This window comes from Malus sylvestris, chromosome 7 (assembly GCF_916048215.2).
Source record: "Malus sylvestris chromosome 7, drMalSylv7.2, whole genome shotgun sequence".
NCBI lineage: Eukaryota > Viridiplantae > Streptophyta > Magnoliopsida > Rosales > Rosaceae > Malus > Malus sylvestris.
In genome coordinates, this window is record NC_062266.1 from 25,155,547 (window position 1) to 25,226,951 (window position 71,405).

The 71,405-nt window shown below is 40.3% G+C and overlaps 5 protein-coding genes and 1 long non-coding RNA gene across 7 annotated transcripts; 5 read left to right on the top strand and 1 right to left on the bottom strand.

Annotated features, from left to right (window-relative positions):
* Window positions 1-621: 621 nt before the first annotated feature.
* Window positions 622-1,946, top strand: LOC126629528 (caffeoylshikimate esterase-like). Its single transcript, XM_050299600.1, has one exon. It carries the CDS (start codon window positions 720-722, stop codon window positions 1,710-1,712), a length of 993 nt encoding a protein of 330 aa, XP_050155557.1. The 5' UTR covers window positions 622-719; the 3' UTR covers window positions 1,713-1,946.
* A 152-nt stretch (window positions 1,947-2,098) lies between these two features.
* Window positions 2,099-6,745, top strand: LOC126629527 (WPP domain-associated protein-like). The gene is made up of 5 exons (XM_050299599.1): window positions 2,099-2,429; window positions 2,631-5,223; window positions 5,323-5,449; window positions 5,553-5,654; window positions 5,803-6,745. Exons 2-5 carry the CDS (start codon window positions 2,651-2,653, stop codon window positions 5,866-5,868), a joined length of 2,868 nt encoding a protein of 955 aa, XP_050155556.1. The 5' UTR covers window positions 2,099-2,429; window positions 2,631-2,650; the 3' UTR covers window positions 5,869-6,745.
* Window positions 6,746-7,543: 798 nt separating this feature from the next.
* Window positions 7,544-8,558, top strand: LOC126628968 (uncharacterized). The gene is made up of 2 exons (XR_007625639.1): window positions 7,544-7,659; window positions 8,403-8,558. It is a non-coding gene; the product is annotated as an uncharacterized LOC126628968 (long non-coding RNA).
* On the bottom strand, window positions 8,437-11,197 carry LOC126628966 (uncharacterized). Of its 2 annotated transcripts, none has more exons than XM_050298854.1 (8): window positions 11,006-11,197; window positions 10,667-10,913; window positions 10,084-10,477; window positions 9,852-9,989; window positions 9,630-9,759; window positions 9,396-9,549; window positions 9,155-9,295; window positions 8,437-9,046 (listed from the first exon to the last, which is right to left on the bottom strand). In XM_050298854.1, exons 1-8 carry the CDS (start codon window positions 11,104-11,106, stop codon window positions 8,852-8,854), a joined length of 1,500 nt encoding a protein of 499 aa, XP_050154811.1. In that variant the 5' UTR covers window positions 11,107-11,197; the 3' UTR covers window positions 8,437-8,851. The 2 variants fall into 2 exon arrangements, with proteins under 2 accessions (XP_050154811.1, XP_050154810.1); XM_050298853.1 differs by having other exon boundaries at window positions 10,667-10,928.
* Window positions 11,198-19,679: 8,482 nt separating this feature from the next.
* Window positions 19,680-26,234, top strand: LOC126628967 (patatin-like protein 6). The gene is made up of 3 exons (XM_050298855.1): window positions 19,680-21,150; window positions 22,874-23,153; window positions 25,393-26,234. Exons 1-2 carry the CDS (start codon window positions 19,987-19,989, stop codon window positions 23,141-23,143), a joined length of 1,434 nt encoding a protein of 477 aa, XP_050154812.1. The 5' UTR covers window positions 19,680-19,986; the 3' UTR covers window positions 23,144-23,153; window positions 25,393-26,234.
* A 29,767-nt stretch (window positions 26,235-56,001) lies between these two features.
* On the top strand, window positions 56,002-67,454 carry LOC126630217 (uncharacterized). Its single transcript, XM_050300329.1, has 6 exons — window positions 56,002-56,055; window positions 62,801-63,513; window positions 65,883-65,978; window positions 66,276-66,429; window positions 67,128-67,188; window positions 67,324-67,454. The coding sequence occupies exons 1-6, from the start codon at window positions 56,002-56,004 to the stop codon at window positions 67,452-67,454; spliced, it is 1,209 nt and encodes a 402-aa protein (XP_050156286.1).
* The last annotated feature ends 3,951 nt before the right edge of the window (window positions 67,455-71,405 follow it).

Consider the following 71,405-nt stretch of genomic DNA (forward strand, 5'->3'; position numbering starts at 1 on the left):
TTTTCCAGCCATGACATTCTGTTGATTGTCAGTTATTTTTGGGGTTAAAATTGAACTGAAAATTGGTGCAAATAGCAGGTGAGGAACAAGGTGTTTATGCCCAGCGACGAACCCATACTCTCGTTTAATTTTCTGTTATACTTACAGTTTTAGAGGTTTGGTTTGAATGTTTGCTCTCTGTGGTTGTTTGAATGTTTGCTCTCTGTGATTGTTTGGACCATTGTTGCACTGCTCTTTGCAGCAAGGCTCAATTGAAAGAAAAATCAAAATTCCCAAAAAAAAAAAAAAAAAAAAAAAAAAGAGGAGAAAAACCGAACCGGGCCGAAACCGAACCAAACACAAACCGATAGAAAACCGAACCGAACCGAACCGAATAGTAATTTCGGTTCAGTTTCCGGTTTTGGCAAAAAACCGAACCGAACGAACCGAACCCACGCCTAATCGCCAGCATAACTCTTTAAATTTCGCAGCTGCTAGCTAGCGACTTTGACGGTGCCACAAGCAAGGGACACTAACACAACTCAATTGTACATTGATATTAACCAACAAACACCATTAGAGTCCAAATGCATTGCAAGGCATCCCATTCACCATTAATATTGTCGCACCGCACACCTCCCATCAAAACCCAACTTCAACCAAACACTGCCCAACCACCAAACCTAGCACCAACAATAAGTAACCCACCCCCAGCGCATTTTAGCAACCCCAAGGCCTAAATGGCGCACCCGATTGCGGAGGCGAACGAACAAAGCCCCTTCGGCGCGTTGACCCCAGAGGCATTCTATTCCCGCCACAACGTCTCTCACGCCTCCGAGTACTTCACAAACCCTAGAGGCCTCAAGCGCTTCACCCAGTGGTGGACCCCGCTCCCTCCGACCGAGATTGTAGGAACCCTCGCCATCGTCCACGGCTTCACCGGCGAGACCAGCTGGTTCGTCCAGCTTACCGCCGTCCACTTCGCCAAGTCTGGCTTCGTCGTCTGCGCCATTGATCATCAGGGTCACGGCTTCTCCGATGGCCTCGCCGCCCACATCCCCGACATCAACCCCGTCGTGGACGACTGCATCTCCTTCTTCGACTCATTCCGAGCCAATCACGCGCCGAAGAACCGCCCCTCGTTCCTCTACGCCGAGTCCCTCGGTGGCGCCATCGCACTCCTCATGACTTTCCGGCAGGGAAGCGGCGCGTGGGATGGCCTCATCCTCAATGGTGCCATGTGCGGGATCAGCCCCAAGTTTAAGCCGCCGTGGCCGCTCGAGCACCTGCTATTTCTCGTCGCCGCGGTGATACCGACGTGGCGGGTTGTCCCCACCCGCGGATCGATTACGGACGTGTCGTTCAAGGAGGAGTGGAAGCGGAAGCTGGCGCTGGCGAACCCGAGGAGGCCGGTGGCGAGGCCTCGCGCATCGACGGCTCTTGAGCTGCTGAGAGTGTGTAAGGAGCTGCAGGGGAGATTCGAGGAGATGGAGGTGCCGGTGCTGATAGTTCACGGCGGCGACGACGTCCTTTGCGACCCGGCGTGCGTGGAAGAGCTGTACAGGCGCGCGTCGAGCAAGGACAAGACGATCAGGATCCACGAGGGATTGTGGCACCAGCTGATTGGCGAGTCCCAGGAGAATGTGGACTTGGTGTTCGGAGAAATGGTGGAGTGGCTTCGCACTCGAGCTGAACGCGCCGCCGTCTCGAATGGTGGCAGCGATGGTGCTTAGTCTAGAACTCCAGGGCTTTGTCCTGAGTTTAGTGGGGTTTTGCTGATAATCACTGTGTAAGGTTAAGCTTGGAGTCAGGAAGAAGAAACATAAGCTGCCAATGGAAGCATGCCATGTCACTTATAATTTAAATAAAATATATTAATTAATTAAAAGAGAAATGATAGGGAAATTAAAACTGTAGGTTAAATTTAATAAATTAAATGATATGAAAGTTAATGATTGAATTATTAATTAAGTGTTGATTAATATGCTTATTTATAATTGATGACATATTATGTTTTTTAACAAATTTAGTCTACATGATATTACTCTAATTAAAATATAGGGTATGCCCAAATTCCCAAACCAAGTATGTGCTTGTTAATCTTTTGTAACAAAAATATAAAATAAAATAAAATCCAACCTTAGGTATCCAAATATGGGCTTGTAAATACGCGGAATGATCTAGTGATAAATGATGAATTTCTGGTCTGTATTTCACATGACACGTTTTAGGTTCAATTTCTGGTGTTTATGGGGTTCGATTCCTACTGGTGAATCAATGTTGGTGGGTTTGATTCTTACTGATGAATCACACGATAGTGGCGAAGGGAGGCTAAAGTGTCATGAGTCTTTCTGGCTCCAAAGAGGTGAACTGTTTTGGCGAAGCCTCGAGAAAAAAAAATACGGGCTTGTAATGCGGGCATGTTACATGCATGTATCCCTGCATCCGAGGTATTATGAGAATATAATTGATTTGAATTAATGAGAGATGATACCTTAGAATAGGTCATACAAACCCACGTTTCTTGGGCAAATATGAGAAATTCCAGATCCATTTTATTTTACTGCAAACAATTTACCACATTCTTTGTGTTCTACCATAGACGATGAGTTTTCCTTATAATTTTTTAATTTTCTTTTGTTGATTTTTAGTATAACAACAATCAAGAAGAATGGATTCGACCATGATGTGGATTGTGCACCAAGCAATGAACAATGCGCACGAAAAAATGCAGTCGAAAGAAGGTGTTCTCGAGCGCTTGAATGGGATATCGAGATTTTATGAATTGGCTGCAATGCAGCTGGAAGGATGCCTGAAGTTTGTTCGACAAGAAACGGACAGCTACACTCTCGAGAGCAGCTATGAGCAGCTGTTGGAAGACTTGTCCGAGATTCGAACGCGCCTTCAGAGGCGTCTCAAGGAGTCTGAGATGGCAATCAAGGCTAAGGATTTGGAGTTGGCTTCGCTGCTGCGTTCCAGTAGCACCAATGTCAAGATCGAAAGACGAACAAGAAGTGAGCCGATTGAGGAGTGCATTCTTAATAATAGATTAAGTGGGGATGATGACGAAGATGATGGTGATGGTGGTGATGATAGAGATAACGAATTTTTCAGTGAGTTGAAGAATTCAGTGGATCAACAGGTTTCGAATATCAGGCAGAAGCTCGAGCCGGATTACAAGGACAAGGAAGGAAATCCGGAAGTGGTAGAAGGTGTGAACAACAAGAGGATTGAGCAGATGGGTTCGGACATGTGGATCTTGAAGAAGACTTTGGATCTTGCTTTCGGGAAAATGCAGAATGCCATTTTCAAGTTTGATGTTGGGCCAATCGAGCAGCACTGGAGATGCACTGTTGAGAAAGATACAATGTCAATTTTGCTCAAAGGATGTATGACGGATTTTCAAGAAAAAGAGAATCAGGTTTCTTTAGGCTTGAAGGAGTATTGGTCTGATTTGATGAACGAGGTTGCAAACTTGCGCTGCGACTTAGAGTCATTCGTAGGTCAGAATGAGGTGGAAGAAAAATGTGTTGATTGGATGAGTATTGGAGGGAAAAAGCATTCACCAGAAGATTTTAGTCATGGAAAGCCGGAAAAGCAGTGGTCTTTAAAAAAGCAGCGGTCTTTAAAGGCTGAAGATTTAATGCAGGGACTCCGTGAAGAGAAAACGGAAGAGGAGGAAGGGCACTATGTTTCAAAGATGATAAAGAATCACGAGTCCATCATCCGGATGAAGAGTGCAGAGGCAGAAGAGCTGAATTTGCTCAAGCGAGAGATTCTTCGACAAAAATTGAATTTGTCCAGCAGGAGAGAAGAGATGGGGATGCAAGAAAATAGCTTGAAAAGAAAGGTCCTACAAATTATTTTGACACTGGACAAATTGAGAGATTGGGATGCTAAACTGCGTGAAACTTTCAATAACTGCAAGTTCCATCACGAGGAAGAAACTCTCTCGGAGAATAGGTTCCTGAAATCTGATGCAAGTCGCGAAGAGAACTTGGAACTTGATACTTTGGAAGATGTATGGGAGAAGATGGAAAAATTACCTTATGCAGTAAATGAACTACAAAATGAGGGGACGAGAGCAAAGCAAGAACAAGAAGAAGAAGTTTTGAGAGCCATGATAATGGACAAGACCTATGTTACTCTTCTTGAAGGTATGCTAGAAGAAAATTGCACCGAGTTACATGATTATGAGTTAGAGAACACGATTTCGAATGACATATGCAAGGTTCTTCTTGCGGAAATGGTTAATCAATGGAAGGAAAACAGTGATGGTAACAACATTGAATCTCGATATAGAGAAGAGATATATTGCACCGTCATTCGTGAGGCAATCAAGGATTATGGCTCAAACGGTAAGATTGGATTAGTTGAGTGTCAGGATTTGAGGGCTGAAAATAGTACTTTCCTAGAAGGCACAATAAGAGAGGATGTATGCTGGACCCTTTTGCAGGAAATGTTCAAGGAGTGGAATGAATGCATAGATGGTCATGAAACCGAAAGCGTTTTCAGACAAGAGATAGACTGGCTTACTATTTCTGAGACTGTGAAAGATGTAGTTAAAACTGCCAGTGATCAATTGGATCAGTGTCGAGATACCGTAACCACAAAGTTTCTTCAGAGTGCCGAAAGTTTTATCAGGGAGGATGTCTATACGGTTTTCATCAGAGAAACTATGAAGCAATGGAAGATGGATATAAATGCTTTGAAGATGGAGAGTCTCGTTAGGGAGGAAATATATCAATTTGTCACTGTTGAGGCATTTAAAGATGCATGTGTCCTCTTCAGTGAAGCTGAGCCTGGGAATCAAGAAAAAATCTCAAATGGCATGCTTTCCGCTAACAAGCTACGGAAAGGTACAAATGTCAATGCAGAGGAGAATTTCAATGAAAAGATAGATGTGGAGGACAATCTGGTGCTGAGTGCTAGTTCCGAAGAGTTAATAACGAAAGGGCATACTTTCGGCTTAGTGAGCAGCAAACTAGCTAGTAAGGCTCGAGGAAGTCAGATGGGGTCTAGTTTAGGCACCTCAGTTGACGGTTCAGAAAAGATATATAATCGAGTGAGTCCTGCAGTAGTTTCTGCAGATTACCGAGCGCCTTTTCATTGCCAATCGGAAGTAAATGAAGAGATTCGATTAAACTCATCTGGTTCTATGTCTGCACCTGCCCTCAGAATTTCACTAGAGTTGGCAGATTTTGAGCACAGGACAAACGAAAAGTTAGAAATTAACTGTTTGAGGTATTGTTCTATGTACAAGTCATTCCTCAGTAAAGCTTTCATTGTACTTCTAGTGTTATTCTGGTAGACTAAGCAGATTGCAATCCTACTCCTTTACAGATTGGACAAGATGAAGGATCGTTTAGATACACTTGTCAAGCTTGTTTCCTCCTTGAGAAAAAAGGAATCAGTTTATCAGGACGCTTTTACTAGGAGATGTCATAATCTCTGGAAGGCTGAAACTGAGGTTCTCAGCTGCAGTAAATTAATATTTTTGGTTTTGATTTGTTTGTGAATAAATCATTTTAAGTTTAATATTGGTTGGAAATTTTGATGTGTGTCATATATAGGTTGATCTTCTTGGTGATCAAGTGGATGTTCTTGTAGGCCTTCTTGAGAAAACATACACAACACTGCATCATCATTCACCAGTCCTGCAGCAGTATTTCGAGGTAATCCACGTTTTCGTTTCCCCATTTCTTGTGCCGCAAGGTTCTGCGTTGATGCTTAATTAATCCTTTCTATAATACATAAACTTCTGTTTTACACTGGAAACGTGAATCCTTTATCTTGGTTTATTCTCACTTAAATTTCCTGCAGGTCTCGGACATCTTAAGATTGATCAAGAAGGAACTAAATAGAGTTGTCAACGCATCGAAAAATTGACATGTCCATGTCCATGGAAAATAATACAAACAGAAACACTATGCTGCCGGAAAATACAGTAAGAAACCAACAAGGAAAACAAAATACAACATTTCTGAATAGGCCGGCGAACTACACTATGTTATGTTATGAGAAGACCAAACAGCAAGACAAAACCAAGCTGGCAATTAGCTCTCATCCTTCGTTTTACCTTGATACTTCCATAACAGATTTTTTCGCCATCTATTTCTTGTCCTTTTCTGGTTCAGTGAAGGATAATCAGCTCCAGTTTGTGAATATATGAACCTGCATTTCAAGTTCTCGATTGTTTTCTATACATCAGTCCAAACCAAAAGCTCTCCCATGGCCAAGCTGCTACATTTATGCTCCTATTGTGTCCTAGTTTTGGTTCTCTATGTTAACCTTGTGACTTCCTTCAACCAATTTGGAGTGGGCGCACCAGGGCCTGCGCCCAGTGGAGGGCCAACGACATCGCCATCGCCATCACCATCACCGCCATCACCAACACCGCCATCACCAGAATCTGGACTACCTCCACCGCCTACAAATAGCAAAGGGTCTTCGGGAGGAGTGAGTGGTGGACAGAAGGCAGGGGTAGTGTTTGGAGTGCTGATTGGGGTAGGACTGATCTGGTTTGGTGGCTACGTGTACAAGATACGTCGAGCTAACATTAGACGAGGGCGCTATGGAGTTGCAGCCAGGAGAAGCTATCTTTGAGTTTTAGTTATTTTTACACGTCTTGTTAATTAGAGGGAGAGAGGAGGGAGTAGAAGAGACCAACATCAACGAATACTTGTTAATTGATTTTATTGTTCTTCCTTAATATTGAAAAACTTGCATTTCCAATAAAATTTGAAAATGTCGTACGCCTTCTTCATATCATAATCTTTTTTTTTGTTTTCTTGAAAGTTTATTTGTAATTATGTGAGAAAATTGGACTAATGTAGCATGAAATACGGACGTGTTGCAATTTGTTATTTACAAACCAAGAAAAGTTTGAGTAAATGATGTTTTACTGCAATGGTAGAAAGTAATAATTAATAATTCCGTCTACTTTTTCATCCAAAAGTTGTGTGTGATTTCCACATTACTTCACCTTTTTCAAGAGTATTTTGGTGTTTTGAAATATCAATACAACTTTGTTAGAAGGGTGTTTTTGGTCTGTAAATGGATGTAGTTAATCATGGGTGACGCATTACAACAACATCTTAATTAAGGTGACGTATTGATTCAATTTTATTTTTTTCCTAATTAAGTGAGAAACGACAAGTTATGATTTGTTACACACCCTATCAAAGGTACTTGCATTACTAACTTGAGGGCTAGCGTACTTAATATGACCTCAACATATAATGAATCAATGCCTAAAATCCAAGTGATACTTGCAAAACGTTGCCTAATCATATTTTTTTTTATAAGTACAACTAACTCCCCGAGATTTTATGTTATTTTTACTATTTCAAAGGAAATTGCCACTTAGTATTATGATCTAGTGGTATTCTTTTTCACTTGTAAATGAGAGGTTTTATATTCGATTCTTGCTAATGGCGAATTTGAACCACATTTCTAGTTCAATTCTTGCCAATGGCGAATTTGAACCACATTTTTACTAGCACATTGTGAGACTAAGCCTACCCCTTCCTCTTAATATAGATAATATCGTTTGTTCAAAAAAAAAAAAAACGAAATTTCTCTGATTAAATGGCGGTGTTCTTTTTGTTTGTTGTAAAAGAGTTACCAAGTTCCAGCGTAGAAGTGCTGCCGAACACTTGCCAATCTGTGGTTACTCAGGTATGATCTAATTTTCATGGACCAAGATTTGATGATGAAATTGCTTGATCGGATCTAATGTTTCATGAATATGTACATGTAGTCATCTATCTTGTTTCTTTTTAAACCAATTAAAATTTGTCACAGTTTTCACAATTGTCACGAAATTGTGCATAGTTTTGTTCTGAAATTGGTTTGATATAGTTGGAGAGTCAGGTGAAGAATCTAGGATCAGAATTTATATCTTGATGTTGAGAGTGTGAATCCCCGTCGGGAAATTGAAGTCTCGTTTAATAATTTAAATGATCTTCGGTGTCTCTCTCCCTATATTATTAATTGGTTTTGGGTGGAACCTCAACTTCCATCACTTGACCGATTCGGTTAAATGATTAAGGTATTAGCTTTCTTCTACTAAACCACAAATGTCACGTTTTTCTTCATCAAGAAACGATTAGTTCTCAGAATCTTTTTAGGGCAGGAGTTCTCCAAGTTGGTCTAATTCACCAACACATTATGTTACTATGAATGGATGGAATTAATACGAGTCACCAGAAGCTACCGCTTTCATTTACTCTGAGCTGTCTATGGAAATCGACACAAATTCTGAATTTTAGGAAGATAGGTGGTATGCTGGTTTGTTAACTATGAATGGATGGAATTAGTTTTGGGGTTTGAACTTTGAAGTCTGTCTTTTGGTCATTACGAGTGCCACGATTTATACGTGTTTTACAAGGTAATCAGAATTTTTGTGCATCATCATACAGGGAAGTGGAAACTCGGGTGCTAATGTGAAGCGGCTTGAACAAGAAACGGAGGCAAAGATTCATCAGTTGAAAGTGAGGCTGCAAGAGTATCGCATGACATTGTGCGTATGCTTATGAACTACTCGACGAACGTGAACAACTTACAACTATAATCATGCGAAAGCTTGACGGCCACACTTAAATACTCTTTTGCCTTCCTATGTTTCTTTCCCTGTTTTCCCAATCGGAAGAGAATTTCTGCTTGGTAACAGTCATGCTTGTATTCTCTCGACCATTTTATCGATGCTCAAATGGCTGAGAAATGAGAACAAGGTGTTCTAATACTGATTGCTGCAAAGCTATCTGTAACACTAAATTACCTAAAGCAGAGAATCCATAAGGCCTCGTTGATCTAAAGAATCATGTTGTTTAGTTTAATTTCCGAGTCTGGTACCTCGTTTTTGTCCCTGCTAGGAATGAAATGCGAGGATATCCTGCACGATTTGCTCTCCCACTATTGCACAAGCAAAGAGTCCTGCCCCAACTAGTACAGGCCTTGCTCTTGATAAAGTTTTTCGCTCCTCATTTCCACATTCTTTGTTGTGCATCGCCCACGCCATTGCCGGCGGTAGAACTCCATATAGCATTGTCATACCATACCCTCCCTGCACAAAGAGTCAGTCAAAAGTCTTTAAGTTTTGCTTGTTTTCCTATATTTTTAATGTTAATATCTTTGTAGTTGATACAGTTATTCCGCTCTTTCTTATACTTACAGCAATGTCTGTGGCAGTAGATAATGCATCTGGAATACTAGTCGACACGATAAGAGATGGACCAACAACCATTGCCACTGCTGCAAGGCTAATTTGATTTCTTCCCCACCATTTTCTCAGCTCGAATGTGATGTCCGGTTGCTGCTCTAGTTAAGCAGTATGTTAGTGCTCTACATGCTTTGATCTGTGAATTAGAGAATTCTTTGCAACATTTTATTAGGGAGAGCAACTTCAAAGCTACCTCGAGTGTTTGCGTGGGGGAAGATATCGACGAGAGGTTGTTAAGTTGTTCTTTGAAAAACTCAGAGAAGCCAAGAAGAGTACCAATTAGTGATGTTCCAATTGCAAGGAGTGAGAAAGCTTCCACCATATATGAAACCCCACTCCATTGCACCCTACACCAAGTTAAAAAATATGGGATTATCAAATTATGTCAACTTAATGCAATTAACATAGTGTATGATATTGGATTTACCTCATAAGCAACTCAACAGGGTCAACAACTTGATCAGCCTGCGCAGAGAGGCCAGACAATGGAACAAGACTACCAAGAAATACCGAAATCCTTAGGCGTGCGAGATCACTTCCCAAATAAGCACAAAGAACTGCAAACAGATTCAAATATTATATGGCATAGAAAGGGTCAACTTTTCACAACAAGAACAAGTTCTATTCATCAGAGGATGGACTCCTTTACCGGGTGCTAGGTCATGATACACCAGAGAAAAGATAATCACAGGTACTGTAGCGGGGACTTTCCCCCAATCTCCATTTCCCTCTGCTCCTGACCACCCTCCAAACACAATGGCTAGCACCTCTATTGCTAGTAATAAACCTGGAAATCAAATGTGAACAAATGTGATGTCTGAATATCAAACATGTTCTGCAGAACGACAACAAAATCTAGAAATTAGTTTAGATGGCACCACCTATCATGGAAGCAGTGAGGAGTTGGTTAACTTGATCAGTGGCTCGAGTCCCACCTATGGCGATGAGCAGTGTAAAAAACATGGTAAAAAAGAAGCCGGAAACTGGAGCCGGAAGATTGATCAAATGGAAGAGGATATCTCCAGACTTGGAACTGTAAGCAATGACTGAAGTGTAGCCTAAGAAAATATAAATCAGAGTGACTAGAGTTCCACCGAAGTCTCCTAGAGTCTCCTGGGCCATAGTCCTAATAGAAATCACCTCCAGTTCATTTTCAGCATTGTCTTCGATTCGCTTCTTCCTCCTCATACTTACATTGATCTCGACAAGCAAAAGCGCCTCAATCAGGAGAAACCCCCAACATACCACCATGGATATTGAACTTGGAAGCAATCCCTACCATATTTGTAAAAAATTTGTAATTACAAATCACCAAACAACCAAAAAGGGTTTGCATCTTGCAAGGAGCTAATCTCGCCTAATCCTCTATGTCAGTAAAAAAAAAAAAGGATTGCACTAATTTGGTCAGAAACACTTTAAGGAGTTTAAGAATTAAAACCAGATGAGAGGGAGTTTAAGAATTACTGCTGGAGATGCTTTCTCCGGGAGTGCAAGGATCCCCGAGCCTATACTAGTACCGATGATCAAAGCAACTGCGCCAGCGATAGTTCCTTTCTTCTTGGGCTCCTTGGTAGGGTTTAGTGCCAACTGTGTAGAACCTGTCTGTGCCTTCTTTGCAGAAGCCTTCGGAGTAAATGATGAGTACTTATTCTGCTGCTGCTGGAGCAGCAGCTGGTGGTAGGAACAAGCATTGTAGCTGAAGCTGCTACTTCTGAGAGGAACAGTACTATATATATGTATGTCAAATTAAGCATTTGAAGCGAAGAGAAAGCAGAAAATTAATTCAGATGCATAATTTCATACATGTTGAGTTTTATGCAAATACTTGGGCTGTTTTGGTGAACTCTTCTTTTGTGATGGAAGGAGGTAGTTGATGTCGATGAAAACAAGAGTTTTGATTCCATATGTGTGCGTTGTTAGGGATGATAGATGGACTGTAGATTGAGGTTTAAGCAATTTCCCAGTAATCTTGGAGGTGGACCCTAGTAGAAAAACGGTTGGCGTCACTCCATATATCATAAGGAAAGACAAAGGGAGGGGTCCAGGTGAAGATATTTTGCTCTAGATTCTACGAGGGTCGCAAATACATCATTTGTGGCTGCTACTATTGGCATTTCAATACTGTTATACTCATACGAATTTTTCGTATTTTATAACGTTGGAATCAATGATGACATTTTTTAAGTGTCAATACTAGTTTTCTAAACTTTTCTAAAAACTCGATGCTTAAAAGCTTCATTTTAAGGAAATTCTATCGACGCTAAAAAATCATCTTGTACTCCTCCCTGTTGAGTAAATAAATACGGAGCGGATGATGAAATTTTTTCTTGTGCTAAAAACAATTCCTTTATCTTAATACCTCCATCAACATAGTAGTAACATACTAAATATCATACATGCCCACGGATACAACCCTAATATTGGTTAGCATTCAATAGTTGTATACTAACACAATCACAATCCAAGTGATGTATGGATTTGAATGGTTGCTAAACCATGGCAGAAAGGGACAAGAATATCTGCATATACAGAGGACGAATTCTGGAACAAAGTGTGATGGAAAACAACACTACAAAATTTCATACAAACATTAGGAGGCTACTAATGGCAATTTCTGCAGATTTTGTTCTTGGTCTAAACTTCAGTGTCCCTTGTTATCTTAGTGTATTTGAGGTTTGGCAAAACTTTGACAAACTATAGCCGTAAGGTCAGGCTTCATTGTATCTACACAGCTTATCTGCATATCTCGTTTTGCACACTAGATGTGTGGGCAAATGAAGTCTGAAAGATAACGTATTTATATGTGTCTTAAAGCAATCTTTCGTCCTCTACATAATCATACCCACATGTTTCAGAAAGTTTTTTCCAACAATGTTTTCGGTCACTATAAACCACAATCAGCTGTTAAATTATAGTTAACTAGATACATATATAGGGTAACTTCATCGTTTTTCAGTTTCACAATCTCGGCCAGAGAAGGTGCCAACCAAAGCAACGAGTCCCGTACTTCGTCAAATATATGTCACTTCTGTTTGAAGAGGACTTGTCCCCAGTACTGACCAATGATTGGATGCATCTCTTAGTTGTGTTGGATACATCTCTCACTTCTGTTTAAAAAGTTGTGTAAATAGCATGAGCTTTAGGTTCATGCAAATTACAAAAATTTACATTGGGCCTATTAGACATGTATAACCCAACTCATTGGGATAAATAATTTCTTCCAATCTTTTAGTTTTGGGTCGTCATTTCGTCCTGATATGACGATTGCACTTAATAATATTGTAAAGCATCACCCCATGTGTATTTGAAATGGGCATCGAAATTATTTTGACTATGATTTTATATGTGTTTAAAGTTATACGGAAAAAAAAAATTGTGGTTCACAATTTAATTTCATAATTCAATACCTGAAAATAGATTGACTAATGAATGTAGTTTCCACACCCATTCTTTTTCTCCCATGTTTTTTACTTGCACAACTCATTACTCTTTTAAGGAAAACTAATGAAAAGAGCTTGAAAACTTTGAGTTTTAACAATAAGGACAAAATAATGGTTAAAGTAAATAGTACCAGGATTGACTTTTTAGTGTAAAAATGTAATTTTTCGTTAAACTGAACAATATTTGGAGCTTTAAGTTCCTTGCTTTTATTTCTAGTTAAGTGAAGTTTCGTAAAGTAGCATGACAAGTCCAATAAACTAGGACAATGGCCCAAAAGGGAAAACAAAACCCAAATCACATGAATCCCTATCTGCTTAGAAGCAAGAGGTCGTCCTAACTGTTGTCTAGCTACTAGTACTTCGTGAAACTTATGGGGGCAAAATATCATTTAAATGTATCACATTGCATGGCTCGCAGATGAATGTTAAGGGGACTCCTTTAAAAATATAGATTTTCGATTATCTCATAGTTTTATGTTAATTCTTGTGTTAACATCATCAAATATTATGCAAAAAACATAAAGTAGCAGAAAGTTTATGTAAAGTCTCACTTTTGAGAGAGTCTCATTAACAGTTCTCTGGCTTTATTAACTTAATATGGTCTAATATCCTAGTGGATAATGTGTTGGGTTTCCACCCATGGGTCTCAGGTTCAAAACTTCCCCCATCCTAAATTATGTTTGAACGCTCCTCCCTCTTGATTGTTTTCGTTTGATTTATTCAATCGGACAGTAAGAAATAGTGAGAAGTGTGCGAGAAGTTAAAAGTATAGGTGAAAACTACATCCCTATTTATAACTAATAGGGAGGGATGTGTTAGAGATAAATATGAAAAGGACCTGGGCGTTATGGGTTATGGGTAGCAATATGAGAGGGGTTGTCACAGTCAACAAGAGAAGTCACTTAGTACTACGGTCTAAGTATTCCTCTTGTAAATGAGAGGTTTTAGGTTCGCTTCTCACCAAATGTGAAGTTGAACCACATTATTATGGTAACCTACTCCTCCACCATCTTAGTATATATATTATTGTTTGTTAAAAAAAAATATAAACAACAAGAGGAAAGGGTTCAATGTGGGGAAAATTTAAGTCTGTTTTGTACATGTTTCTGATATTGTTATCGAGGAAAAAATACACATTGCATGTCTTGCCTAGGCAAATATAATATAATCCTTAAGTGAAGACACAATTAGGGCTTAAAAGATATAGTGAAAATTGATAACCGTCAATTACTTCAAGTTACGCAATTATCAACGTTTAATGTATTTGCTCAACTCATATGATCATCATTCAATTTCACTTCATGTTGGATTGTCAGTTGTAAATGGAGGGGAATGATTTAAAGCAACCATGGTTCGCTTTTGTTGACGATTATCATCGACTATTGATCAACATGAATGACCGATAATGATGTTCATTCCATCACACTGACAATCATCTACCCATCTTGCTCATAGGGGCTTGAAATTCGATAGAATACTTTGATCAGGACTTGTATGTCATGCTTTGTGAAAGACATGGTGGTAGTAGTTTACAAGCACTAAGCAAAAGCAATAAAGCCCAAGTGGAACACTAAAACGATGTTTGTGAATATTAGTGGAACACTGCAACTATGTCCTTCCCTTACTTATCCTAAACAAATCACTAATATTTTTGTGGATAATACGTAATGGAACTGTCTAATCAACAACTAACAAATCAATTAACCTAATTAGATAAAAAAAAATTATAAACTCCCCAAGACATAAGGGAACTCTGCCTAACTAAGCAAATCAATCTTTTTTTTAGTCAAGTAATAGTGTTAATAAGTTAAATGTTAGATTAGTTACCGACGAAATTCGAGTCTACACCGTTATGTAAGGATACAACATTTTTTCACCACTGTAGTAAATGACCACTTGCAGCTAATCAATCTTTAATTCGGGTTTTTGGGGCAAGAATTCCATAAACAAATTACTGTTTTCAAAGACTTTTTTCCCCATTACACAATTATAATCAATGGTGGGGAGTTAGGGACTGAAACAGCAAAACCCTAAATCCTATTCAACGGTGGGGATTTGATATTACGGATGATCAAATTCTGTCTGTTATTTAAAATTCCATAAACAAATGACTGTTTTCGAAGACTTTTCCACCCCCATTACGCAAAATTATAATCAATTAGCCCCCACATTTTTTTGCGTTGAATTTGATTGGCCGTCCTTCAACAGTCAGCAGCAGCTTCAACGTTTCCAAGCAATCACTATTTAAATTATATTTTGTAAATCAAATAACGTGGTTTTAATAATTGAATTATTATTTAAATATTAATTAACGTATTTATAATTATATTATTGATTGTAAATTTGCTCTTAAAAATGGAACAAGACTTGGCTGTTGAAAATTCAGCAACCATTTCTGCTTACACCCAATCTTGGGTATACATGTGTCCAACTTTTGATTTTTTTTAATTAAAACTTGGACACGTGTCCACTTAAGATTGAATGTAAGCAGGAGTGGCTGCTAAATTGTTTAGCAGCCAAGTTAATTCTCTAAAAAACTAGTGTACCTAGCATTATCTATAAGTAAATATTAATTTTTGTTCCTATCCTATTAGAAAGCCATTGATTTAGGAATTAGATTCGCTCTGGACCTTAGTGTCGGGAGCCTAGGGATCAATTCATCTGGGCCTCACAAATTCAATACAACGGTCACTATTAACTCATTTTCCTGACCCACACACAAAACCAACGGCTCTTATTTCTTTTACACATCAATCAACAGTCTAGATGATTTGATTCCTAAGCTCCAGACACTAAGGTTCGGAACCAATCCAATTCCATTGATTTATTCAAGTTGACAGAACTTTGTAGTTTTATAAAATAAAGTAAAACTTGGCTTTCTGCGTACACGCGACGTTTGCTTTGTATTTCAAAGTACTACATTAACGTGTTTGGATTAGTTTCATCCTATTTGGTCACCTAGTAGGAACAAAAATTAATCACAGATATTTTTGTGGATAATACACAATGGAACCTAATCAGCAACTAAATAATGAATAAACCTAATTAGATAAAAAATTGTCAACTCCCGAGACATAAAGGAGCTCTGCCTAACTAAGCTAGTCAATCTCTAATTCAGGCTTTTGGGGTAAAAATTCCATTACACGTAATTATAATCAATTACCCCCACATTTTTCTGCGTTGAATTTGATTCACCAGCTTTAAGGTTTACAAGCAATGACTATCTTAGGTAAAGACAGTGCGAAGAAGACCATCTATATTTTGTAAATTAAATAATATGGGTATTGATTATTGAATTATTATTTAAGGTTTTATTAATGTGTTTTTTTTTAATTATTGATTGTAAATTTGCTCTAAAAAATTAGTATACCTATCATTATCCGTAAGTAAATATTAATTTTTGTTCCTCTCCAATGAAAAAAAGTCATTAATTTATTCAAGTTAGAGATAAATAAACCAGGATCCTCTGCATGTTTTTTTGGGTGGAAGGCTGGCTATGCAAGGATTTTAGTTATAGCGTTTATACAGATTTATGACACGTTAAAGCAAGGGTAATCGGAATAAAAAAGAAAAAGAAATATCTAGTGGGCCCTACACAAATTTTAGAATCCAACTCCAAAATTTGGAAGAATTGGATTCTCTGCAATTTGATGGTATTTGAATTCCAGATTGTTAGGAATCGAAATGGACCTTTTTCTCCTCATTATGCGCTCACTTATTTTTAAAATTTCAAAATTGACCTTTATTATTGGTAATCAATTTGATTAATTTGTAAATTTTAACAAGTCATTATTGTGAAATAAAAAACCCAAGGGGTTTGTGAAATCTGGCGTAACTAGAGTGGCAACCCAAACATGGTCCGGGTGATTACTCGGAGGGAGTTAAGGGAGTTGAGTCAGTTGACCGAGTACTAAACTGACTCTATCTTTTGTCATTCAATACTAAACTGTGATTACTCGTAGGTCAACTGACTCTATCCAAGATATATGAATAGTACTAAACTGTAGTACTGAATGACACCAATCCACGACTTGCATTAACATTATGTTTCAAATTCATATATATTTTGTCATTTAGTACTATAGGTTAGTAGTATTCATCTTTACTTGTAAGTGAGAGGTCTTAGGTTCGAATATCTTGGATAGAGAACTCGATGCCAAATTAAGTTGTCTATGCCGTGACTTAGCTGAACTTCCCTTCCTCTTAATTTAAAATATACAATTATACTAAAAAGAAAGTTCATATATCTTTTTTCCGGCAATATCTTTTAAATTCATAAATTAATATGGGAAAATTTATTTGAAACCATATAACCTCTCTTTATACCCAACTTAAATTTTAAATGTGAATTGTCTTTTTTACCTTATTGCATAATTACTATCAAGTACATGATGAAATTAACAATAAAACTAAAATTTATCAATAAACCCACACCCATCACCTAGGCACATGGGTTTGATTTACACTCTATGTTCTAAGAAATATTTAGAACTTTAAGGCGCTAAAGGTATTCATGACGGCTAAAGCCTAAGATGCTATCATAGATAAGGGTATTGTCCGCACTGCTCTCCACCACCAACACACCCATCAAACTTGAAATTGCATTGGTAGCCCATGTATCAAGACCAAAAGAACATCTGAAGAACTGAAGGGAGACTTTTCTTATGTCATTCGACGCGAGCTGGTTACCAGCAACATGCAGATGACTTAGTTCGATCTCAACAGCCTAGCTGTTACGAACTCTACCCTCATTACCCATAACACCTTTTTTTTTTTTTTTTTTTTTTGTGGTGAAATGATAACAAATTCAATGCAGTTAAGAATTGACTTAAACCAATATCTCTCTTCCCAAGCTCAGATTCATAGGAGGGTTGGACAAACTTGTGATACGTTTGGCCAGTCCAGTCAGTGCTAGTTTATCTGCAAGCACTGTTTTTTCAATCGGAGAACCGCAACGCATGATGCAAGATTTAAAGCCCTCATGGCAGCTGTGGTGGCACCACGACAATGATCTTCTCGATCAATCTTACGATTGCACAAAGTTCTTGATGTGTACTCAAGAATCATATTGACCATTCTAGAGTGATGGACAAAGCATTATTCAAAGTTTGTGGGTGACAGAATCAAAATCTTTTTTTTTGGTTTTAAAGTTTTGTCTTTATTTGAAGGAAAAATTAGGTTCACATTCTTCTTTTTACTACTCCATTAATTAAAATCCTATTCATTTTCAATTTTTGATCAAGGTATTTGGATATTAATAACATCATTAATTATTTGAATAATAAAATATTTTTATTTTTAAATATATTCCTTTAGTGTTAAAAATGTTACAATTAGTATATTTATATTTATGGCTAAATTTTTTATCATATATTTTTATTTTTGGTTTGTACCTCTTTTTAATTTGTACCAATTTTTTTTTCATTTTTAATTTATACCCATATATTAGTTTCTTTTTGTGCCCATATTTTTTAAAGTTTTATTTGTGTTTGTACCCATATGTATACCGTCATGTGACATTGTATATTTAATCAATGATAGAAAAATTACATATGGTATATTTATGTTTTATGCCTAAACTTTGTATCATATATTTATATTTTGAGTTTGTACCCACTTTTAATTTGCAACATTTTTTTTAAATTTGTAGTATTTTCTTTTTAGTTTTATTTTGTACCCATGTATTAATTTCTTTTAGCGCCTATATTTTTAAAAAATTCATTTGTACTCATAATTTTTTAATCTTTTATCTGTACCCTAATTTATTTATAATGTACTCATTCTTATGTGAAATGTACCAATTTTTTTTTGTAAAATGTACCAGTTTTTTTAACACTATGGATACATTCTTATGCCATTTATTATTTCTTATTTTTACATAGTTTTTATCCATTTATTCAATCAAAATGTCTGAATTTTTTATTGTAATCATTTCTAATAGTATTATAATGAGGGATTTTAAATTTATAGGATTATAAATCTCATAAAATATCAAACAATTAATATCAAAAGTATAAAAAATATAAATATTAATTGTCATATAATGAGGTGTACAAAGTCAAGGAACTTTGATCAAACTTTGAATATCATTAAGGTTTTAGTCAAAAAAATGTTAAGGATTAAGGATCGCGTCCAAATTATCAATTTTTTTTAATGAAATGGTTCACTCTTGACAAGAAATCTAACATACTTTCTGGTTTTGTTCTTTTAATCTATTGGGTGTAATGATAAATGTAAACATATTGAACTGGGCTTGTGAGGATGATTTAGGTAATAAATTTGGATTTAAAGAGATATTAATAGTTATACTAAAAAGACTTTAGGTATGACTTTGGGACGAAAAAAAAACTTCATCTACTAAATATTGAAAACCATGAAACTTGAGGATAGTAAACTGAGATTTACCCTATAAAATATATAATTATACTAAAAAAAAAGTTCATATATCTTTTTTCCGGCAATATCTTTTAAATTCATAAATTAATATTCAATATCGACTAGCGGTATTTACTATTTACCGTCGTATTAAGGTAAAAAAGAATCTCCATTGACCCGACAAACGGAACCCGCCCTACACGTCAGCACGTAAGACACGACTGGCCCCCACAACCCCAGCCGTATCTAGTCCAATCAGGGTCAAATTTGTCATAGAAAAATAAATTTAGACCCAAATGGAAAATAGAAACGGGAGGCGAGAATCAGCAGTGGCAGCAGTAGTGCGCGTCCATTCTCTCACCGAGACGGACGTGGCGCGCCGGGCCCCACGCGGTAAAGACAAGGGCGCGAAAGATGGAAATTTTCTTTTTAGCCCCCAACAGACCGTTGATCACGGACGAACAGAAGTCCTTTGATTCTATACCGTCGGATCAAACGAGACGAGTCAAACCAACGGGCTCAACCGTCCCCGTCCCAATGGTAACAGTCGAAATAAATATTAAAATAACCACCCGCCAGGGTAAAAGCCTACCACGACGTCGTTTGTCAGTTGATACATATTTAATTTAATAAAAAAATTGAAGGGGTATATAAAAAACAGACATGCTCTGCAGAGCTCTCTCTGTGCTTTGCTCCTCTTCTCTTCTTCTTGCTCTGCAATTCATTGGCTTTTTTCTCGGGTTCTGGTTTTTCATGCTGCTTTGTTAGCGTGCTCTGTAAAAGCACCCGAACTTACCCCAGAACGACCTCGTTTCGTCCCTTCTTTCCCTCTTTTATTTTCCTTCTCGGAGACTTCGATAAAATGGGAAGGCAATTTATTCCTTCTGCCTCAAAATTTTAATCATCCGAGATTTTTGGTTGCCCGAATTTTAATCATCCGAGATTTTTTGGGGGAGGACGGCGGCGATTATGAATTCAACTCAGACCGAAATGCAGGAGCCGAGCATCGACACCGATAAGCTGAGCTACGAGATATTCTCGATACTGGAGAGCAAGTTCCTGTTTGGCTACGACGATCAGAAGCTCTGGGTTCCCAAACAGGTATCTCCGTCCCCCACGCCGGTTTCCGACTCCAAACCTGACCCGGTCCAGCTGGTGGGCGTTCAGCTCCAATCTGAAAACGGCGTCGGGGCGATCAAAAACCAGAGGGGCAAAATCTGCATTCTCAGCATCGACGGCGGCGGAGGAATGAGAGGGATTCTCTCCGGAAAGGCCCTGGCGTATCTCGAGCAAGCGTTGAAGCAGAAATCGGGGAATCCGGACGCCAGAATCGCCGATTACTTCGACGTCGCCACCGGAGCCGGCGTCGGAGGTATATTCGCGGCCATGCTCTTCGCCACCAGAGACCACGCCCGCCCGATTTTCAAGGCCGACGACACGTGGCGCTTCCTCTCCGATCACGGCAAGAGCTTGTTCAACAACAACCGGTCCTCCTCCTCCGCCTCCTCGCCCGGTTTTCTGCGTCGCCTCTTTCGAAGTTCCGGTTCGGGCTCGGGTTCAACGGGGGCCGCCACGGCCGGTTTGGAAAAAGTAATGAAAGAGGCGTTCGCCGACGACGACAGGACGCTGACGTTGAAAGACACGCTCAAGCCGGTTTTAATTCCGTGCTACGACCTTTCCAGTAGGGCGCCGTTTCTGTTTTCCAGGGCCGACGCGCTCGAGACCGACAGTTACGACTTCCGCCTCTGGGAGGTCTGCCGCGCCACGTCAGCCGAGCCGGTAATCTTCGAACCGGTCCAAATGCAGTCCGTCAACAACCAGACAAAGTGCCTGGCCGTGGACGGCGGCTTGGCCATGAGTAACCCGACGGCGGCGGCGATCACGCACGTGCTGCACAACAAGCAGGAGTTCCCGTTCGTGCGAGGGGTTGAGGACATAATGGTCCTTTCAATAGGGAGCGGTCAGTTTCTGGAAGAAGCGAGGTACGAGTACGAGCAAGTGAAGAAGTGGCATGCCAAGGAATGGGCTCGGCCCATGGCCCGAATCGCCGGCGACGGGTCAGCCGACCTGGTGGACCAGTCCGTCGCCATGGCGTTTGGTCAGTCCGGGAGCAGTAACTACGTGCGCATTCAGGTACGAAACCGCCACACCTTTGCTAACGTGAGCACTGCGCGCATTTAATTCCAATCTTAATTCTATTTTTTTGTCACGGAATTAAATTTTCGGGGGGGGTGGGTGGGTTGTTTCTTTTGCTGTTTCTGTTGCCACTGACTGCGAGACGACACTCTTAGCCAGGCTGGGTAATGTTAACTTGCGTGTAGAGAGTGCTAACTTGCGCCGGGGGTATGTGTTTCGCTTTCATGCAAATAAATGCGGGTGTTTTGTACGTAAAACCTTTGGCCTCGTGTGGGGGGGCGCTGCAATTCCAAAGTTTTGCTATGCTGGAAGTGCACAGATTGGAGCAAAATTAGAGGACCTTTTGTTTTTGTTTGCTTGGTTGAATGTCCTTGCGAGCTTGAGAGGGGTCTGGTTTTGTTTTTTCAATCAAATTTTAGGACCGAGAGGGAAGGGGTTTTGGTTGGTCCGGCGTCGGTTTGGTGACTAGGACTTTCTGTCTTGGTAGACCAATTACAACTAGGCTTGAAGCCTAGAGTTGACGGGTTGTCCTAGAAATCGTTGTCTCAGTAAATGAAATTGACTTGGTTCTTAAAACTTTTTGCTTTTTTCAACTTTGGTCCCACTGCAATTGCATCCTATTGAATTTCCCTGAGAAAATTAAAGAGATAAATTTTATTACCTCTGAAGCTTGCCTCTTAGGGCAGTCTCCATAATGTTTTTACTTTATTTTTCCTTTTCTTTTACCTTTGTTTTGCCCTGCTGTGGAAAGTTGGAAAAATCTTGACCTGGGTTACTGTGGATTTCTGAACCTGTATTATTTCAGTAAGTAGTAACTAGTAAGTAGATAGAAATGGGTGGAGAGATGGGGTCACAATTTACTTAAATCTTAATTGACATCCAGTCTGTAATTATCTCTAAACCATATAGACTCAGACTATTTAAGTTGCACTACATATTAATCTTATTACTGTAGAAAGAGATATGTGGGGCTTCCCTTCCGGTCACTTCCCTCCATTTAGAAAATGAAATGGCTTTAATTGTAATATTATTTTTTTTAAGGACTTTTTAGCTAAACGGTTTCTAAGTTTGGCATAACTTTCACTTTGATCCTTGAGGTTTAAAATCGATATAAGTGGTCCGTAAATTGTCTACCGTCAATCATTTTAGTCATTCCGTGAATAATTTCTGTTTAATTGAGGACATTTTTTTGTCAATTCAACCCCTTTACTTGAACAAGTGGTTTCTTCAATTTAACGAAGATTTTTAACAAAAGAACCAAAATGATTGACAGTGGACAATCTAAGGGACTACTTCTATCCATTTTAAATTTATGGGACCAAAGCGAGATGTTATGAAAATCTTAAAGATTATTTTGACTAAAAGGCCAAAAAGCTATTATCATTGACCCACAACTTTTTCCTAATATTCTGTTTTTCCATCATGGCATATTTTATCTATGAGGTGGTCCTATATTAGAATTTGGAGCTGCCACCCAAATCCAAATTGTTTTCCACTGTTAGGTACATTTTGTATTAGCAATACATCCCATCAATTTGGATCTTTCCAAAGTTGTGCATTGCTTGGTTTTTAATGTTACAAGTGACAATGCATGTTTTTACAAAATTCTTGTTTATTTTGTTTGGAATTAGTTTCTTAAATTTCTGAGTCTGGATCAATCTAGAAATTAGTTTTCTTAAAACATGGCTAATAATTGGATGTTTAAATTGTAATATGTTAGGCAAATGGGACAAGTTTGGGACGTTGCGGGCCAAATGTAGATACAGACCCAAGTCCTAACAACGTTAAGAAGCTGGTAGGAGTGGCAGAGGAAATGCTGAAACAAAAGAATGTTGAATCGGTGCTCTTTGGCGGTAAGAGGATCGGCGAGCAGAGCAATTTCGAGAAGCTTGATTGGTTTGCCGGAGAACTGGTGCTCGAGCATCAGAGGAGGAGTTGCAGAATAGCTCCCACTGTTGCCTTCAAGCAAGCTGCTGCCAAAACTACTTAGAACTCAAAAGGTATGTGCTTTTTGTTCTGTTTACAAATTTTCATTAATCTTTATGTTGTGCACAAATAGGAACTTATCTCGTGATAAACGAAAACTCTATGGTGCTCAAGATTATTTTATTCTCGGATCAAGGATCTAACGGTTAAAAAGTATACTAATTTTACGTTTTGAATTGAGTAGGACTCATGTTCAGCATTTGAGTTTGACGCATGCTGACTAAACAACTCGTGCATTTTATGTCATTTTTGAAGCTTGTAAAATCATCAAATCTAGGTAGATCTGCTATATATAGGATTGGTTGTCAGAATATTATTAGAACAAGTACCTTCTGTAGTTGTGACACTGTTGGAGTGGGAGAAAGTCTTAGGCACTAATTGCTTGTATCTTATCATGATAGGCGTGCATTGTATGTACAAATTTAAAAAAAAATGTTGGTGGGATTCATATTATAATTATTATTAGTAAACTTAATTAATAAAAAGATTATGGGTTCCACTAATAATGTTTACATACATGCCATCTTATCATTTATCTGGTGCATGTTAGGTGCAATGAAACTTTGTCATGAGTATGCATTGAAAATTCTCAAACTTCTAGATTTTTTGTTGTGTTCGGTATACGGGGTGGTGCATCACGTGTCACTATATAAGCGGTGAGATACTTGTGTTAAAAAATTAACAAATTAAAAAAATAAAAATTCCCACATCTTATATAATAACACGTGTTGTACCACCCATGTTCCGGACACAATGAAAAATTTCTTCTGTATTTCTGTGGCCTGGACTTGTCATGGTCTTCCTCCTTTACGACAATCTGTATGTTGTTGTGATATATGTTTATGTATAGACAAGACACCAAAACAAAAAACAAGGGTAAAAAAAAAAAAATGAATGCTTAGAGCCCCATCTGCTGTCGGCCTACCGACACTTGAGTTTTTGACTAAAATTTTAAGGGACATTTTGGATAATTTCATCCACAAATTGGGAAAGGCATGGGAGGGGAGGGTGCTGTGGTCATTTGATAGGGAATCAAATCTTTGTGGTCCTAATTTCTAAAGGCAATTTCCGTAGTCCGGAAAAAAGGTTGGTTCTTTTCCCTCCTCCTTGTGAGCCATGCTGCCATGCAAATGTTTAGTGTGAATGTTTTGGTTGCTGTGTTGCAAATGTCGTTGCCCTACCCAATCACACCATGCCTATTTGGGCGAAGGCCTCATCCTACTAGCCAATTTAGAACTCAAACATTCAACTTCTTAAAATTACTTAAATGCCGCGCACTAAATAAGCAAATATTTTCCACGAAATAGTTACCGAGTCTGGTTTATTGTTTCACCGATGCATCAATGTCTGTAGATTGTGTACACGTAGTGCTTTGCGGTCCATGACCTTTTATAATGCTCGATGGGAGCCGTATTCCAACATTGACGGACAGAAATGTTTATTTCGTGTACAAATCACTGGGGCCATATGCTTGAGGCATTGTTTAATCAATCATGAGAAATGCCAAGAAAACTATCTCAAAGTGAGATTCTATATAGAAGCTCTGCCATTTCATACTGTAACGTTAATTTCTGTATCAGTATTATATAACATTGTGCTAAAAAGAGTTTGAATTTTGAGTCTCTTTAGAATTTTTCATCAATAATTTTTAAGACCTATATGTTAGGTAGAGCCTAGAGGATTAGGACCAGCAATTGTCTAGAATGCTTTAACGGTCTTAAATTGTTGTGTCCGAGTAGTCTTATGTAATAAATAGTTGTACGGAAAATCACATGGACTAATTACATTTGATAAACCTGTGGGGTATAAGTGTTGGGGTTGGTACACTTCCCAACTAACTTTTAACAGACTTGTGGGGAAAAAAAAAGCCAAATTGGTCAAATTTCTAAAGTTTTACACTGTTGCTTCATCAATCCTCTTTTTTGTTCGAACTGTTCTATCTGTTTCCTATACTTTTCCAAGTCATACTTGGAAGTTTGTATAAGTATGTAGAAGAAATGTCACGCATAAGAAAGTTAAGAAATCTGGTAGCGGTTTATAAGATGTTGAATCATTCTTGCTATTACCAATTGATTTTAGCACGGAACCTTAATTTCATTTAGTTTGAACAGTATACTTTTGATATTAACCCCGACTTCGAAAAATTGAAGCCCTTTGGCAATTGCAAATCATCTATCTTTATGCAATTCAAATGTATGTTTTTACCTGTAGAAGTGAATCATGACAGTAAATATTTTGTCCCAAATATTGCAGGAGATAGAGAGACATCATCAAGGGAAGGAAGAAAAAACAGGAGGAGAAAAGTAAATTGTCACAAACAGCTTTTACTTTTTTGTAAGGTGAATAGGACAAGTAGCCAGTTTGTAAAAAGGGGTGGGGGGAGGGGAGAGATCTGAGGGGGATTTCTTTGCCTGCCAGAGGACATGCATTTGTGGCTTCCCACTCTCAACCTTTTTCAATGTCAATTGTCAAGGGACCAAAGTGAGAGAGCTTCAAAAGCTTTTGAGAGGTTAAGCAGACAAAAAAGAATCAGGTATCATATATTCAGTTTCAAAAATTGAGTACTCATCATGGGTGGGAAAATCTGCTTCCATGTTTGTTATTTCTTCCCATACCCTTTTCTTTCTTATGTTTTTCACTTTTCCCCCCAGATGTTTTTCCATTTCCTGTCTTTTCATCCTTGTCTCAAGAAACTTGAGGGGTGGTGGTTGGTGGTGGCCGGTGGTGGTGGGCTAGCTACCCTACGATGAAAACCCAGAATTGAATACATAGTCAAAGCTATTTGTCTGCCTTTGGCTTTTTGTTTTTATTTTCTCATTGAATATATAGATATAGTGGTGGGGTGGGAAAAGTAGTTTTTCAGGTGTGGTGTGGGTTATAATTTTGAAGCAACTGACCATATCTTTCTCTCCTGGGTGGGGTGGGGGGCTTTCTAGGGTTAGGGGAGAAAAGTAGTATTCTTTGGTTTTTCCTGCATGTTCAAGTGTATAATATTTGAAGTCGCAGAATTGTTTAAAGAAAGCAATTTCAACTTTTGTTCTTCTCTTAGCCGTGTACATTTTTATAATTTAAACAAGTGTTTGGTTTGGTTGTTTTGTTCTGGTGGCTGTGGAGTTCTTCACTTTTTCTTGAGTTAGCGTTCATGCTTTTGACTTTCGGTTTTTTGGGAAAGACGTATATGGAATGAATACGTTATTTGATTGACATGAGACGCTATATTGACGGTATATCCGCACCATATAAAGTTTTGTGGCATTATTGACTTTAAAGAATAGATGGAGAGGGTTGGCGGGTTTGAACGTTTTAGTCATGATGCATCTGCGCATGACTTACTTTTGTGTATTCTTCATGGAGAAGGGTCAGCGCGGCTGCTATGAACACATTCTTTCACTACTTTTAATAGAATGAAAGTGAAGATTCTATTCAGACCCAAATATTCACTCACAATTACAGTCCACATCAGAATCCACTACCTTGAACATTTATATATTTGTATCATATTTTCGGTTCATACATTGAGTTCTCTTTTTCTAAGTTTGGAGACTTTAAAGTTCTAAAAAATTTTGGACTCCTTTTTTACAATAAGAACTCGACCAATCAATTAGTTAGTACAAAGGTACTATTAAAACACTACAAATGGACTGCAAAGACACTAAATTAAGGACTTATAAATACTAGCGGAGCCTGAATTTTCAAATAATAGAGTTATTATTTCAACCCACAGAACTTCATTGGACCGTTCCTTAAGCACCTGATAGGAGGCATGTCGATCCTTGCAAGATACGTTGAAGGCTTTATGCCAACTACTATATGATATGTAAAGGCTTGTCATATGAAATTATAAAGTAATGTTGAAGACTACAAAGGGTTGTCAACTGAGGTATTTCATCAAGCATCTAGTGCACACAATATAGTCACACACATGAAGAGAAAAAAGGAACATGGATGATAGAAAAAAAAATATATATAAGAAGTAGGACTAGGAGGTTGTAATTTAGTTTGTCCTAACTGTTTATAGGATCAAATGCAAGACATACAAATATACATGGGTTGTTTAAGTTGTTGGGGTCATAGACAACCAATGATCCCATGTTGACTTTGCTACGACTCACAAGTGGCACCTTTCAAGGTATCATTTGAAGGTTCCCGCAAGCGTATTGCATCCATTCATTCCTCAGTATATATATTTGTCTAATAATTTGTGAATGATGGAAATTATAAAGCTTATAAATAGTTTTCACAACTGTTTATATTATATGCAATATTCATCTTATCTTAACGAAGAAGTTTTGTTGTGTCACCGAGTACATACACCACATATTTTCGATCCCTATCCTTAGTGTTCAGACCAACTATTAAGTTTGGGGAGGAACCGGTTGTTTGATCGAACAAAAGGCCAAAAGCAAACATTGAGAAAAAGTGTATATATAGCAAAATGTAACTTGTTTTTCATCCATGCCACTTTATCTCATGACCAAGGAATCCAAAACGTGTTACTCTAAATCTTTCAAGATCAAAGAAAGATGTCCAATAAAATTCCCCAAAAAAAAAAAAGGAAAAATGCAACTTTTGGGACCTCATGCAAACCATGACTACTTGTTTGTAATTAGTTACTTGTGGTAATCTAACTTTTGTAGGTACCTTCTGCCCTCTTTGAAATTGCCTCTTCAGTGTGGGCATCTTATCACTGTGGCCATAATTATTTTGCAACTTTTGCTTCCCAAACTTCCCCACTTGATTACTACTACATGCATGGCAAGCAATTTGCCAAGGACTTATGATCAAGCAAGCATCCAGTTTACCCAACTTTAAACACAATTAGTACAAGAAGTTGAAGCCAAAAGGGTTGATTAGACCGATATTACTCCGCATAAATTGGCTTTAGTGAAATTTTAACCAATCATTGACCCACCAAATCGAATTGGTGCGTTGTCGGGTATACCTCCTTGTCTACCTATTTGCAATTGACAAATTCTCGTTGTCCTCATGTCATAACCAGAATCATTTAATGATTACCTTTTAAGATTATCTTTAAAAAAAAACTCAAATTGACATTTGTATAGCAATCCATATGTATTAAATAAAGGGACGATTCACCATGAGTACCTTAATTGACATCCAAACCATTGATTTGCTTGTTTATATAAGTCACTGAACGATCTCTAATTCAATTGATTTCTTTAAAAAGATGATTGTTAAATGATGATCAAATATATGAACAGTTCTAATTACACGTATGACTACAGTTTGTTAGTCATACACAAGAAATTGCACTCAAGGATGCACCTAAATCTTGTTCAACCAAATTGAGTTTCACCTGAACCAAATTATTGTTCAACCAAAAGTATATTGCGAGGTTGGCAGTGCCTGCCCTTTTGCATTTTAAGTAAATATTCAAAGTCTAATCCCTAGCTATTACCCTATGCTTAACAACTTTTCCGGCCTATTTATGAAAAGAAAAGAAAAGTGAATCGTCCCTTTTGGATTTGGATCCTCGTCGGATTCATTCCTAGGATCAACGAACACAGACCGTTGATAAAAAATCGTGAGGTCCCAATTAAATGCTTTTTATATTTTTAAAAGTAAAACAACATCATTTTGTGTGAAAAATATAAAAAAGAAAAAAAATTGTGGCCACACGATTTTTGATCAACGGTCCATGTTTGTTGATCCCTAGGATCCCCAGGGAGGCGATCTGGCGAGGATCCAAATCCCTCCCTTTTAACCCCTCCCCATAACCTTCCTTTTTTTTTTTTGGAAACTAGGAGATTCATTACCCGGGCAAAGATGCCAAACATAACATGGAGAGCCTACAACAAGGCAAGCAAACAACAAAGTGAAAGAAATATATCAAGCAGTGGAGGGAGTTACAATGAAGACGCATTAGCCAAGCTAACACGTCGCCCCCTCCACTGCCCTCACAACATTAAGGAGGACAAGGTAAACCATCATTGTGAAGCACATGAACTAATGAAGATGGGGGGACTGTTGATCCAGGTAACATCACACATCTTCGAACTTCTCTACGATGCCAACGAGTCTGCCGCCATGTTGGTTGATCTCTTGGAGTCCAAGACCAACGATAGTCCTGAAAAGACACCCTAGCCTTTTAACTTTCACTAAGGTAGGGTAGGCCTCCCATCTGCCATTTTCCAGCGAATCCGAAAGAGAGGAAATGGATTCGTAGGAATCAGATTCAACAATAACCATTCAAAGCCCCAAAGCCATACCAAATCCACATCCTTTGAGAAGGGCCAAGGCTTCAGCTGCATCAACGATCAATCATCAAACCCTAATCACCATTGTAATTTGGCTTTGTCACTCTTTTCACGTGTAGCTTGATGTATATCAAAGCTGGCCAAGGCCCAGTGCAGGCAGGGCAACCGTCTGGGGTCCAAAATAATTGGGGGCACCAAAATTATTAGGGTGGTATATTTATATATGTTTTCATAAGAGTATAAATTTATAAAATTTGGTTCAATGACAAAGAAATTTAACTAGAACTTGTGGTTTTGTTGTTTGAAATTAATGAGGAGGTATTGGGTTCAAAACACCATGTGTGCTTATTTACTTTTCAATTTTTACAATTTTTACGAATTTTTGTTTGGTTGTTAATTTATTTTTAATTAGTACATTTGTTCCAATTCAAGTCTAATCTTCAACAAAGAGTAATGCGTTGATCAATTTTTTAGATCAAATTTGCAAATCATATGATGTGTCATCAAAAAGTTTAATTTAGTACCCATTTATTACTTATACATATTGTTTGTACCATACTTGACCAATCCCGAAACTACCGAGCACCGGCCAACGCTATACTGTCAAGGACCCAGAAGAGTTCCCCTCCGACCAGGAGGCCAATCACTACTCGACACGTGTCAAGATTAGAAGCCAATCAGAGCGCAGCACGTGTCGACATCAAGAACCAATCACAACATGACACATGTCAATGTGACAAAGCTACAAGTTTTTCTATAAATAGGGGTCATTCCCCCACAATATTGCCTAATGCCATTTTGTGTGAAATCATTCACAAGAACTCACTAAATTGAGAGCTTGATCCTTTGTACTTGTGTAAGCCCTTCACTACTAATAAGAATTCCTCTACTCCGTGGACGTAGCCAATCTGGGTGAACCACGTACATCCTGTGTTTGCTTCTCTGTCTCTATTCATTTACGTACTTATCCTCACTAGTGACCGAAGCAACCAAGCGAAGGTCATAAAACCTGACACTTTCTGTTGTACCAAAGTCTTCGCTGATTTTGTGCATCAACATTTGGCGCCGTCTGTGGGAAACGACACTTATTCCTACTCTCTTCAGCTGTGTCAAGCTGGTTTCTATCATTCGTACACTTTCTTTTGACCAGGCATCCCTCTCCAACATGGGAAGCGAAGGAAGCCACAGCACACAGAATGACACCCCCCTTGCACATAGTGCGAAACAACGAAAGAAGGAAGGAAAACGAGTTCTTCTTCAAGCTAAAGTCGATGAGTTGGAAGCTCAGAACAACAAGATAGCAATGAGGAATGAGGTCCTCCAGGAGCAATATGAGAAGCTCTTCGAGACACTCCACGAAGCTAGGCAAGCTCAGACACGCGAGCTTGTTGCCCCCGTGGAAGTCAACCATCAACTGGGTGCCCTCCAACATGGAGGGTCACATGCATTCGACATAGATATCCCTGATAGGGAACAGATTACCCCTCGACTTGATAATCAACATGAGGCTTCTCTTAACCCAGTTGCTTCGACCCGAACCATGAGAAGTGGAGGGAGACACCTCTTTGCTGAAGGGGCAGAAGGATCGAAAGCCGTCTTTCGCGATTGTCGGGATTTCCTGAAGCAACGTCGAGAGAATTCCATCCATATAAGCTCAAAGATTAATGACCCAAGGATTTCTGAGAGACTCGGTCCCCTGCCACGGCCCAAGCCGGCCACCAATTTGGGGAATGGGCAACAAGTCCTAGAGAGACATGAGGGTACAGGGGACTCAGAGGTGTTCCGACAGACATACCCTGGAAGCCAGTACAGCGAGTCCAGGGAAAAATCACATGCCCTTGATCAAACCTTCCTAATTCCAAGAGGAGATGGAGATTTACGAAAGAAAGCTCCAGTGACACATAACTCCACTCAGGACCCCCTTGTCCTACAACTTCTTGAGGAAGTAAACAAGTTGAAGGCTGAACGTCAGGCTGAAATACCTGACTGGAACCAACCCAGGCCTGGCCCTCTTACAAGGAGGATCCTCAACACCCCCCTTCAAGCAAAGACAAAGCAGAAGCTTGGCTTGCAACTTTATACTGGAAAAGAGGACCCGATTGAGCACCTTAACCTCTTTGAGTCCACCATGGCATACCGGATGCACACCGACGAAGAGCGATGTCTTCTCTTCCCCTCCACCCTCTCTGGCGGAGCTCTAAATTGGTATTGTCGTCTTACACCTGAGACGGTAGACTCATTTGAGGAATTGAGGAAACTATTTGTTTCCCAACACATTTTCCAAACCGATCGCTTGCACTCTGCAGATGACCTGTACACTATCCGCCAGAAGCCAGACGAGTCATTACGTATGTATGTTGGCCGCTTCAGCCATGAATACTCCCGGTGTGCCGAGGCAGACGACAAGACTGCCCTCAAAGCCTTCACGGCAGGCCTACGTGATTGTTTCTTTAAATACATGATCAATGCCAATACTTGGAAGACTTACTCTGAAGTGATGGCGCATGCTTATAACCATGCCTCCGCCGAGGCAAAGACATATCAGGAGAAACCCCCTACAACCATCCTTTATCAACAAGTGGGAGGTGGAAGCCAGACTCACCTAAATGAGAAGACCTCGACTTTCCAAACAGCAGTGGCACCTCCCCATGCCTTGCATAATGCTTCACCGAATCAACAGACATATCAATTTCAAGGCAAGAGGAAGGATTTCCATCCTCACCACTCTCCTTTCAGTAAAAAGAGTAAGGGACACTATCCCGATAACCAAGGGTATCGCCACAATAGCGCTCGCCCCCAGGCAGTCAATGCAGTGGGTCAAACCCGCGTCAAGGGTATCGCCACAATAGCGAGGTTTTAGCCTGCCATACTTAAGGTGTCTTACGCCTGCCGAGGCGGAAATCGTCCTTCGGGAAATACATGAGGGAGTCTGTGGAGATCATGCTGGATCTCGGTCCCTAGCACACAAGACTTTTCGCCAAGGATATTACTGGCCAACACTCCACCAGGATGCCATCAAAGTATCCCGCTCATGTGACAAATGTCAACGATATGCAACTATTCCTCATTCCCCTCCAGAGCCTCTTACTCCTATGATCAGCCCTTGGCCCTTCGCCCAGTGGGGACTTGATTTGATCGGCCCAATGCCGGCAGGGAAGGGCAAAGTCTGTTACGCAGTCGTTGCAGTGAACTACTTCACAAAGTGGGCCGAAGTAGAACCCTTGGCAACCATTACTGAGGCAAAGATAGAAGACTTCGTGTGGAAGAACATCCTTTGTAGATTCGGCATTCCCAATGCGATAGTCACTGACAATGGGCGATAGTTTGACAACAAGAAGTTCAGGTTGTTCTGCTCTAAGTTCAACATCAACTTATGCTTTGCCTCTCCAGCTCATCCCCAGTCTAATGGACAAGTTGAGGCCATCAACAAAATAATCAAGCGCACTTTGAAAACCAGCTTGGACAAAGCTAAAGGCTGTTGGCCAGAATTTGTACCCCAAGTTCTTTGGTCATATCGCACTTCATATCGGACTTCAACAGGAGAAACTCCATTCTCACTTGCCTTTGGCACAGAGGCGGTTGTCCCTGTTGAGCTCGAGCAAGCAACATTCCGAGTCCAGAACTACATTCAAAGTGAAAATGACAAACAACTCACCCTCAACTTGGATTTAGTCGAGGAACACAGAAACCAAGCTCACTTGAGGAATGTCGCCTACAAGCAGCGCATCTCCAACTATTATGACTCTAGGGTCAAGCCTCGTTCTTTCAAAATAGGAGACTGGGTCTTAAAGAAAAGATTACTCTGCGACAGAGTCCCGAGTGAAGGCACACTTAGTCCAAACTGGGATGGACCGTATGAAGTCATTGGCATCAGTCGCCCTGGCTCTTACACACTTAGAAGCTCTGATGGCAAGACCCTTGGCCATCCATGGAACGCTGATCACTTGAAGTACTACTACAAATAGACTCACGATGTACAAGTGTTGAGCTATAGCCGTTCGGCATCCTATGTAATGAAGGCCATTTGGCAATGAATTCAATAAAGAGGTAATTTAGCCAACTCAGCCCTCACTCTTTTACATTCATAGCAAGCGATGCCAGAACCCTTCTCAATCAGAAAGCAATCCGTCTTCCACAGTCACTACAAAACAAGCAAATGAAGACCGTGTCAAGCGCCAAAAAAAAAAAAAAAAAAAAAAAAAAAAAAAAAAACAGCTTCATCCAAAAAGCTTCACCCGAAAAGCTTCACCTCCAAAGCTTCACCCACAAAGCTTCACCTAAAAAGCTTCACCCAAAAAGCTTCACCCGAAAAGCTTCACCTCCAAAGCTTCACCCACAAAGCTTCACCTAAAAAGCTTCACCCACAAAGCTTCACCTAAAAAGCTTCACCCAACAAGCTTCACCCGAAAAGCTTCACCTCCAAAGCTTCACCCACAAAGCTTCACCTAAAAAGCTTCACCCACAAAGCTTCACCCAAAAAAAAAAACTTCACCCGAAAAGCTTCACCTAGAAAGCTTCATCTACAAAGCTTCACCATCAAAGCTTCACCTAGAAAGCTTCATCTACAAAGCTTCACCATCAAAGCTTCACCTAGAAAGCTTCAACACCAAAGCTTCACCTACAAAGCTTCAACACAAAACCTTGCTCCAAATAAACAAATTTTGTTCACAAAACCCAAGATGCCCTTGAACTTGTACAAAAACACTTGGGTAAACATAAACATTTTTTGTTTTACACCCACAAGGGCCCAAAATTTTCCTTCTTATTTATTCACTTATATATGTTCCCAAACATATTATAATAGATCCAACAACAAGCCAAAGTCCCAAGTTTCATAATGGACAAAAGTACAAGCAATTCATCAATAATGAAGGTGCTACAAAAATTGGAATCTGCCCCAAAATAGAAATCCAACCCAAGAGACTTTTTCTCTCTCTCCCTCTTCCGCCTCCTTTCATCTATCAAATTTCTGCAACCTCTGCTCTTCTCCAATGGAGCTGAATTTTGGACACCCTATAGTTCTTGAGCATATGAACAACTTTCAAGAAGGAACCATTTCTGTTTGAGCGACGGAAATTAATGTGTTGAAGCTCCAAACATGATAGTCGGCTTCTTGCAGATTTCGAAGCTGTTGTGATGTTTCGAAGATCTGGAAATATTTAACCGTTAGTTCATCCTGAATTTTTGATATGTTATGAAAGAGTCGATGAGAAACAACTTCAATGAAGAAAGCATACCGATCTGAACAAGAGAAAATGGAGTTTCGAAGCTCACAACAAATCTGACGGGTTGACAGAAAAATAATAACCAGTCATTCATCATACCTGGATTTCTGGAGTTATACTGCTCCGAGGGATCTCAAATTTGGATATGTTGTAGTTCACGAGCTGAGGAACAACTTCAATGAAGAAAGCATACCGATCTGAACAAGAGAAAATGGAGTTTCGAAGCTCACAACAAATCTGACGGGTTGACAGAAAAATAATAACCAGTCACTCATCATACCTGGATTTCTGGAGTTATACTGCTCCGAGGGACCTCAAATTTGGATATGTTGTAGTTCACAAGTTAAGGACCAACTTCGATGAAGAAAGTATGTTGATCTGAACAAGAGAAAATGGAGTTTCGAAGCTCACAACAAGTCTGACGGATTAACAGAACATTGATGAACAGTTACTCATCATACTTGAATTTCTGAAGTTGTACTACTCCGATGGATCTCAAATTTGGATATGTTGTAGTTCACAAGATAAGGAAAAACTTTCATGAAGACGACTTTGCAATCTGAGCTATAGAGAAAGGTGTTATCTTGCATCCACTCAGGCTGATTAGTGGAAACGAAAAGCAATTCCACCAAAGAAAAGATGAAAAAGAGAGAAAAGCTACTAATTGCACTTGATCTTGTCTAGTCAATAGCATGCAGCATCAAACACACAAAAGTTGGAAATATTTTTAGATAAAGCATATACGAATGTGTGACATCGAAACAAGGATTCGTTACTTTGACAAATTAGTAACACGCGAGACACCTCATTCGGCAACTCTCTTCGCCTGAAGACTTGGGGGACTCCCACCATATGCTACTGCACCTTGATACTCGGCAGTCTCACAACCACTCAGTGACTTGGATTTTTCAAGTCTCCAACCGAGAAGTTTTCCTCACTCGGGAAATTAAGGGAACACTACCTCAAACTACATGCTTCACTCACAAAGCTTCAACAATACAGGTTTCAACAAAAGCAAAAATTCAAAGAACTTTATGAAGAAGGCTTTGGTGTATTTAACACAATATGTTGAAATGAAGCAAAGCTTATTTATTAATATTTTCGATAAGCCACAAATATGTACATATACATGAGTCAAAATAAACAAACAAAAGGGAGCCTTCACAAAGGTTGCTTAGGGGAAGTCTCAGCAGTCGGTAAAGCCCCAGAAAGAGAAAGCACCGGAGGGTGGTTATCCGGAGCCTCAGTACTTGACAAAACCCCAGAAGGAGGAGGCATTGGAGGTTCATCATTTGAAGCTTCATTACCAGGTACAACCCTAGAGGACGAAGGCAATAAATGCCTTTGGAACAAACCCACAAACCGCTGATGATCAAGTAAAACCTTACCATCAGATTCCTTCATCTGGTCAAGCTTCCTCTTCATGTTTGTAGCATAGTCATGGGCGAGCCGGTGCAACTGCTTATTCTCATGCTTGAGCCCTCTAATCTCCTGTTTGAGACTCATCACTTCAGCAGCCAATGATTCAACTTGGCGGGTTCTAGCAAATAGGCGTTGGGCCATATTAGACACAGAACCTGCACACTGAACACTAAGAGCCAGAGAGTCCTTAACAGCCAACTCATCAGACCGTTTGGAAAGTAGTCTGTTATCTTTGGGAGTGAGAAGGTTCCTGGCCACCACTGCAGCGGTCATATCATTCTTCATCACAGAATCCCCAACGGTAAGAGGACCAGTAGGGGATATGAAGGATGGGCGCCATATGTTGTCTGGAGAAGGCGTGGCTGTCTCTTCTCCAAGGTTCAAGTCAAAACGACGGTCGGAGGGTCCAGACATTTTCAAATGTGTTGAAGAAGGAAGAGGTCAGACAAATCAAGATCTTAGAAGTGCAAGAAATGAGCTTCTACTGGTAGAGATTCAAGTGTGCTGTGGAACTTAATGCCAGCCTCTATAAAAATCTGCACTCGACGGAGCTTCAGAAATCGAAGAGGCGTTTGCTTTCTCAAAAGCTGGGCTGCTCAGAGACCACGAGGGCCGATCTCAGAAATCGAAGAGGCGTTTGCTTTCTCAAAAGCTGGGCTGCTCAGAGACCACGAGGGCCGATCTCAGAAATCGAAGAAGCACCTGCTTTTTCAGCCTCGTCAGCACCTGTCACATGCACACTCAGCTTTGCGGAAATTACGGGCAATCTGTCGAAGATTTCTGGTGAAGTAGAAAGCACGTGAATCTTACTGTTCAATCACCGCTCTCCATATGCACCATCAACTCCTCGGGTACCACATATAACTTTGTCAAAGATCTCTGACAAAGTTTAGGCACGAGAATTTCGAAGTTCCAGCTACCCTACTATTACCCATAAGGGTAAAGGAACAGCGCCACTGCTTGACAACTGGAAAGTCCCTATGTGTGTCGACCTCCGGGTTTTGCGGCAAGACAGGTTGGCAAGAACGTCCAACCTTTACTCACATTCGAGAAAAGACTGCCAACATAATTACTTTCTAAAAAACCGGAGTAGCACCGCTTTCCGAATCTCGAGAGTCAGATCCTCGACGGGATTGCTTGTTCGAAAACCGAAGAGGCACAACTCTCAGAACTTTGAGAGCCAGATTTCCTTAGATAAAGCTTGTCTGTAATCTTCACACGTAACATCAGCTTTCCAGATACCACATACCACTTTTTCAAAGTGCTCTGACAAAATTAAAACACGTGAAGCTGGCAGCTCCCACTACATTGCTGTGACCAAGAAGGGTAAAGGAATAGCATTACTACTTGTTATTGGGAAATCCCTATATACATTGACCTCCCTCCTCAACGGACAGGCAAACCTGCAAAAATGCTCAACCCTTTCTCGCATTCGAAAAGGCACCCTCAACATAACCTCTCGAAATACTCAGCTTTATTTCCCCCCGATAATACCTCAGCAAATAAGCCACACCAAGAACAAGAGTATCTCATATCATCAGGGTCGAAAGCAAGAGTATCCCATATCATGCTTTCTCCCTATCTTTGTCTTTGTCCTTGTCCACACCTGCAGGACAAGGAGAAAGAGAGCAGTCAGTCGGAACCTGAAATCAAACCTCCAATTTGGAACTGACTGCCTGGAGCCTTTGCCTGGTTGCTTACTTAGCATTGCTCTCGAGTACTCATCCTCAACTGCTGTCAAGGTCACGAATTCCACCGGCAAATACCTCATGACAGTTGATCAGATATTGGCTCTTTACACTGAAGCTGCCAAGCGTGGATGAGTCACTATGAAGGAATGTTCTGAAGGACCATTTAAATGCAAAGGTTGCACACCACTTCTGCCATGCAAAAGATTGAAGCAGAAGGTTCAACGGTGAGCTGAAACAGATCACTACAGCACGACACCTTTCCATACCACATTCATTATTCCGTCAACAGCAAAAGTATCCCATATCATCAAGGTCGAACGTACTCTAGATTTGATGGACTTGTTTTGACCCTCAAATTTTTGAGTCGGCCTTATACTCTGAAGGGCACCAGAAAACCCTCCAGCACAGTTCAAGAATAAGCCTGTGGAAAGTTACTTCTTCAAAAGCAAAAGTATCTCATATCATCTCTTATCCATTTGCTTCTCCTTATCCTGGCAGTTGAATGAGAGACAAGGAGAATGAGAACAATCAACCGGAAGCCGAAGTCAAACCTCTGATCCTGGGTTGCTTACTTGGAAGTTTGACTGCTTACCTTGTCTGTCACCTCTTTCGGCAGATCTCCTAGCTCGGCGACTTGGGGGACTCCTACTATAGGGTTTGTATCACACTTGACTAAGCCCGAAACTACAACTAAGCTTCAAGTGAAATTGATACATTACCTTGTGCGTCAACATCAGCTAAGTACACCATTCCCGGATGGAGGAAAGGTACTTCCAGAGAAGGGCAGATGAAGATCAGACCACACTTCGGTACTTAGAAGTTTCGTGATTACTCAAGGGATTGGATCTTGCAAGTCCCCAACCGAGGAGTTTCCCTCACTCGGGAACTTAGGGGAGCACTGTTTGTACCATACTTGACCAATCCCGAAACTACCGAGCACCGGCCAACGCTATACTGTCAAGGACCCAGAAGAGTTCCCCTCCGACCAGGAGGCCAATCACTACTCGACACGTGTCAAGATTAGAAGCCAATCAGAGCGCAGCACGTGTCGACATCAAGAACCAATCACAACATGACACATGTCAATGTGACAAAGCTACAAGTTTTTCTATAAATAGGGGTCATTCCCCCACAATATTGCCTAATGCCATTTTGTGTGAAATCATTCACAAGAACTCACTAAATTGAGAGCTTGATCCTTTGTACTTGTGTAAGCCCTTCACTACTAATAAGAATTCCTCTACTCCGTGGACGTAGCCAATCTGGGTGAACCACGTACATCCTGTGTTTGCTTCTCTGTCTCTATTCATTTACGTACTTATCCTCACTAGTGACCGAAGCAACCAAGCGAAGGTCATAAAACCTGACACTTTCTGTTGTACCAAAGTCTTCGCTGATTTTGTGCATCAACACATATCAATTAAAGACTCAAAAACATCATTATTTTTTTAGTCCCATATTGACTCCAGAACAAAATCGCGCTAAAGCTAGGGCGTCACCCGTAAGTGGCGCGCTGTGTGGCCCGAGCACAGTGATAAGTGAGCAAGGGTCGCTGTATCTCCATCGGCACCCGGATGCAGTGTTAAATGAGCAAGGGGGCCATAGAAACTTCTTTTCGAACGACTCCACTCAAAGTTGTTTGGGAGCATATGCTCCTATCAACTTTACCCGGGACACACAAAAGAAGTACTTTGATCCTATTAGACGGGGGAGGGTGAAGAAGCTAGGACAGAAGGGTAGAGTTCAAGAGAGCAAAATGCGTTTAGGAACGTGGAATATAGGAACCTTAACGGGAAAATCTATGGAAGTAGTGGAAGTTATGGTGAGGAGAAGGATAAATATTATGTGCCTACAAGAAACTAAGTGGGTTGGTAGTAAGGCAAAGGATCTAGAAAACTCAGGGTTTAAACTTTGGTATTCGGGCACAAATAGAACGAGAAACGGTGTTGGCATCATCGTGGACAAGACCTTGGTACAAGATGTTGTAGATGTCAAGAGGGTAGGAGATAGAATCATGGCAATCAAGATTGTAATAGGACAAGAACTCATCAATGTGATTAGTGCGTACGCACCTCAAGTAGGTTTGGATACGAGTTCGAAGGAGAAATTTTGGGAAGATCTTGGAGACTTGGTGCAAGGAATTGCTCAGACGGAGAAGTTATTTATAGGAGGAGATTTAAATGGACACGTGGGCAGGGAGACAGGCAACTATGGAGGTTTTCATGGTGGCCATGGTTTTGGGGAGAGAAACGAGGATGGGGAAGCTATCTTGGATTTTGCAATGGCATATGATCTCTTCTTAGCCAACACTTTCTTTAAGAAGAGAGAAGAACATGTGATCACCTACAAGAGTGGGTCGTCAAAAACACAAATAGATTTTCTTCTAATGAGGAAAGGGGATCGTATAACTTGTAAGGATTGCAAAGTTATACCAGGAGAGAGCGTGGCTAATCAACATCGCTTGTTGGTGATGGATGTACATATCAAAAGAGTAAGACAAAAGAACAAGACTTGGAAGTGCCCAAGAACTAGATGGTGGAATCTAAAAGAAGAAAAACAAGCCATTTTCAAAGAGAAGGTAATCACCCAATGTGTGTGGGATAGAGAGGGGGAAGCTAGCCAAATGTGGGATTCCATGGCTAGTTGTATCCGAAAAGTAGCAAAAGAGGTATTAGGAGAGTCCAAGGGCTTTGCCCCACACCAAAAGGAATCTTGGTGGTGGAATGAGGAGGTGCAAACAAAGGTGAAGGCTAAGAAGGAATGTTGTAAAGCCTTATACAAGGAGAGGACCGATGAAAATGGTGAAAGGTATAGAAAAGCGAAGCAAGAGGCGAAGAAAGCTGTCAGAGAAGCTAAGTTAGCGGCTTACGACGATATGTATAAACGACTAGATACCAAAGAAGGAGAGTTGGATATCTATAAACTAGCTAGAGCAAGGGAAAAGAAGACAAGGGACCTAAACCAAGTGAGGTGCATCAAGGATGAGGATGGAAAGGTTCTTGCTACAGAGAACGCGGTTAAAGACAGATGGAGAGGTTATTTTCATAATCTTTTCAATGAAGGACATGAAATGAGTGCTTCTTTAGGAGAGTTGAGTAACTCAGAAGAGTGTAGAAACTACTCCTTTTATCGTCGAATCCGGAAGGAAGAAGTGGTTGTAGCTTTGAAGAAGATGAAGCATAGAAAAGCAATAGGCCCAGACGATATACCAATCGAAGTGTGGAAAGTTTTGGGAGAGACAGGTATAACATGGCTCACTGACCTTTTCAATAGGATTTTGAAAACGAAGAAGATGCCAAATGAGTGGCGAACGAGCACTTTGGTGCCTATCTACAAGAATAAGGGCGACGTACAAAATTGCATGAACTATAGGGGTATTAAGCTAATGAGTCATACAATGAAGCTCTGGGAGAGAGTCATTGAGCATAGATTGAGGCAAGAGACACGGGTTTCGGACAACCAATTCGGGTTCATGCCAGGGCGCTCAACCATGGAGGCAATCTATCTCTTACGAAGATTGATGGAAAGATATAGAGATGGGAAAAAGGATTTACACATGGTCTTTATAGATTTGGAAAAAGCGTATGATAGGGTCCCAAGAGACATTCTTTGGAGGATTTTAGAGAAGAAAGGAGTACGAGTAGCATATATCCAAGCTATAAAGGATATGTATGAAGGAGCAAAGACCGCCGTAAGAACTCATGAAGGACAAACCGAAAGCTTTCCCATAACTGTAGGATTACATCAAGGCTCATCCTTAAGTCCTTACCTTTTTGCGTTGGTAATGGATGAGTTAACAGGACATATTCAAGATGATATTCCTTGGTGTATGCTTTTCGCAGACGATATAGTGTTGATAGATGAAACTCAGGAAGGGGTAAATGCAAAGCTTAACCTTTGGAGAGAAGTGTTGGAATCTAAAGGTCTTCGCCTCAGCCGATCAAAGACAGAATATATGGAGTGCAAGTTCAGTGCAAATGGAGGCCAAAACGAGTTAGGGGTGAGGATCGGAGATCAAGAAATACCAAAGAGCGACCGTTTTCGTTACCTAGGATCTATCTTGCAAAAGAACGGAGAATTAGATGGAGATCTCAACCATAGAATACAAGCTGGATGGATGAAGTGGAAGAGTGCATCCGGCGTGTTGTGTGACCGCCGTATGCCACTGAAGCTCAAGGGAAAATTTTATAGGACGGCAATAAGGCCGGCAATGCTGTATGGCACAGAATGTTGGGCGGTGAAACATCAACACGTACACAAAATGGGTGTAGCGGAGATGAGGATGCTTCGTTGGATGTGTGGGCACACGAGAAAGGATAAGATTAGGAATGAGGATATCCGGGGTAAAGTAGGAGTAGCCGAAATTGAAGGAAAGATGAGAGAAAATCGGTTACGGTGGTTTGGACATGTGCAAAGAAGGCCTACTGACGCTCCGATTAGAAGATGCGACTATGGGACAGAGGTTCAGAGCCGAAGGGGTAGAGGAAGACCTAGGAAAACTTTGGAAGAGACTCTAAGAAAAGACTTAGAGTACTTGGATCTAACGAAGGACATGACACAGGATCGAGCACAATGGCGTTCTAAGATTCATATAGCCGATCCCACTCAGTGACTTGGATTTTCCAAGTCTCCAACCAAGAAGTTTTCCTCACTCGGGAAATTAAGGGAACACTACCCCAACCTACATGCTCCACTCAGAAAGCTTCAACATACAAGCTTCAACAAAAGAAAATTCAAAGAACTTAGCGAAGAAGGCTTTGGTGTATTTAACACAATACGTTGAAATGAAGGAAAGCTTATTTATTGATATCCCCGATAAGCTACAAATATGTACATATACATGAGTCAAAATAAACACACAAGAGGGAGCCTTCACAAAGGTTGCTTAGGAGAAGTCTCAGCAGTCGGTAGAGCCCCAGAAAGAGAAGGCACCGGAGGGGGATCATTTGGAGCCTCAGTACTGGACAGAACCCTAGAAGGAGGAGGCATCAGAGGTTGATCATTTGGAGCTTCATTACGCGGTACAGCCCCAGAAGACGAAGGCAATAAATGCCTTTGGAACAAACCCACAAATCTCTGATGATCAAGTAAAACCTGACCATCAGTTTCCTTCATCTGGTCAAGCTTCCTCTTCATGTTTGTAGCATAGTCATGTGCGAGCCGGTGCAACTGTTTATTCTCATGCTTGAGCCCTCTAATCTCCTGTTTGAGACTCATCACTTCAGCCGCCAATGATTCAACTTGGCGGGTTCGAGCAAATAGGCGTTGTGCCATATTAGACACAGAACCTGCACACTGAACACTGAGAGCCAGCGAATCCTTAACAGCTAACTCATCAGACCGTTTGGAAAGTAGTCTGTTATCTTTGGGAGTGAGAAGGTTCCTGGCCACCACCGCAGCGGTCATATCATTCTTCATCACGGAATCCCCAACAGTAAGAGGACCAGTTGGGGAGACAAAGGATGGGCGCCATATGTTGTCTGGAGAAGGCGGAGCTGCCTCTTCAACAAGGTTCAAGTCAAAACGACGGTCGGAGGGGCCAGACATTTTCAAAGGTGTTGAAGAGAGAAGAGGTCGGACAAATCAAGATCTTAGAAGTGCAAGAATGAAGCTTCTACTAGTGGAGATTCAAGTGTGCTTTGGAACTTAATGCCAGCCCCTATAAAAATCTGCACTCGACGGAGCTTCAGAAATCAAAGAGGCGCCTGCTCAGAAATCGAAGAGGCGTTTGCTTTCTCAAAAGTTGGGCTGCTTAGAGATCACGAGGGTTGATCTCAGAAATCGAAGAGCCGTTTGCTTTCTCAAAAGTTGGGCTGCTCAAATACCACGAAGGCCGATCTCAGAAATCGAAGAGGCGCTCGCTTTCTCAAAAGCTGGGCTCCCTAGAGACCACGAGGGCCGATCTCAGAAATCGAAGAGGCACCTACTTTTCCAGCCTTGTCAGCACCTGTCACACGCACACTCAGCTTTGCGGAAATTATGGGCATTCTGTCAAAGACTTCTGGGGAAGTAGAAAACACATGAATCTTACTGTTCAATCACCCACTTCCCACACGCAACAATAGCTCATGGGTACCACAGATAACTTTGCCAAAGTTCTCTGCCAAAGTTGAGCACGTGAAGCTTGCAGCTCCCACTACATCGCTCTGACCAAGAAGGGTAAAAGAATAGCAAAGAAACAGCACTAACAAAGTTTAGACCCATAAATTTTGAAGGTCTAGCTACCATATTATTACCCACAGGGGTAAAGGAACAGTACCACTGTTGGATAATTGGAAAGTCCATGTATGTCAACCTCTGTGCTTCGTGGCAAGGTAGACTAGCAAACATGCCCAACCTTTACTCACATTCGAGAAAACACTCCCAATAAGATTGCTTGCTCCAAAATCGAAGAGGTACCGTCCTCCGAATCTAAAGAGCCAGACTCCCAACATGACTACTTTCTTAAAAATCGAAGAGAGGGTAAAGGAACAGTACCATTGCTGGATAATTGGAAAGTCCCTGTGTGTCAACCTCTGTGCTTCGTGGCAAGGTAGACTAGCAAACATGCCCAACCTTTACTCACATTCGAGAAAACACTCCCAACAAGATTGCTTGCTCCAAAATCGAAGAGGCACCGCCCTCCGAATCTCGAGAGCCACTCTCCCAACATGATTACTTTCTCAAAAATCAAAGAGACACTGCTCCCCGAATCTCGAGAGCCAGACCCCCAGCATGATTGCTTTCTCAAAAATCGGTGAGGCACCGTTCTCCGAATCAATCGAAGAGGCGCTCGCTTTCTCAAAAGCTGGGCTGCTCAGAGACCACGAGGGCCGATCTCAGAAATCAAAGAGGCACCTACTTTTCTAGCCTTGTCAGCACCTGTCACACGCACACTCAGCTTTGCAGAAATTATGGGCATTCTGTCGAAGACTTCTGGTGAAGTAGAAAGCACATGAATCTTACTGTTCAATCACCCACTTCCCACACGCAACAATAACTCATGGGTACCACAGATCACTTTGCCAAAGTTCTCTGCCAAAGTTGAGCACGTGAAGCTTGCAGCTCCCACTACATCGCTCTGACCAAGAAAGGTAAAAGAATAGCAAAGAAACAGCACTAACAAAGTTTAGACACATAAATTTTGAAGGTCTAGCTACCATATTATTACCCACAAGGGTAAAGGAACAGTACCACTGCTGGATAATTGGAAAGTCCCTGTGTGTCAACCTCTGTGCTTCGTGGCAAGGTAGACTAGCAAACATGCCCAACCTTTACTCACATTCGAGAAAACAGTCCCAACAAGATTGCTTGCTCCAAAATCGAAGAGGCACCGTCCTTCGAATCTCGAGAGCCAGACTCCCAACATGACTACTTTCTCAAAATCGAAGAGAGGGTAAAGGAACAGTACCATTGCTGGATAATTGGAAAGTCCCTATGTGTCAACCTTTGTGCTTCGTGGCAAGGTAGACTAGCAAACATGTCCAACCTTTACTCACATTCGAGACAACACTCCCAACAAGATTGCTTGCTCCAAAATCGAAGAGGCACCGCCCTCCGAATCTCGAGAGCCAGACTCCCAACATGATTACTTCCTCAAAAATCGAAGAGACACTGCTCTCCGAATCTCGAGAGTCAGACCCCCAACATGATTGCTTTCTCAAAAATCGAAGAGGCATCGTTCTCCGAATCTCGAGAGCCAGATACCACAGACCACTTTTTCAAAGTGCTCTGACAGAGTTAAAACATGTGAAACTGGCAGCTCCCACTACCGTGCTATGACCAAGCAGGGTAAAGGAATAGCATTACTACTTGTTGTTAGGGAGACTCCTATATATGTCGACCTCCATCCCCAACGGACAGGCAGACCTGCAAAAATGCTCAACCCTTCATCATATCTGAGAGGGCACTCCCAACAAAGCCTTTCGAAATATTCAGCTTTCTTTCCCCCCGATAATACCTCTGCAAACAAGCTATACTAGAGCAAGAATATCCCATATCATCAGGGTTAAAAGCAAGAGTATCCCATATCATGCTTTTTCCCTGTTTTTTCTTTTGGCCTTGTTTTTACCTGCAAGACAAGGAGAAAGAGAGCAATCAGTCAGCACTTGGAATCAAGCTTCCAGCCAGGAACTGACTGCCTGGAACCCCTTACCTGATTACTTACCTGGCATTGCTCTCGAGTACTCATCTTCAACATCTTATGTTTCCAGGGAAGATTCCGCATCTGCTTGAGGAACAGATAGGGCAAGTGCGAAGGATACAAGGAAGCATGTGGAGACAAGCGTAACAGCACATGTGCCGATACATCCATTACTATGTCAAAAGCAAAAGTATCCCATATCAGCAGGGTGGAACGTACTCTAGATTTGATGGACTTGTTTTGACCCTCAAATTCTTCAGTCGGCCTTATACTCTGGAGGAAACCAGAAAACCCTCCAGCTCAGTTCAAGAATAAGCCTGTGGAAAGTTACTTCTTCAAAAGCAAAAGTATCTCATATCATCTCTTCTCATTTTTCTTCTCTTTATCCTTCATGCTGCTGCAAGATGGGGAGAAGGTGAACAATCAGTCGGAGCTCTGATTGCTTACCTTGTCTGTCACCTCTTTCAGCAGACCCCCTAGCTCGGCGACTTGGGGGACTCCTACTACATGGTTTGTATCGCGCTTGACCAAGCCTGAAACTACAAGTAAGCTTCAAGTGAAATTGATACATTACCTTGTGCATCTCCACCAGTTAAAGATACCACCCCTGGATGGAGGAAGAGTACTTCCAGAGAAGATGCCACATCTACCTATGAGACAGATAAGGCAAGTCAAGACGACACCACACTCCGATACTTAGAAGTTTCGTGATTACGAGATCATTCTCCCACAATATTTCCTAATGTCATTTGTACTAAATCATTCACTCGTACTCACTAAAGGAGAGCTTGAACCTATGTACTTGTGTAAACCCTTCACAATTAATGAGAACTCTTCTATTCCGTGGACGTAGCCAATCTGGGTGAACCACGTACATCTTGTGTTTGCTTTCCTATCTCTATCCATTTATATACTTATCCACACTAATGACCGGAGCAATCTAGCGAAGATCACAAAAAGCGACCGTTTTCGTTACCTATGATCTATCTTGCAAGAGAACGGAGAATTAGATGGAGATCTCAACCATAGAATACGAGCTGGATGGAAAGAGTGCATCCGGCGTGTTGTGTGACCGTCGTAGGCCACTGAAGCTCAAGGGAAAATTTTATAGGACGGCAATAAGGCCAGCGATGTTGTATGGCAGAGAATGTTGGGTGGTGAAGCATCAACACGTACACAAAATGGGTGTAGCGGAGATGAGGATGCTTCGTGGGATGTGTGGGCACACGAGAAAGGATAAGATTGGGAATGAGGATATCCGAGGTACAGTAGGAGTTGCCGAAATTGTAGGAAAGATGAGAGAAAATCGGCTCTGGTGATTTGGACATGTGCAAAGAAGGCCGACTGACGCTCCGGTTCGAAGATGTGACTACAGGACAGAGGTTCAGGGCCGAAGGGGTAGAGGAAGACCTAGGAAAACTTTGGAAGAGACTCTAAGAAAAGACTTAGAGTACTTGGATCTAACGGAGGACATGACACAAAACCGAGCGCAATGGCGTTCTAGGATTCATATAGCCGACCCCACTTAGTGGGAAAAGGCTTTGTTGTTGTTGTTGTTGTTGTTGTATTGACAAGGTTATTAAATAAGAAAAAACACCTCACGATTCATACAAAAACACTTTAAAAGTTCAGATGGAAAACAAAACTCATATCTATCTACTTGTAAACCCGAAGTTTTTTTGTTTCCTTCTCATGATACAAAATAAATTAGTTTTTCCGTATTTCTAAATTATTAAGTTTGAAGTATTTTTCTAAGTATAATTTTATCGATATCTTACGTGTGAAAACAAATAATTTTCTTATATATAATAAGGGAACATTTTGTGGGGTCGCCTCAGACCTCAAAAATCTCTAAACCAACCCTGATGTATATAATATGTAAACCACTTTGTTAAAGTTATATAATTTTTCGTGTCAGCGTATGATCTTAGCGTCATTCTTTCCAAAATTATATTTAGGGTTTTTGTAAAAAATGGTCCCTGAAATTGACCCACCCCATCAAAATGGTCGCTGAAATTGAAAATCAATCAATGTAGTCCCTAAAATTGGGTGTCGCAAATCAATGTAGTCCTTCCGTCTTGACTCCGTTAAAAATTCTGTTATGTGCTGATGTGGCAAGTGACGTGGCACACTTTATATTAAAAACTAAAAAATTATTATTAAAAACTAAAAAAAAATAAATTTTCTTCTTCTTCTTTCTTTCTTTCTTCTTCTTCTTCTTCTTCTTCTTCTTCTTTCTAGGTTGCTGCGAACTTGGTGTTTTTTTTTTCTTTCTTCTTCTTCTTCTTCTCTTCTTCTTTCTGGATTGCTGCGAACTTGGTGTTTTTTTCTTCTTCTTCTTCTTCTTCTTTCTGGGTTGCTGCAAACTTGGAGGTTTTTTTTTTCTTCTTCTTCCTTTCTTTGTGGGTTGCAGGGGGTGGGGGGGAAGACGAAATTGGGGTTTTTTTTTTTCCTTTCTTCTTCTTCTTCGGGTTGCAAGGGGTGGGGGAGAAGGGGGTTAGAAAAGATGGGCTTTTTTTTTAATAATTAATTATTATTTTAACATCTAAAAAATATTAAATAATTTTTTTTTAGTTTTTAATAATATTTTATTAGTTTTTAATATAAAGTGTGCCACGTCACTTACCACATCAGCACATAACAGAATTTTTAACAGAGTTAAGACGGAAGGACTACATTGATTTGCGACACCTAATTTCAGGGACTACATTGATTGATTTTCAATTTTAGGGACCATCTTGATGGGATGGGTCAATTTCAAGGACCATTTGTGATAAAAACCCTTATATTTATATAGATCATGAAGTAAAAGAGGAGCCTAAACTACAAACTCGAAGAAATTCCCCTATTTGGTGATGACGTAGCAGCATGGAGCATGCATTATTTGTTACGATGGAGTGGGAAAATGGCACGTCATTGTATGAAAGTCGTTTCTTAATTTGGTGCCAAGTCCTTATTCAAGACAAAAGCAAGGGTACATAATATGTTTCCATTTTGTCACCTTCTTCTCATCTTTTTATATTTGTATTGTTTTGGCTTTTATTTTTCGGGTTGGTTGGTAACCCATCTCTAGCTCCATCTAGAGCAATGCATGGTGCTCGGCTCTTCCCTTTTTTGCCAAGTAGTGTTTATAAACGTTATGTCGTCTCTATCCCATGACATGACACAGACCTCTCTTTCTCTCTCGTATAATATAAACGTTAGTGGACGAAAAAGATCGTATATAAGCTTTCTAATTGACATCAATTATTTTTTTACAAAAAAAATAAAAAAAAGTTGACATCAATTATTGGAGTATGATCTTATCATCCCCAATCCACACATTACCATATATAATTAGTTTAAACTAGAGGGTTTGTTAGCTACACAAATCATACATAATTCAACATGAGATCATGATGTGATGTGGTCTAGGATTATCGATGATTATGAACGCCTGCTGTATGTTGAGATGAATCACATATTGATGAGATGAGAGATTTTACATGAGTTTGTAATTAAGTAAATTGGGTTACTTCTTATATTGCCAATTGAATTTACAGTAGAATCTCAATTTCCTTCATGGTATTAGAGTAGGTTATCCCATGTGTAAAGCCTAACGGCCAAACGTGCTCCACATCACCTCGGTTGTGTTGTCCGTGTGTTTGGCTTGAAAATTTGCCGCACATGAAGATACATGTTGAGACAAATCCCACATTGATAAGAGAAAAGACCTTGCATAAGCTTTATAACTAAGTTCAGTTACTCTACATATTACCAATTAATTTTATGATGAAACCTCAACTTCTTTCACTTTATATATAATTATCATCCTTAATTAATACCTTAGCAGACCTAAATCCTCATTTTATATCCTAGACCTACTTCTGTTTAGTGAACAGCGAAAAATCAATTAATTAAAAATAAAAAAGCATAATATCGTGGGACATTTACACACACACACATAATACACATTATAATATATGTATGTGTGTGTGTGTAGATGAAGCCTTTAAAGGAAGAGATTTTCATTTTTTTTTATAAAAATAGGGATTATTTGTGGTGTTCACACCACATTGAATTTTAACGATCCAAACCGTTTATTTTTCAAGTTATACTCCATAGATCATCCTTACAAAATATTAGCCAAATCGGAAATATTTAAGACATCTAATTGAGTTCAAAGAAATGAACGAATACTTTGTTATGTAAGAAACAATGAAATTTGATCTTGATAATTAAATGGGCAAATAGTTTTAGATTGGATTGAATTAAATTTTTATAAAGATAATTTATGAATCGAGACTTATAAAATAAATGATTTTCGATTGAATTGGTTTTAGACTGCATGCGTCTACGTTTCGATCGAGTTGGTTATGTGTTCCTCCTAATTAGGTATACGTCTCATGCAACGATCAATAAGGGTCAAGATCGATCAATCAAGAAGGATGTAGAACTCCAATGCATCCAAATTAATATAAGTATATTTATGTACAGTGTAGCTATCGGTGCATGCATATGTCAGGGTCGCTAATTAAAAATAATTATCCGTTAAGCATATACGTCAGTTCACTGATAATTAAAGGACTAATATCGATCGGATTAATTATGAAAAGGAAGCTTATAATAGACTTGACCTTATGTATTATTGGAGATAAGATAATTAAGTAAATGAAGATAACACGATAGATACCACAATTATTTCTAAAAATATACATGCATGCTTTCACATATATTAAGCATTTTTCTCATTTCAAGTATATATACACGAAGGATGATGCTATTCACATAATTTTTATCTTTTATTTACACTTTTTTAATTTCAGTCGTCGAAACGAATGACTTGAAGATGATCAAACAACAAAAATTAACAAATGTTGTATCAAAGGTAAAAAGAGTGTGTAGATAGCACCACCCAACACGAAATTCTACAATCTTTACACAATTAATTTATTTCATACTGTTCTTTGGTTGTTCTAATTAACAATGAAATACTAAAATAAAATTAAGAAGTTTGCAGTTTAAATAGTTAATAAGAGTCTTCATCTTTGCATCTAAGAAAAATTGAGTACCTTTGTTGGGGGGACTTTTAGGTCGAGATAGACTTGGGCTTGGAGAACGTCCACTTGTCACCCTTGGTGCGGGTTCGCAACAAGTCATGGGATATCTCGAAAGAGATAGCTTGTCTTGTGAAATATGCTGGTAACATCAACAGCTCGAAGATGGCATGAAAGATCAAGATTATGACTTGCTCAAGTGAAGCGCGGTGTGGAAGCTAAAAGATTATCAATTTACATGAGAGAGAAGGTTCGCTTGGTTGCATGGCATTCTTAGCTGCATGATTTGGGCTTTCCTAGGGTGATAGTAAGGCTTTTAATGGTTGAGATGTTTGATGGAAGACTGTAGGAATTACTAAGGTTGCATGAAAGGTGATGCTTGAGGCTTGGAGTATACTTCTGGACTAAATGGAACTCTATGGGCTTTTTCCTGGGTGGTTCCCTCTCATCACATTTTCTCTATCTCTCCCTCTATGTTTTTTTGAATTCCTCTCTCTAATGGCTTCTCCCCCTCCTTATGTAGGTGAAGAGTTATTCTCTAGATTTCAAGGGAATATCCCTTTGTGGCTTGGTCTTCCCTCTCTTTTCCTTAGCAATCATATTATTCCCCTTTTCATGTAAACTAGATGCACTGTTGAGACCTGCATATTGCTTCTTCTAGAGACGAGACTTTCTCGTGGTGACTTTCTGTAGGCGCTAAATTTGGTAGCGTGCTTCACAACTTTTGCGCGTTGGCTATCTGTGCAGGTTGGGAAGGGAAAGTCAACATTAAATGCCTGACTTGCTGGGCTTATCATGCATTTAATGCAAGAATCTAATTTAATCCTAACTAAGGGAGTTAGCCTGCTAGGGAAAGGGATAAACTAAGCTAATTCTTTCTCAATGATGCCTGTATGAAATACAAAGGGTATGGGCTTAGATATTTGGGCTCCCAAGTAGCCTAAAGTCTTCCATGACCCCGATTTCACATAAGCCCAATAACCTTCCATAACCATCCACACCACAATCCACTTAGCAAGCCCCAATATGTGACTTGGGCTTAGCATAAATTGTGGCTAAGGAAGGATGGCGTGGTGAATAGGCTCGAGCATGGCGTGAATATTTGGCTTAATTACCGTGGCATGGCATGTTTGTAAATATATTCCTTGTAGTGCCTTGGCATGTGTTTGGGCTTGAATGTAGACTTTGTATGACAATTGGACCTTGAGACTTGGTTGGATTGGTGTGTGATATTTTTGGGCCCCAACATTAGCCCCCTTGATTATTTGGGCTATGAGATACTTTGAATGGGTAATTAACCCCATGCCCAAGGGATTCCCTTTTTTAATGTGGGCTTCATGATGAGACTCTTCCTCTTCCCGCGTGGCAGTTGATCACTTTCTGTCGTTGTGCTCCTTTACTTCCCGTGTATGTCCAATCATACAGAAAAACTCTGGGTATTCCCCCGCCTCCACTTGGTATCCGTTACAAATTGCTCTTCTCTCTAGGACAAGTATTTAATTTGTCCTTTCACTTCATCTCCTCCTTTAATTCTCCTTCCTTCTTCAAATTTTCATAACTACTTTTTTCTTTTTTCCAAATTCTTCTCTGCTTTCTGCATTGGGTTGTGTCCTCCCGTTCATATTCCTTCAAGTTATGCAACAAGGCTTTATCCAGTTAAGGAAATTCTTCCCTTGACCCAATTTCGGATTTTTCTTCTCCTTTTTGCCTTATGCGTTTGCCATGTGATGAAATTAGGCATGCATCCTTCCTCTTTTGATTGTGTGTTTCAAAGATTCTAGGGTTTCACCATGGACGCGTAAGGGGTCTAGATATTTCCTTCGAGAAATCGAACTCTACTTCTTGGGTAGCCTTGCTGCTTCAAAATTATATGTGTTTGCCCTCTGTGATTTCTCTCTTGCTTTTCATGTATGTTGTGCAACTGTCATTTAGCCTTTCCTTTTTGCATGTTGGTGGGCATTTAAGCAGGATTGATTGATCAATTACATTGATCTGCTTGGCATGATTAACTTGACTGCATGTATAAATTGTATTTTGCTTGGTTGCACGTATGGCACACTTTCCTTTGCAACATCTTTTAGGACTTTGATAGCATGGCATGTGTAGGGAAAGATGCATGGGCTTTGTGTGATAGCATGTAGGAAAAATAGTCTCATATTAAAGTCCTAGACTTTTGCATGAAGGGATTTGATTTTATGCATGTACCCTTTTGCTTTCCCAGGGTAGATTCCTTATCGTGTTTCGCCTTGTATACTTACACATTTCTTCTTGCATGTTGCTCTGGTTTGAAGCTTGCTTTCCATAGGTGCATTATGGATGTGGAGTCACCAAAGTGCCTAACTGCAGTTGATGGGTCATTCACTACTAAGGACCGACTTCGACGAGGCAAGCCACCACATTTTCTTGGTTCTCAAAGCAAGGCTTTCAAGGGGGAAGAGCCTTGCTTAGATTTGGTCCCTCCTATTAGTCCCATACATATTTCTTGGTGCTGTATCAAGAGTGGGTTGTTTCCCGTCATGCTGATCCACTTCGAGTTCTCCTGTGGTGCAGCCATTGGTTGGGCAAATTGGGTGGATACCGAGCTTATGTTTGCGAACTAGTGAGTGACCTTGACACGGGCCAAGATTTTGGACGCTGTCTTTATGACCAAGAAGCAGGTTGTATGTCTCGAGCTCGAATTTCTTCGCCACATGGTTATGCAGTGGAGTATAAAGGCCCATACTTTTGTTTGTGCTTGGGGAGAATTTACCCTTACTTTGGAAAATGTTGCCAATATTATGCATCTTCCAATTAGGGGTAAAATGGATCCCTTCCGTTACGTCATTCCTTCTACAGACACCAACATTTTTGATGTGTTGAAGAAGGGTGTTCATACCTCTCTGAGTAAGGCTTTTTCACTTCAACGAATAGATCAAACACTTTTGGCAAAACAAACAAGAGCTAAGCTGCAGGTTCGAGGCTATTTTATGTTTGTGGCTAGGCCATTTGGTCTTCTATGATAGTAAGGATACCTTCAGTCGTCAAGTGATTCCTTAGGCCATGGCAATTGCACGCAGCTAAGTGGTTCCGCTGGCTTCATTGTTTCTCGGGCTTTTCTACCATGAACTGGACCAGCTTCAAACTCTAGAGGAGCAAGTCACGGGTAGTGGCTCGTTGAAAATTTTTCTCTCTGCTAGCTTCCTGCAAATTTTCTTATGAGAGCGCATCAAAGATTTGAAGATAACTCCTTACCCTTCTAGCGCGGTGAAGAGCCGTTATGTTATTGACTCTTCATCTTATTTGTCTGAGAAGCTCTTTCTGGCTTGTCGTTGGTTTGGAAAGATTCCAGCAAAGAAGCATGACTTTTTGGAGCTTTTAAATGATGTGATCAGCTTTGTTTTCCGTCTATATGTGTTAGTCCCCAAAGGTTTTACCTCCATAATGTTCTTTACCGATGTTGCTTGTGATGATGATCCAAGTGTGACATTAATTCCTCTCTCCGAGAATCTGGATTTCCCTTCACTTACTGCAAAATCGTTGACTATGCTGGCTCATTCCATCCCTTTCTAGGGCGAAGAAAATGAGGAAAAAAGTGCAATTTACTCTCATTTCCGGATGCGACGGCAACTGGGCTTTGACCAAGGTGTACCAATGTCTTTCCCCGTTGAAGCTGATACCTCTTTCAACAATCTGTTTTGGAGTTTTGTGTACGCACCTTCGGAATGTTTTTGCCTTTTGGAGTATATTACCAACCAGACTCAAGTATGTGGCATCTCTAAAGGCTATACTGCTTATTGGTTGAAATGTTTCTCTGTTATCGCCAAGTTTCATGGTGATAAGTAGCCACGGTTGTCTTCCAGCGTTGTCAGCAATCTCCGGCTAGTGTTAGAGCCTATGACTGCTGCTTCTGGTTCGAAGCGCCGATGCCCTACTATAGCAGAGGAAAGCAATGCTTCGTGTGACTTTTCTTAGAGCACCAAAAAAAGTAGGTCGTCAGGTATTGGTGAAGGAAAGTCTGCAAGTCAAAGGAAGAAAGCAGCTTCAGGTATATTTCTTAGGTTGACTTCTCTTGCTAATCTTGCCGTTGCATGTTTTTCCTAAGTGTTTTATATGTTATACCTCAGATGATGTAGTGAAACACTTCAAGCCTCGTGTGGTAAAGGACAACCCTCTCAGCAGTAAGCCTAATGCTTCCCCTACTCCAAAGAAATCAAAGAGCGAAAGTTCCTTGGGGAAGCCAAAGCTTAGTAATGAGTCATATTCTCTTGTTTCTTGCTTCTATTGCTTTGTGGTTGTGTGCTGATTATAAATTTTGTTATCATCAAAACTCCTACCATGGGAGTAGCCCTCGCTGGCCCTGCACGTAGGACCAGGAGTGCCCGAGTGTCTGTGTAACGTCCCGAAATTTCTAATTCGGAAGCTAATTACTAAGGTTAGCCTGAAATTTATCATGGTTAATCAATATACTATTACCGACCATAAATTAAATTTGATCATATTATGGTTGCATCTAACCTCCTCATTAGACTGCCTACGTACCCTACGAAGGGATCAAGCAATTCGTAGTTCACAATTCCAATTTCTAATTCATTTTCGAAAATCATTCAAGTGAGTAACAATCACTAACTAGGTTCAAACAAGTGAATCACACCCAATACATTTCAAATATGGATTCAAAATATCGAAATTAGTTTAAAAAGGTAGCATCGGCCCTCTGGCCACATGCAGCCTCGCGTGGTGGTTTCCGACGAACGGAAACCCAGTTTTTCAATGAACTCCAAAAATTACCAAAATTTAAAGTGTTGTAAAATTCAATGAGAGGAACAACTTTCATACCTGGGCCAAAGTCCAATTAGACCGGGAAACACCCTAAATTGGCCTCGAACCATCGGAAACCCTAGGAAAAGGTGTTCTCGATCTGACTCCAAAACCATTTCGACATCCCAACCAATGCTTAGGATTTGTCCCTGGGCTCAAGGGAAGTCTAATGGTGGTGGAGTTCAACAGGATTTCATTCAAAAATGGCGGATCGCCGTCAATGAACCCCGACGACATCGAGGGTTTCATAGTACAGAGGGGCCAAAACCTATAAGTTTTTGGGTGTAATTGATGGAGGGATCAACAGGGTTCGAAGAGATGAGTAATTTGACACTAAGCTTGTCGTCAACAATGGCTGGAATCGGAGAATTCGACCGGGTCGGGTCGGTTGGTCGTGGGGATCCGGTTCTCTCTCATTCCTTATTTCCCTCCTTGTTCTTCTTTCTAATTGGTCTCTCTCTTCTCCTCCCTCATCTGATTGGCTACAAACCCCTTATTTCTTTCCTCTTCCTTCTCTTACAGCCACACATGTGGCATCATCTCCTTGCTCCAGATTTTCTGAAGCCTTCTAGGTTATGGTCAAATTACCATTTTACCCTAAACTTTGCTCGTTCATAACTTATTCATTATAACTCCGTTTCACGAACGGTTTATGCCTATGCGTTCGTGGGATTGGGTTCTATCCAAATATGCCAAGAAATCCGATAAAATATACTAGGATATAAATATATCCTCATATAATTACATTCCCAACTAGGGCATTTTCGTCATTTCCATTTATCAAAATTTTTTTTTCCACATAATCACATATTTTAAAATTTTCAGGGTATTACATTCGACCCCCGTTAAAATAAATCTCGTCCACGAGATTTCTACCCTCGAATAACAAAAAAGGAATTAGAGCTAATTCCACCATTCCATTTATAGTGAATAAAATCATAACCTTAGGCTACGATTTTATTCAAGCCCCCAGAAATAAATACTTCCACGAAGTAATCATTTATACTCAGGTTTCCTACCACGCTCATTGGTAGAATAAATATCGAAAATTCTAGCCATACACATTGGCAAAAATAATACCAATCATCAAGCTATAATCCTCAGGCCTAAATAAATACTAGATTATCAATCACATCTACTGTTGGTTAGATAAATACTAGTATCATAATCACAATCATTGGTAAACTACTTACCATCATTGCCTTATTCATCATTGGCAAAACAATTATCATAAATTCCCAGCCATAAATATCATCGACCAAATAAATATCAAAATTTCAAGCCATATCTACTATTGGTGAAACCACTTACCATTATTGCCATTTTCATCCGTGGCAAAACAAATATCGTAAGTTCAAACCGTAACGATCATCGGCCAAATAGATACCAAAATACCAAGCCATAATCATTAGTGGCTAGGCAAAAATCACAATTTCAAACCAAACCATTTGAATTTGCAATTCAAATATAAGAAATTCCAGCCAAATCATTGGAATTTCAAATCACAATCACTTACAATTATTGGCTATACACAGCCATCACCACGATTCACTCTCAGAATTCGTGTGCCAACATAATCCAATCTGATGACCGATCCTATGGCCGATTACCCTCACTTCAATCTAACCACAACAGCACGAAGTAGGGTAACAAGAGTGTCCATTTAATCCTACACCCCAGAACCAAGTACCCTCCCCACGGAACATGATACATGTATGGCCATGTAGGCCTCCAGAGGTTTAGGGGATCGAAACCCAAGGCAACGTGTGGTGCCCCTCACTCTTCATAACTCTCAATCTAGGAGTGTTCGTTTCCAACAACCATACATCATAGACTATCCTGCAGGAGTAGCCCGACCGTTTAACACCCTCTGAAGGTTTAGGGTATCGAAACCTAAGGGAACCTTACAGTCCCTTTCACTCTAGGTCATCAAAATCATCTATGGAACCTGGATCCACAATTCATAGAAACATGTACTCACAACCACACATGTGAGTAATCCACAATACATATATGTATCTCACATATATAAATATAATCCACAATACATATATGTATCTCACATATTCATAGAAATTATGAAATATTGTAGCCACAATGCAAATCATAATTTCCACTAACGGAATTCCATAATCACCATGGAAATTACACCACAATCACAATTCAAATCATATAAGTATAACATATATATATATATATATATCCCATAAATGTCACTTGTTTTCAAAGATTATGAAATTATGCAACCACAATGCATATCATAATTCACATAAATGCCTCATGATGCATAAATTGATGAAATATTGCAATATCACTGCAATCATATTTCACATCATCAAAACACAGAGTATATACGTTCACTTTCTTGCCAGTGCGAGATTCATAATACATGTATATTTCTCATTAATGCCCTACATTAATCATAGGAACAACTTTCCAATGAACTCCAAAAATTACCAAAATTTATAGTATATACGTTCATAATCTTTGAACTCCAAAAATTTCCAGTGTGAGATTCATAGTATATACGTTCACTATTCTACCGCGTGGCGGTGTCCGGCGAATAGAAACCCAGTTTTTTGATAAACTCCAAAAATTACCAAAATTTACAGGGTTGTAGAGTTCAATGAGAGGAACAACTTTCATACCTAGGCTAAAGTCCAATTCGGCCGGGAGCACCTCAAATCAACCTCGAACCGCCGGAAACCCTAGAAAAAGGTGTTCTCGATCCGACTCCAAAACCATTCCGACTTCCTAACCAATGCTTGGGCTTTGTTCCTGAGCTCAAGGGAAGTTTAATGGTGGTGGAGTTCGATGGGATTTCATTCAAATTGGTGGATCGCCGTCAATGAACCTCGGCGGCACCGAGGGTTTCATAGTAAAGAAAGGCCAAAACCTATAAGTTTTTGGGTGTAATTGATGGAAGGATCAATAGGGTTCGAAGAGATGAGTAATTTGACACCTACCTTGTCGTCAACGGTGGTCAGAATCGGATAATCCAGCTGGGTCGGGTCAGCGGGTCATAAGGATCCGGTTCTCTCTCCTCCTTCATTTCCCTTCATGCTTTTCTTTTTAATTGGTCCCTCTCTTCTCTTCCCTTTTCCGATTGGCTGCAACCCCCTCATTTTTTTCCTCTTCCTTCCCTTACAGCCATACACGTGGCATCATCTCCTTGCTCTAGATTTTCTGGAGCCTTCTATGTTATGGTCAAATTACCATTTTACCCCAAACTTTGCTTGTTCATAACTTATTCGTTATAATTCCGTTTCACAAACGGTTTGCGCCTATGCGTTCGTGGGATTGGGCTCTATCCAAATATACCAAGAAATCAGATAAAATATGTGAGGATATAAATACATCTTCATATAATTACATTACCGAACTAGGGAATTTTCGTCATTTCCACTTATAAAAAAAATAAAAAAAAATCCACATAATCACATATTTTAAAATTTTCAAGGTATTACAATCTGTCTCTTCCGGCACTCCTAAGCCTCCTAAGTTCCTTGATATTACTGAGGTAAATAAGGAAAAGCGGAGCGCTGGGGAAACTGAAGGCAATGAGGCAGCTAGAGAAGGTTTGGCCGCCAAAGAAAATAGCAATACAAGTACCGAGTTTGACCTTGGGAATGGGGAACATCCTTAGGCTTCCTTAGGGAATGACGAAAACAGCAGCAAAGAACTAAGTAGCAAGGCAGCAGAGGATGTTGATCTCAATGAAGTGGACGGGTTTTAAATGAAGATGTTTTAGTGGAAGCGGAAGATACAAAGGTATGCTTCCCTATTCTTTGTTGATGCTTGCCTTTGCATGAATTTGCTACTGTCATATTTCCTTTTAAGCATTTGAAAATTTTGCTTAAGCTTGCATGTGCGTGTAGGAAGTAACTAAACTTCTTCTAGCATGTTTGCTTCGTATTTTTGCATGTGTATGTATAATCATGTTGATCTATTTAGGGGTGGATTTTTTTGCCAAATTGCCAACCGTGCCATACCGATTTTGTGCCAAATTTTTTGTACCAATCGGTAATGGTACGGTATTGTACCGTACCGAAATTTCATGGTACGGTATTGGTAATGGATACCATTACCACGGTATTACCGTACCATACCGAAAATACAATATAATTTATAATTTATAATTTATATAATACATAATTATATAACACATATTTATAATATTCCAATAATTTGAAAATAAAACCCTACTTATATTAGCATTGTTGTTGGTGACTTTGATCTCTTAAAATTGTGGAAATCAAACACAAAAGAGTTTCTAATTCTTTCACAAATAGCCAAAATATATTTGTAACCCCCACTTCTACTGTTGCTAGTGAAAATTCATTTAGTCTAGGGAGGAGGGTTGTGAACCCTTTTAGGTTATCCTTGACTCCTAAAATAATGGAGGCACTAGTGTGTACTAGTGGTTGGCTTAGGGCAGGTGAAGTAAACTTCTACAAGGAGCAACGGAAGATATGCTTCAATTTTACAAGGAAATAGAAGAAGAGAAAACAAGAAAGATATGCTTTAAGTTTTTTAGTAAATTTGTTATTAAATGGTTTTCAACTTTAATTCTTCTTGCTACTAATTAATATGTTTTCTTTGTTTGTATTGTAGGCTTGACACAAACTCAATCTTCTACAAGTTCAATGCCTCCTCCAAAAGCTTCGACATCTTAAGCTTGAATAACTGATCAATGAATTCTCCTTTTTGAAGTTTACTTCCAATTTTCATTTGGTTTGAAACTTTAATTTCTATTTGGATTGTTAACTTCTATTTGTTTTGGTTCGTAACTTCTATTTGGATTGTAAGCTTAATTTTCATGATGAATCTTGATGCTTCATTTGAATTATTATGTGTGTGAATTGTGAATGATGAATAATAGATGAATTTAATTTATAATGTATGAGATAAAGGTACAAAAAAAAAAGTTTTGCCCTTGAATTGGGTTAAAAAAACAAAAACATATTTTGTCCCAAAACAAAATGGCAATTACCATTGCCATACCATGCCAACCAAATTTTTGGCAATACCGAACTTCGGTATACCGAAAGTTTGGTACGGTAATGGTAATAGATTTTACCAAACCGAAAGTTTGGTACGGTAATTGGTACAAGGGTTTTGGTACGGTAACCGTACCGAACCCACCCCTAGATCTATTGGAATTCAGCCTTGGATAGCTTTTGTGAGCTGTGTTGATAGGAGCATATTTATGCGACTTAGTTAGCTTGTTTTCTTGCATTTTCATAGTTTGTTTGTGTTTATTATAGTGTTTTAAGCTATTTTCGTGTGTTTGTAGGTCCATATGACAAAGTTGGCAAGAAAGTGCATTTTGGAGCATTTTTAGGCAGTTTTGGGCACCAAATGGATAGCTTATGAATGGAGCAAGATGGATGGACGAATTTGAAGTTCAAGAGGCTAGGAATGTGCTGAAAAGAGGGAAGAAATAAATCCAAGTCAAGGAAGATAAGAAATCAGCTCAAAAGAAGGAACATTATCCAAAACCTTATCTTATCTTATCCTTGCCTAACCTAACCTTATCTTATCCTATCTTATCCAAATCAATTTGTGCCTTAATTCCAGCTATTTCTAAGGGATAATTATGCATTTAAACTATATATTTCAGATTCTAGAACCTTTATCCTTCTAGAACCCCTAAATTGGTGCTAAAACATCTTTTCTAGAAGCACCTAAAAATCTGGCGCGTAGACCCTTTCTAGAAGCCCTAGAACCTGCAATCCTTTTCCCTTAGGATTGTGCAATCCTTTTCCCTTCAGATTTTGGTGAACCTTAGTCCTTTTCCTTCATGAAGTATGCCAAATACACATTCCTTTCCTTCAGAAATTCGTGGGTTTCCCTAGCCCTATAAATACAAACCTTTGTGCAGCAATTAATCCACCACCCTCTACCAAAAATCACCTACATCCATCCACCACACCATCCACCACAATCATCTTGTGCCGCAGCTAAGGAAGGAGAAGAAGGAGCCATCTGGAGTGTTTCTAGGTGTATTCTATCTTTGTTTTCAATGTTTAATTCAAGTTATCTTTGTCTAATTGCGAACATGAGAACTAATTTCTTTATAGTTAGAGGGGAATTCGAAACCATGATTATACTTGCAATATGAATTGATTACTTTCAATTGTGATTTGATAAATTCTGAATGCAATTTGCTTAACTGTTTTATTCAAAACTTATTCTTGTATGTTGATTAAGGTGGCCAACTTAGTTTGCATGCATGAATTTGATGCTAGAATATAAGGGATTTTCACCTAATCGATATGAACTTATATTCACAAGTAGTGAAGGTTGCTTGTCACAATCGTGTTTAGTGAATTCTTGGCATAAGTTTCATGCATTTCATAGTTACAAGTGCCTCGTCAATGCTTATGATTTTCATATAACTTAATAATCTTTGCTTGTATCTCTATTATGCAATTCATGTAGGGAACTTGTGGGGAATGCTTTGGATTGTTGTATGCAATCATCCAATTCAATGAAATTAGGAAAATCTGAGGGTTAATTAGTGCAATTCACGGTTAATCTGGGGCGTTGAGGTTCATGGTTTATTGAAAAGCAATTGGAGATTGATTTGTACGCAAGTGTGTCATGTGTGGAGAAGGACCTTCTAGCTAGACCATCACCCATCCAATTTCCCAATTTCGTCCAAAATCTGTTTTAGTCTTTAATTTGTTTGTTTTACTTTATTTTCGTCCAAAACCCAATCCCCCTTTACTTTGAAGTGTTAGATTAGTTAAAATCTATTTTGGTTTGTGTTTTTAAGTGTCTTAAGTCAAGTTTAAACCAATTTTAGTCCAAATAACTCCCTAGAGTCAGTTTTGAGTCTATTTGGTTGTTTTGTGCTGTTTTGAGTCTTTTAAGTTTGTTTTGAGTCTTGTGAGTCTTGTTAAGTGTTTTTAAGTTTATTTTTGTGTTTTAAAGTCAGTTTCAATTAGATTGGCAATCCCTCCTAATCCCTGGTCTAGAACGATCCCTACTTATACATATACTACAACTGTCAAAAGAGGGTTTAATTTGTGTGTTAAGTTAATTTTCGCATCATGTGCTACTTTGCGTCTCTGCTTATTGATATGTTTCCTTACTTGTGCGTGTTTTCTTTGCTTTCCTTATAGGTGAAAATGGTGATGCATAGGCTACAGAAGATGTTCAAGCCCCTAGTTGCTTTCTTCTCGAGCCTACAATTTTTCCTAAAGAGGTTCTTTCCCCTGAGGAGTGGGCTTCGATTGAAGAATGGGCATCATGGCATAAAGCCCTCGAGAAGCTCAAGCATAGTATTGCCAATGAAGCCAGGGTGTTAAGTTTAATTAAGGAATTGAATTCTTTCGGCGATGCCTTTTTTTCTCGGGTTAACTTTAGGGGAGTGAAGGTTCGTTCCAGACTAGCTAAGGTGTTGGGTAAGTTCTTTAAGCGTGCTGACGATGCAAATGTGAGTTTGGTAGGCTTATCTCTCTTCATGCGTGTGATGATTTTCAAAGAACTTGGGCTCCTGTTTTATGGTATGGAGCACACTTCCCAGTTAGAACTCACTAAGCACAGATTGTTATGTTGGCGAGATATGATCAGCGATGTAGCTGCTTTGGGTGTGCCAGTAGGTTCTCTAGTTAAGAGGCTGGGAGTGTTGCGTGATACCATGTTTGGACTTCAGCTTGAAAAGGAGAAGGGTGTCTTGGATCAATTCATCAAAGTCAACAAGTTGATGTGTGACGAACTACAGGGTAAGGAATTAGAGGTCGAGAAGCTCAAGTTGAAGAAGTTGGTCCGCGAAAGCTCCAAGGAAATAATGGCGTGCCTTCAACTTGTAGCGGATCAGTTGAATGTCGGCACCTCTAGCAGTTCATCCGAGAGGTGGTGTTTTGAGCTTAACTCTTCACCTTTCCTTAGCTGCGTGCTTTGCATGACTGTTTGCACTTTTCTAACCATCAACTTCTTTTTCTTGGCAGAGCGAACCTTGAGATTAAAGTAGCGGACCATGAAGAAGATTGCTTTCCTACCCTTACTTTTATTTGTAATTTCCATTTGGACAGCTAGTTTATTGCTTTTTGAATAATGGCCATGGGGCCATTTTGCTTATTTGCCTTTGACCTTGGATGCTGATATTGAACTTAGCATAATGTTTACGATGTCTTTAATCTTGCAATGATATTGGCTTTTTCTTACTTTGAGTGCATGAAAATTTGCTGGATGAAATTCTGTTTAGGCTTTAAAACACAGGCTTGAGCTTCTTCTTGTTTTCCTTGGGGAAACAGTTGATCCTGTTGCTTGGCACTTTGCTAGTGAGTTTCCCTGAGGAAAGATGGAAAAGATGTCGCAGCTTCCGTAGGGAAGCAGATTATGTCATGAAAGCTTGACTTGCTAAGCATTGATTTGCATTGGTAGGCATAGGCTTAACATTGATTTGCATCGACAGACTTGGAATCGATTTCATTAATGGGCGTTGGCATATTGCATAAGTATAGCTTTTGGAAAAGCTTTAGTTGCTTGACTCAATGGTTTTGCATGGCGTGTTGGCTTGGCATATTGTATAAGCATTGAACCATTGAGTAACTTACGTTGCATTGATAGGCTTTGGCACATTGTATAAGTATAACTTTTGAAAAAGCTTTAGTTACTTGACTCAATGGTTTTGCATGGCGTGTTGGCTTGGCATGTTGCTTGAGCATTAAACCATTAAGTAGCTTGCATGGCGTTGATAGGCTTGGCATGTTGCATAAGTATAGCTTTAGGAAAAACTTAAGATGTTTGACTTAATGGTTTTGCATGGCGTGTTAGCTTGGCATGTTGTATAAGCATTGAGCCATTAAGTAGCTTGCATGGCATTGATAGGCTTCGCATGAGCTTTTATTATAGCCTTGGCATGATTACTGCCATAGCTTGTTTAGAAGAAATCATTCTAGTTACCTTTGCCAATGTAAAGAAATGAATGTACCAAATATTTTGACAAAATGCTTATTCATTTCATTAAAATTTGGGGTACATCAATCATTGCATGGCTTTACAAAGGCCTTATAGAGTAAGCAAAATGATCATTGCATAGAAGGAGCTTGTTCTTCTAAACTAAGCATAAACGTTTTAGCAGTAATACGACTTTAGCCATTTTGCATTGACAGGCTCTGTTAGCGTACCTTCCTTGACCGAGGTCAAGTAGTAGTAGCCACTCTGATAGGCTTTCTTAATCACAAAACGTCCTTCCTAGTGTGGGGCAAACTTTGAAGGTCCATAGATCTGTTTTCTTATGTGCTCGGCTATCATAAGGATGAGATCTCATTCCTTAAAGTTGTGTGGCTTGATTGTGCGGTTGTAGGCTTTGGTAACTTATTGGTGGTATATGATTGCTTTCCCAACTGCTTCTGCCCTATTTTCCTCTAGTAGCTTAAGGTCTTTCCACCTTCTGTTTGCGCATGCTGCAACATTCCATTCCACCTCGTTAAATGTTGAAACTCTTACCGTGGGCATCATCATTTCCACAAGGGAAATAGCTTCAGACCCATACACCAAGGAGTAGGGAGAGAAACCCGTAGTGTTCCTTAGAGATGTGCGATAAACCCATAGGATGTTTGGAAAATGAGTGCTCCTGCCTTCCCAGCGTAATTGTGTACCATCTTGCTTATGATTCGTAGTAGTGTCTTGTTTGTGGCTTCGGCTTGACCATTTCCTTGAGGATAGTACGGCGTGGAGCGGCGGTGCTTGATCCCATAAAAATCAAATATGAAACTTACTTGTTTGTTCACAGAAGGTGTGCTGTTGTCGCTCACTATCTTGTAAGGTATCCCAAATCAGCAAACGATGCATTCCCTGATGAAATTGGATACTGCTACTCCCGTTGCTTTCTTGAGAGGGATTGATTCTCCCCACTTCGTGAAGTACTCAATGGCTACTAGGATCTATATGTGGCATTCGAAAGCTGGATTGCTTGTTCCTATCAAATCAAGCCCCCAAGTACAAAATGACCATAGAGTGCGCATGTCTTACAGTAGAATTGAAGGCTTGTGGATTAAGTTTCTATGAACTTGGCATGCATGGCATCACTTGACCATGTTGTGCATGTCTTCCCTCATGGTTGGCCAATAGTATCCTAGGCTCAGTAACTGTGTATGTAATTTTTTTCTTTCATGGTGCTCGCCGTATTCTCCAGCATGTACTTCTTGTATGACTTGTAAGGACTCGGATAGCCCAAGGCATCTCATTGGTTCGCCATTGAATCCTTTTTGGTATAGAGTTGCCATATCCATGAAGTACCTTTTGGATGTCCCTTTCAACTTGTGTGGGTTCCTAACATTGCTTGGCAGTGTTCCATCAATAAAGAAGGTCAGGTATGGGGACCTCCAATCATTAGTGTTGGAAACTGCAAATGCCTCTTCTAGGGAAAACGTTTTGCTGCATTATAAACAATCAGCTTGGATGCATGTGTTTTGTTGCTTTCTCTCAGGCCAGATGTACCCATTTCTTTGTAGTCAGCGATAGAGGCTCACAACTTGGTCGACTCCGCATGTAATCAAATAGATCTCATGCAGCCATTTATGTGTTTCTTTTGGTTCGAGGCATTGGGTTAGCATTCATCTGGATAGGTTATTGTAGAGTGTCCCAATAACACCAATGTACTCTTTAAGGTATTTGACGCTGAGTTCTCTGCTTGGCTTGGAAAGCTCCATTCTGACAGTTTCCTTTCAGTCGTTACCTTCTAGAGCTTCTTCTGGGAAGGGTGCGTCAATGGCTGGGGCCTCTCTTCTGATTACAGCAATGTTGGGTTATTCTTCGACCAAGGTAAGCTTGGAGCCAAATATGGCCAGGGTATCCGCATACCTGTTGGTTGTGCCAGGAATATGTTCCAACACCACTTACTTGAAGCTTGTCATGAGTTTCTTGGCCATAATGCGGTATAGTGCCAAGGTTACTTGATTCACTGCAAAGCTTCCCTGGACCTGGCTCAAGACTAAATTCGAGTCCCCTACGACTTGTATCTTCCATGCGCCCATTTCCCTGGCTGTGGAAATGCCTATGATGAAAGTCTCATACTCAGTTACATTGTTTGTGCATGGAAAGCTTTAGCTTGAAGGCTAGGGCAGTAGCTTGGCCCTCTGGGTTGACGAGTACAACACCAACTCCTCATCTTGTGGTTGTAGAAGAACTATCGAAATGCATGACTTATAGCTCATCTTCCACAACGTCAACATCTATCTCTAGCAGTGCACTAAAGACTTCCTTGGAGATGGTGTCCTTTTTTTCTTCGAGGAATAATGCTAGCATGTCTATCATTACTTGGCCTTTGATAGCCTTAGGCATCATACATATAATATCAAATTCAAAAAGTTTGAGCTACCAATGAGCCAAACGGCCAGATCATACTTTACCATAAGGTGCAGCATGTGGGCTAGGAAATAATGGCGCAGCCGCTGTGATACGTAGACTAGAGCTAGGCAGAAGCATTCCATCTTCTCATAGCGGGTTTCAATGCCTCTTAGCTGTTGGCTGACATAGTAAATTGGTGCTTCTTCCTCGGCGAGCAGGGCTCTTACGGCAGTGGTTGGTGACTAAATGTTGGACCTGTTAATAGGCTTCACTGCATTCCTTAGTCCATACGAATTCCTTCCCTTTCCTAATTAGTGGGGCAGAGCTCTTATTATTGCTACTAATCCTGGGATGAAGTGTCAAATGTAGGACAACTTCCCCATCAAGCTTTTCAGCTCCTTTGCTTTTGTTGGGGGCATGAGAGTTTCAATGGTGCATACCCTGTCTGGATCTACATTGATGTCATGCTGATGCACCAGGAAGCCTATGAACTTGCCTGAGGAAACACCGAAGGCGCATTTCTTGGGGTTCATCTTCAACCCATATGTTCAGTAACTTTCTAATACTTTCTTTAACACTTCCTAGTGCCCTTCCTTGTTCTTGGATTTCACGACGAGATTGTTTACATAGTCTTCCATTTTCTTCTCTATCATGTCATGAAAGACTGCCGTCATTGCTCGTTGATAGGTGGCACCAGTGTTTTTGGGTCCAAATGCATAACGGTGTAGCAAAAGTTTCCAAATGGCGTGTAGAAAGCCATCTTCTCAGCATCTTTGGCAGACATCTTGATTTGATTATACTCACTGAAGCCATCCATGAATGACATCAGGCCTTGCCCTGAGGTTAAATCCATCATGATGTCCATGTTAGGTAATAGGAACTCATCTTTTAGGCATGCTGCATTGAGATCTCAGTAGTCGATGTATATCCAAATTTGGACAGTGTTCTTCTTCTTTACTGGGACAATGTTTGCTAGCCAAATGTGGTGCTTGATAGGCTTGATAAATAAGGCTAGGTTTTCTACTTCAACTTTGATTTTAGCTTCTATTTCCAGGTGGAAATTCCTCATTTGCTGCATGATAGGTTTGATCCTAGGTTGTGTATTTAGCATGTGGCACACTAAATTTGGGTCAAGGCCTGACATTTCTTCATAGCTCCAGTCAAAAACGTCTTTGAACTCTTTTAGCAGGTTGACTAGTTCTTTCTTTTCCTCAACAGTTAAGTAAACACTAATAGAAATCAATTTTTGCACAGAGGGATCATCACTTAAGTTTACCTCTTTAAGCTTTTTCGCCACTGCAGTGTGTTTGTACCATACTTGACCAATCCCGAAACTACTGAGCACCGGTCAACGTTATACCGTCAATGACCCAGAAGAGTTTCCCTCCAACCAGGAGGCCAATCACAACGCGATACGTGTCGACATCAAAAGCCAATCATAGCGCGACATGTGTCAACATCAGAAGCCAATCACAACACGACATGTGTCAATGTCAAAACAAAGCTAGAAACTCTCTTCTATAAAAAGAGATCATTCTCCCATAATATTTTCAAATGTCATTTGTACTAAATCATTCACTAGTACTCACTAAAGGAGAGTTTGAACCTATGTACTTGTGTAAACCTTTCACAATTAATGAGAACTCCTCTACTATGTGAACGTAGCCAATCTGGGTGAACCACTTACATCTCATGTTTACTTCCCGATCCCTATCCATTTACATACTTATCCACACTAGTGACCGAAGCAATCTAGCGAAGGTCACAAACTTAAACTTTATAGTTGTATCAAAGTCCTTACTGATTTTGTGCATTAACATTTGGCGCCGTCTGTGGGAACGACACTTATTCCCACTATCTTCAGCTTTATTAAGCTGGTTTCCACCATTCGTACACTCTCTTTTGACTAGGCATCCCTTTCCAACATGGGGAGCGAAGGAAGCCACAGCACACAGAATGACACCCCTCTTACACCTGGTGCGAAACAACAAAAGAAGGAACAAAAGAAGTTTGCTCTTCAGGCTAAAGTTGATGAGTTGGAGGCTCAGAACAACAAGATAGCGATGAAGAATGAGGTCCTCCAAGAGCAGTATGAGAAGCTCTTTGAGACGCTCCACGAAACTAAGCGTACTCAAACGCACGAGCTCGTTCCCCCTGTGGACATCAACCATCATCTGGGTGCCCCTTAACACAGAGGGTCACCTTCCTTCGACATTGGTATCCTTGATAAGAAGCGAGCTAATCATTAAAACATTGATTAGCATGAGACTTTTCTCAACCTAGCTGCTTCGACCCGAAGCAGGAGAAGTGGAGAAAGACATTTCCTTACAGAAGGAGTGAAAGGATCGAAAGCCGTCTTTCATGACTGTTGAGATTTCCTAAAGTAATGTCGAGACAATCCCATCCATGTAAGCTCGAAGATCAATGACCCAAGGGTCTCTGAAAGACTCGGTCCCCTCTCATGTCCCAGGCTGGCTACCAATTTGGGGAAGGGGCAACAAGTCCTAGAGAAACACGAAGGTATAAGGGACTCAGAGATGTTCCGACAGACATACCTTGGAAGTCAGTAAGGCGAGTCCAGGGAAAAATCACATGCTCTTGAATAAACCTTCTTACTTCCAAGAGAAGATGGAGATTTACGAAAGAACGTTCCAATGGTACATGACTCCACTCAGGATCCTCTTATCCTACAACTCCTTAAGGAAGTAAACAAGTTGAAGGTCGAACGACAAGCTGCGATACCTGATTGGAACCAACCTAGGCCTGACCCTCTTACAAGGAGGATCCTCGACATCCCCCTCAAAGCAAAGACAAAGCAGAAGCTTGGCTTGCAACTCTATACTGGAAAAGATGACTCGATTGAACACCTTAACCTCTTTGAGTCCACCATGACATACCAGATGCACACTGACGAAGAGCGATGTATTCTTTTCCCCTCCACCCTCTCTGGCGGAGCTTTAAACTGGTATTGCCGTCTTCCACTTGAGACGGTAAACTCATTTGAGGAATTGAGGAAACTGTTTGTTTCTCAACACATTTTCCAGACCGATCGCTTGCACTCTGGGGATGACTTGTACACTATTCATTAGAAGCCAGACGAGTCATTACGTATGTATGCTGGCCGCTTCAGTCATGAGTATTCCCATTGTGCCGAGGCAGACGATAAGACTACCTTTAAAGCCTTCACGGCAGGACTACGTGACTTTTTCTTTAAGTACATGATCAATGCCAACACTTGGAAGACTTACTATAAGGTGATGGCACAAGCTTACAACCATGCCTCTACCGAGGCAAAGACATATCAAGGGAAACCCCCCACGGCCACCCCTTATCAGCAAGTAGGGAGTGGAAGCCAGATCCAACCAAATGAGAAGACCTCGACCTTCCAAACAACAGCAGTACCTCATTTCGCCTTACTTAATACTTCGCCAAGTCAACAGACATATCAACCTCAGGGCAAAAGGAAAGATTTCCATCCTCACCAGTCTCATTTTAGTAAAATGAGCAAGGGACACTATCGTAATAATCAAGGGTATCATCACGATAATGCCCGCCCTTAGGCAGTCAACACAGTGGGCCAAGCACGTGTCAGGATAAGCCCTACGCCGAGGTATGAGACATACACACCTTTGAACGCCACATGCGTGGCCATTTAACCCAGCATAGCACACCTGATACCGAAGCCAATGCCGAGGCAGTCGGGTTACAAGCCCATGAAGAACACGGGCACGTTTTGCTGTTACCACGAGCATAACGGCCATGATGGCGAGCAGTGTATCACCCTTCGTGATCATATTGAAGCTTTGGCGCATGAAGGAAAACTTGATCAATTCGTCATTCATCCTTCAAGGGATAACCATAACCAACGCCAAGTGAATGTGATTTATTCCATAAGTGGCAACACACCCATATCTGAATCTTCCAACAGAGCCATGAAACACAGCGAACGAGCTTTAAGGCCTGGTCACCAAGTGTTTCACGTGGAAGACATCAGGGGAGGTAAGTATCAAAAGCCTAACTGGGATCCAATATGTTTCTACCCTGAGGAAGAAAAAGGTATCATCTACCCTCACAATGACCCACTGATTGTGGAAGCTCACATAGCCAACTTTGAAGTATGATGAATCCTGGTAGACACGGGGGCTTCGGTCAATATCATGTTTGCTGAAGCTTTCAGGGCACTTAATGTAGTTGAACACTTGCTTGATCGTTTGATTTCTCCTTTGATAAGCTTCTCCGGTGATATCGTGCAACCTTTAGGGAGCATACACCTACCTTTCACCATTGGTTCAGGCCCTTACACAGCTTCCATTACCACTAACTTCCTGGTGGTTGATTGCCCAATGGCATACAATGTCATCTTTGGACCGCACATGCATCAATGATCTCAAGGCCATGGTATCCACATATATGTTGTTGATGAAATTTCCAACCCCCTATGGCAATGGTTA

Excerpts from the sequence above, each read along its gene's own strand:
- LOC126628966 (XM_050298853.1), bottom strand. The coding sequence starts at position 11,106 with ATGGAATCAAAACTCTTGTTTTCATCGACATCAACTACCTCCTTCCAT. Across the intron at positions 9,550-9,629 it reads CCTGTTGAGTTGCTTATGAG|GGTGCAATGGAGTGGGGTTT; the intron begins GTAAATCCAATA and ends AACTTGGTGTAG. Across the intron at positions 9,047-9,154 it reads CTACTGCCACAGACATTGCT|GGAGGGTATGGTATGACAAT; the intron begins GTAAGTATAAGA and ends CTCTTTGTGCAG.
- LOC126629528 (XM_050299600.1), top strand. The coding sequence starts at position 720 with ATGGCGCACCCGATTGCGGAGGCGAACGAACAAAGCCCCTTCGGCGCG.
- LOC126628967 (XM_050298855.1), top strand. The coding sequence starts at position 19,987 with ATGAATTCAACTCAGACCGAAATGCAGGAGCCGAGCATCGACACCGAT. Across the intron at positions 21,151-22,873 it reads GTAACTACGTGCGCATTCAG|GCAAATGGGACAAGTTTGGG; the intron begins GTACGAAACCGC and ends GTAATATGTTAG.
- LOC126630217 (XM_050300329.1), top strand. The coding sequence starts at position 56,002 with ATGGCTGGAATCGGAGAATTCGACCGGGTCGGGTCGGTTGGTCGTGGG. Across the intron at positions 66,430-67,127 it reads TGGGTTATTCTTCGACCAAG|CTGTTGGCTGACATAGTAAA; the intron begins GTAAGCTTGGAG and ends AATGCCTCTTAG. Across the intron at positions 67,189-67,323 it reads GCAGGGCTCTTACGGCAGTG|GACAACTTCCCCATCAAGCT; the intron begins GTTGGTGACTAA and ends TGTCAAATGTAG.
- LOC126629527 (XM_050299599.1), top strand. The coding sequence starts at position 2,651 with ATGGATTCGACCATGATGTGGATTGTGCACCAAGCAATGAACAATGCG. Across the intron at positions 5,450-5,552 it reads TCTGGAAGGCTGAAACTGAG|GTTGATCTTCTTGGTGATCA; the intron begins GTTCTCAGCTGC and ends TGTCATATATAG. Across the intron at positions 5,655-5,802 it reads TCCTGCAGCAGTATTTCGAG|GTCTCGGACATCTTAAGATT; the intron begins GTAATCCACGTT and ends AATTTCCTGCAG.